Source organism: Nycticebus coucang, chromosome X (genome assembly GCF_027406575.1).
Source record: "Nycticebus coucang isolate mNycCou1 chromosome X, mNycCou1.pri, whole genome shotgun sequence".
NCBI classification, from domain to species: Eukaryota; Metazoa; Chordata; class Mammalia; order Primates; family Lorisidae; genus Nycticebus; species Nycticebus coucang.
The window spans coordinates 111,180,852-111,252,940 of record NC_069804.1 but is presented as its reverse complement, the minus strand read 5'-3'; the positions used below and the strand labels follow the sequence as shown (position 1 = coordinate 111,252,940).

The 72,089-nt window shown below is 40.7% G+C and overlaps 1 protein-coding gene and 1 pseudogene across 1 annotated transcript; both read left to right on the top strand.

Annotated features, from left to right (window-relative positions):
• Nucleotides 1–33,460: 33,460 nt before the first annotated feature.
• On the top strand, nucleotides 33,461–49,751 carry XKRX (XK related X-linked). The gene is made up of 3 exons (XM_053580950.1): nucleotides 33,461–33,915; nucleotides 38,769–39,037; nucleotides 47,433–49,751. Exons 1-3 carry the CDS (start codon nucleotides 33,581–33,583, stop codon nucleotides 48,176–48,178), a joined length of 1,350 nt encoding a protein of 449 aa, XP_053436925.1. The 5' UTR covers nucleotides 33,461–33,580; the 3' UTR covers nucleotides 48,179–49,751.
• Nucleotides 49,752–60,141: 10,390 nt separating this feature from the next.
• On the top strand, nucleotides 60,142–60,287 carry LOC128578856 (uncharacterized; annotated as a pseudogene).
• Nucleotides 60,288–72,089: the final 11,802 nt, after the last annotated feature.

Here is a 72,089-nt window from a genome sequence, read left to right as displayed (position 1 = left end):
TGGCTGAGGTGGGTGGATTGCCTGAGCACAGGAGTTCCAGACCAGCCTGAGCTAGAGTGAAACCCCATCTCTAAAACATAGCCAGGCATTGTGGTGGGCGCCTGTAGTCCCAGCTACTTGGGAGGCTGAGGCATGAGAATCACTTAAGCCCAAGAGGTAGAGGTTGCTGTGAGCTAGGATGCTACAGCACTCTATTGGGGGTGACAAAGTGAAACAAACAAACAAAAAAAAAACCCTTCTCTTAAAGAGTTATTTTAAACTCAACACCCATGAACAACAGCCAAGAAATAGAGTGTTGTCATGGCCATCCTAGAAGCCCCTCCATGTGTCACATACAAATCACAGATCCCCCAATCCCTGAAAAGGTAGCCATTATTCTGAAATTTTGGGTAATCACTTCCTTTTCTTTCTTTATGGTTTTTATTTCCTAAGTGTATATCCCTAGACAGTGTGGGTTTTTAAAAGATTTTTTTTCCTCAGAGGTTACTATCGTTGACTACAATTAACATCATGAAATTATAGCACTCTAGTTCAAATTGATACCAATTTAATTTGAATAGCATATAAAACTTTTGCTCCCCACTTTGTTGCCACAACTTATGAGTTTTCTTTGCACATTGTATGCCCAATAATATATATTGAAAATAATTTTATTCATTTGCCTTTTAAATCATGTAGTAACTAACATGCAGTGGCAAACCAGATATACAATATTACTGGCTTTTATGTTTACTTATGTAGTTGTCTTTACTGGAAATCTTTATTTCTATATATGGCTTCAAATTACTGCCTAAGCAGGGGTAGCCAACCTGGGGCCTGTGGGCTGCATGCATGTTATTTGAGGACTGTTATGCTTATTTGTGGTGTCAGATATTGCAAAAAGTATGCATAGACCTTTCCTTTTGCTCATCAGCTCATGTTGGTGTTTGTGTATTTAATGTGTGGCCCAAGATAACTCTTATTCTTCCAATGTGCAACAGAAAAGAAAAAAGGCTGGATACCCCGGTAGTGTTTTTTTGGCTTAATTTGAAGGATGCCTTTTAGCATATCTTTTTTTTTTTTGAGACAGAGTCTCGTTCTGTTGCCCTGCGTAGAGTGCCGTGGCATCATCATAGCTCACAGCAACTCCAGTCTCTGGGGCTCAAGCGATCCTCTTGCCTCAGCCTCCTGAGTAGCTGTGATTACAGGTGCCTGACTAGTTTTTCTATTTTTAGTAGAGACTGGGGTCTCAAACTCATGAGCTCAAGCAATCTACCTGCTTTGGCCTCCCAGCATGCTAGGATTATAGGTATAAGCCACCACCCTTGGCCCTTTTAGCATTTTTTTTTTTTTTTGACACAGAGTCTCAAGCTGTTGCCTTGGGTAGTGTGCCATGGTGTCACAGCTCATAGAGACCTCCAACTCTTGGGCTTAAGCAATTCCCTTGCCTCAGCCTCCCAAGTAGGTGGGACTACAGGCACCCACCACAATGCCCGACTATTTTTTGTTGCATTTATCATTGTTGTTTTAGCTGGCTTGGGCTGGGTTCAAACCCACCAGCCTCAGTATATGTGGCCAGCCCCCTACCCACTGAGCTATGGGCACCACCCCTTTTAGCATTTTGTGTAAGTCAAGTCTACTAGTAATAAACTCCCTTAACTTTTGTTTAGGAAAGTTTTAACTATTTCATTTTTGAAAGATGGTTTTGTTCTTTATAGAATTCTTGGTTGACAGTGGTTTTCCTTAGCATTGCTTTAAATAAATTAATTCTACTTCGTTCTGGTCTGAAAGGTTTCTGATGAGAAATTTGCTTATAATTTTATTGAAGATCCCTTGTATGTGATGTATTACTTATCTCTTGCTGTTATTAAGATTCTCTCTTTTTCTTTGGCTTCCAGCAGTTTGATTGCAATGTATCTCAGTGTGGATCTATTTGAATTTATCCTATTTTTTTTTTTTTTTTTGCAGTTTTGGCCAGGGCTGGGTTTGAACCTGCCACCCCCCATATATGGGACCGGCTCCCTACTCCTTGAACCACAGGCGCCACCCTGTTTATTCTATTTTGAATTCATTGAGCTTCTTGGATGTATAGATTTGTGCCTTTAATCAAATTTAGGAGGGTTTTCACTATTATTTCTTCAAATGTTCTTTCTGCTGCTTTCTTCTTTTGAGAGTTCCATATGAGTATCTATATTGGTCTACTTGATCTTGTCTCATAGATCCCTTAAGTTCTTTTTTTTTCTTTCTTTCTTTTTTTTTTTTTTTTGAGACAGAGTCTTATTTTGTCGTCCTCAGTAGAGTGATATGGCATCATAGCTCACAGCGACCTCCAACTCTTGAGTTCAAGCGATTCTCTTGCCTCAGCCTCCCAAGTAGGTGGGACTACAGGCACCCGCCACAACACCTAGCTATTTTTAGAGACAGGGTTTTGCTCTTCCTCAGGCTGGTCTTGAACCCATGAACTCAGACAATCCACCCACATCAGCCTCCCAGAGTGCTAAGATTATAGGTGTGAGCCACCTCACCCAGCCCCTTAGGTTCTTTTCATTATTCTTCATTCTTTTTCTTTTTGCTCCCTAGACTCGATAGTCTTAATTGTTCTGTCTTTAAATTCACTGATTCTTCTGCCTGCTCAAATCTACTGTTTAATCCGTCTAGTAAACTTTTAAATTTCAGTTATTATACTTTTTAGCTCTAGAATTTATATTTAGATCCTTTTTATAATTTTTCTTTTCTTATTGACATTATCATTTTTTTATCTGGTTTTATCTAGTTCTTTGAGCATATTTAAGAAATTGATTTGGGCATGGTATCTCCTACCTGTAATCCTAGCACTTGGGGAGGTTGAGGCAAGAAGATTTCTTGAGGCCAGAAGTTTGAGACTAGCCTGAGACCCTGTCTGCACAAAAATAGAAAAATTAGCTGGGCATGGTGGTACATGCCTATAGTCCTAGCTACTTGGGAGGCTAAGACAGGAGGAGCACTTAAGCCCAGAAGTTTGAGGTTGCAGTAAACTACGATAATGCCACTATACTCTAGCCTAGGCAACAGAGCAAGACCCTGTCTCAGGAAAAAAAAAATTCAAAGACAGTTGATTTAAATTCTTTGTCCAATAAGTCCAATATCTAGGCTATTTCGGGGATGGTTTCTTTCAGTTTATTTTTTTCCTGTGAATGGATCATACTGTCTGTTTCCTTTGTTTACCTGGTGATTTTTTTTGTTGAAAACTGGACCTTTAAATATTATAACATGGTAACTCTAGACATCAGATTCTCCCCTTATGTCAGGATTTTTTTATATTTGATTATCAAGGGTTATAGTCATCTGTTTGTTAGTGATTTTCCAAACTATTTTTTCAAAAACTATTAATGTATTATTTATTGTGTGTTATCACTGAACTCTCTGTTCTTTTAGCTTGTATTAAAGTAATGTTTTGTTTTGTTTTGTTTTTGAGACAGAGCCTCAAGCTGTAGCCCTGGGTAGAGTGCTGCGGCATCACAGCTCACAGCAACCTCCAATACCTGGGCTCAAGTGATTCTCCTGCCTCCACACCCCAAGTAGCGAGGACTACAGGATCCCGCCACAACGTCTGGTTATTTTTTGGTTGCAGCCGTCATTGTTGTTTGGCGGCCCTGGGCTGCATTCGAACCCGCCAGCTCAGGTGTATGTGGCTGGCGCCTTAGCCGCTTGAGCCACAGGCGCCTAGCCTAAAGTAATGTTTTGATAGGGATTTTCTTGAACACCAGGAACTAAAACAAAGGAACAAAAACACCTATCTCCCAGTCTTTGCAGATTGGCTCAGTGCTGGGGGGCTGCTTCAACTCTCATCCAAGCTGTTTACAACTTTTTGTTTTTTATATTTTATTTTATTTTTTTTTTATTAAATTATAGCTGTGTACATCAATATGATCATGGGGCATCATACACTTGTTTCATAGAATATTTGACACATTTTCATCTTATTAGGATCACACATGTGGTGCATCTTACAAAGGTACATGTGAGCCTTGGCAAATGTGGAATGTAAATGTCTTGACAAAGTAACTAGGATGATGCCAGGAGGGCTATGTCAACTAATGTTTACAACTTTGTTAGCTCTCACTTTCTGCTTTCACTGAACCTAAAGGTCATCCAGAGATAAAAGCTTAGGGTCTTTTCAGGCCTTTTCTGAGCATGCATCCTACCTAGGATATGCATGTGGCTTTGTAAGTTCCCAAGTATACATAGGTACTTATGTCCTAATTTTCCAAAGAAACTCTCCCCAAAATTTTCTCTCAGCCTTTAGGAAGTATGTTGTATAACTCAATCATAATTTTTGCCCCAGGCAGCTGCAGTTCTTTTTTTTTTTGTTTCCTTGCAGTATTTTCAAGCAGTGCCCCTCACTTTTCCATCCTAAATAAGTTCCAAGTTAAGTGAAACAAAGACAAGGACTTTGCACTCATCCCTCAGCTAGCCACCAGATGGTTTACAACAGATTTATACCTTACTTTGTGAATAAGGTCTGTTCTGCTCTCTGCACCCAGAGACTGGGGTCCTATACTGAGGCTGCAGGCTTCTATCTTCAAAGCCACCACTAAGCCAAGGAAGGATTAGGGAAAGGATGAATAAAAATACCACGAAGCTCTCCTGCCATATTTTGTTTGTTTGTTTGTTTGTTTCAGTGTTTACTTGGTTGCTGTAAATCTGTGACTTTTTATGAAGTTCTGACAAAGTTGGTTCTCTTTCTGCTTATTTTTCAATGTTTCTGTGGAGGGATGGGAGTTTAGAGCTACCTATTTTGTCATTTGGCTGATGTTACTCTCTTACACACTATAGCTACAGTCTCTAACCCCTAGCCATGGAGTAGTCCATTGCCTGTTAGGGACCCAGTCGCACAGCAGGAGATCAGTGGCAGGTGAGCGAAGCTTCATCTGTAGCGAAGCTTCATCTGTAGTTATACCCACTTTCCATCACTTACATCACTGCTTGAGCTCCGTCTCTTATCAGATCAGGGGGTGGCATTAGATTCTCATTGGAGCAGAAACCCTACTGTAAACTACATGTGACAGATCTAGGTTGCACTGTCCTTATGAAAATCTAATGCCCTCTACCATAGTCCATGGAAATATTATTTTCCATGAAACGGGTCCCTGATGCCAAAAAGGCTGGGGACTGCTGTATTTATGGTATTGCTCATTTTCAAAAACTTGATATTTGAATATCCCTCTTAATCTTTCCCTCCTCAATTCCTTTAACTTTTCTTTTTAAAATTATTATACAGAGCCGGACGTGTGGGCTCACGCCTGTAATCCTAGCACTCTGGGAGGCCGAAGTGGGTAGATTGCCTGAGCTCAGGAGTTCAAGACCAGCCTGAGCCTGAGTGAGACCTTGTCTCTAAAAATAGCCAGGCGTTAGCTTGGTGCCCGTAGCTCAATGAGTAGGGCACCAGCCACATACACCAAGGCTGGAGGGTTTGAGCCTGAGCCCGGCCCGGGCCAGCTAAACAACAATGACAATTCCAACAACAACAAAAATAGCCAGGTGTTGTGGTGGGCGCCTGTAGTCCCAGCTACTTGGGAAGCTGAGGCAAGATAATCACTCAAGCCTAAGAGTTTGAGGTTACTGTGAGCTGTGATGCCATGGCACTCTACCAAGGGTGACATAGTGAAAATCTATTTTCAGCTCAATTCATAATTGCCAAGTCTTGGAAGAAGCCCAAGTGCCCAGTGACCCATGAATGGATTAATAAATTATAGTATGTGTATACTATGGAATACTATGCAGCATTAAAAAAAGATGAAGACTTTACCTCTTTTATGTTTACATGGATGGAGCTGGAAAATATTCTTCTTAGTAAAGTATCTCAGGAATGGAAAAAAAAATATCCAGTGTACTCAGTACTATTATAAAACCAATTTATAATCACTCACAATTTCATATAAGAGATGAATTACAACTATAGCCCAGGATGAAGGAGAGAAGGGGAGGGGGATGGGAAGGGAGGGGAGTGGTTCGATAGAGGGAGGGTTAATGGTGGGACCACACCTATGGAGCATATTGCAAGGGTACAAGTCAAATCTATCAAGTATTGAACACAAATGTCTTAACACTGTGATTAAGTAAATGAGGTGAAAGCTATGTTAATTAGGAAGATGTAAGCACTCTAATTTGTACAAATAATCAACACATTGAATCCCACAAAGGCATAAATGTATTCATCATCTATGTACATATAACAATAAAAAAGAGAAAAAAATAAAAAATAAAAATAGGTGGGCATTGTGGTGGGCACCTATAGTCCCAGCTACTCAGGAGGCTGAGGCAAGAGGATGGCTTGAGCCCAAGAGTTTGAGGTTGCTGTGAGCTATGACGCCTCAGCACTCTACCAAGGGTGACAAAGTGAGACTATGTCTCCAAAAAAGTAAAATAAAATAAAATAAAAATACATTAAAGTTCACATTTTAAAAACACATCTTTGTACAATTTTAACACATGTAGATTCATGTATCTACCACAATCATCAATATGTAGAGCAGTTTCATGACTCCAGGAAACTCCACTATTCCTATTCCTACATAGTTACACTCTGGCAACCAGTAATCTGTTCTGTCTTTAAAGTGTTGTCATTTTGAAACTGTTATATAAATGGCATCATGCAGTATATATCCTTTAGATGTTGACTTTTTCCACTCAGTATAATGCCTTTTGAAATTCATCTAATTTGTGGTGGATATAAATAATTGGTTATTTTATTGCCAAATAATATTCCATTGTATGGATGTACCACAGTTTGTTTTGCTTTTTTTTTCTATTTTTTGAAGGACGTTTGGATTGTTTTCAATGTTTGGCAGTTATGGACAGAGCTGCTATAAACATTCATATTTAGAATTCTTTGTTTTAGCTTTTTTTTCTTTTTCTTTTGAAATAGTTATAGATTTATAGAAAATTGTTAAAAATAGTACAAGGCGGTCCCATGTATCTTTTTTTTTTATTGTTAAATCATAGCTGTGTACATTAGTGCAATCGCCTGTACCCGGTCCCATGTATCTTTCACTCATTTTCCCCTAATGGTAATCACTTGCATAGCTATAGTACAATATGAGAACTATGAAATTAGCATTTGATAAAATACATAGACTGTACTCGTATTTTACCAGTTTTACATGCACTCATTTGTATGTTCTATAGATTTTCAAAATAACAGCCTTATTGAGATATAATTCACATATCATACAATTCTCCCATATAAAATGCACAATTCAATAGCATTTATTTATTTATTTTTTGAGACAGGGTCTCACTATGTTGCCCTCGGTAGAATGCATGGCACTATAGCTCATAGTGACCTCAAACTCTTGGGCTTAAACAATTTCCTTGCCTCAGCCTCCCAAGTAGCTGGGACTACAGGCACCCGCCACAGTGCCCAGCTATTTTTTTGTTGCAGTTGTCATTGTTGTTTAGCAGGCCCGGGCTGAGTTTGAACCTGCCAGCCCTGGTGTATGTGGCCAGCGACCTAACCACTGAGCAACGGGTGCCGAGCCTCAATAGCTTTTAATAGTTATGCATCTATCACTACAATCAATTTGAGAACATTTTTATTAGCCTCTCCCCAAAGCCCTGTACCAATTGATAGTCATCAGCTTTTTTTCCCACTCCCAGCCCTAGGCATTCACTTTCTGTCTATAGATTGCCTGTTCTGGGCATTTCATGTGAATGGAATCATACATTATGTAGTCTTTTGTGACAGGCTTCTTTCACCTAGCATAGTGTTTTGCAGATTCAGTCCTTTTTATTGCTGAATAAAATTCCATTGCTTGAATATACCATATTTTGTTTATCCATCTGTGGATGGGCCTTTGGTCTGATTTCATTTTTTGGCTATTATGAATAATAGTATAATCAACATCCATGTACAAGTTTTTGTGTGGTGGGCACATATTTTCATCTCTCTTGGTCATATGCCTAGGAGTGGAATTGCTAGGTTATGTGATAACCTTTTGAGAAATTGCCAGATAGATTTTCAAAGCAGCTGTATCATTTTACAATCACCAGCAATGTATGAAGGTTCCAATTTTACCACATCCTCATTATTTTTTATTATCTGTCCTAGTAAGCATGGAGTTGTATTTCATTATGGTTTTGATTTGAATTTCCCTAATTTCTAATGATGTTGGGTATCTTTTCATGTGCTTATTGGCCACTTGTATACCTTTTTTTTGAGACAGAGTCTTAATTTGTTGCCCTTGGTAGAGTGCCGTGGCATCATAGCTCACAGCAACCTCAAACTCTTGGGTACAAGTGATTCTCTTGCCTCAACCTCCTGAGTAGCTGGGACTACTGGTGACTGCCACTACGCCTGGCTATTTTTAGAGGCGGGGTCTCAGTCTTGCTCAGGCTGGTCTCCAACACATCAGCTCAGTCAATCCACCCACCTCGGCCTCCCAGAGTGCTAGGATTATAGGAGTGAGCCACCACACCCGGCCACACTTATATATCTTTTTTGGAGAATTGGAAATCTATTCCAATCTTTTATTCATTTTAAAATTTAGTAATGTTTTTATTGTTGACTTTTAGGAGGTATTTATATATTCTGGATTCAAGTCCCATATTTGATATATGATTTGCAAATTTTTCTCACATTATGTAGGTTGTGTTTTCACTTTCTTGATGGTATTTTTTGCAACACAAACATTTTTAATTTTGGCAAAGTCTAATTTATACATTTTTCTTTTATTACTGTGGTTTTGGTCTTATGTCTACAAAACCACTGCCTAATTCACATTCATGAAGATTTATGCTTCTTTCTTCTAAGAGTTTTATAATTTTATCTCTTACACATGAGCCTTTTGTCCATTTTGAATTAATTTTTGTATGTGGTGTGAGGTAGGAGTACAACTTCATTCTTTCGCAGGTGTATATCAAGTTGTCCCAAAATTCTGTGCATTTTTAACATGTGCATGTATATGTGGAACCCCCACCAAAATACATATAGAACTTTTCTATAACCGCATAGATCCTGACACTCCTGTACAGTCATAATCATCTATCCTCCTCTGTCCCTAAACCTTGATAACCGTTAATCTGTTTTCCATCTTTACAGTTTTATCATTAAGAATGGTATATAAATAGAGTCATATGTTTGAGATTAGCTTTTTCACTTACCATAATTCCTTGTATTTTATTTTATTTTATTTTTGAGACAGAGTCTCACTTTGTCTCCCTTGGTAGGGTGCTGTGCCATCATAGCTCACGGCAACCTCAAACTCTCGGGGCTTAAGTGATTCTCTTGCCTCAGCCTCCCAAGTAGCTGGGACTACAGGCACCCGCCACAACACCCAGCTTTTTTTTTTTTTTGGTTGTAGTTGTCATTGTTGTTTTTGCTGGCCAGGGCTGGGTTCAAACCTACCAGCCTTGGTGTATGTGTTCAGTGCCCTACCTGCTGAGCTATAGGCGCCGCCCTCTTTTAGGAGTTTTTAAACTTTGATTTTAATTTCTTTGATAACTTGTAGAGCTATTCAAATTATCTATTTCATGTTGGATGAGTTGTGATAGTTTGTGCTTTTTGAGAAACCAGTCTATTTCATTTAAGTTAGCACATCTATCTGTGCCTGGTATTCCCTTATCATTTTATTCCTAATGTTGGTAAATTGTATCTTTTCTATGTCAATTTTTCTAGAAGTTTATCAATTTTATTGATTTTTTTTTTTGTGGTTTTTGGCCGGGGCTGGGTTTGAACCCGACACCTCCGGCATATGGGACCGGCGCCCTACTCCTTGAGCTACAGGCGCTGCCCAATTTTATTGATTTTTATCAAAGAACCAGCTTTTTGTTTCCTTCATGTTATATATAGCTTTTCAATTTTTAATTTCATTGATTTTTTCTCTTATTATTATTATTATTTCCTTCCTTCTGTTTGTCTTGGGTATATTTTGATATTGTTTTTCTAGTTATTGAAGGTGGGATGAGTACTTAGATTGTTTGAGAGTTTTCTTTTTTTCTAATGTAAATATTTAGTCCTGCAAATTTCCTTCTCAGAAATGCATTTAGCAGCATCCAGTATATTTTGATATGTTGTATTTTCAGTTTTATTCAGTCTTATGTATCTTTAAAATTTCCCTTCGGACATCTTTGACTCATGATATATTTATGTGTGTTGTTTAATTTACAGATGTTTAGAAATCTTACTGTTGTCTTTTTGTTGTTAATTTCTAGTTTTGGTCAGAGAATACACCCTGGGGCTTTGGTTCTTTTACATATGTTTGGATTTATTTTCTGAGGAGATGATCTGTCTTGGTAAAGGTTCCATGTGCTCTTGAAAAGAAGGTTCTGCTTTTGGTAGAATGTTCTGTAAATGTCAATTAGATCTGTTGGTTGAAGTGGTGCTTAGTTTTTCTATATCCTTGTTGATTTTATTTTTATTTATTTATTTATTATTGAATAAACCCAGACAACAGTTGTTCTTCCATTTAGATTCTTTTTTTTTTTTTTTGCAGTTTTTGGCCAGGGCTGGGTATGAACCTGCCATCTCTGGCATACGGGGCTGGTGCCCTACTCCTTTGAGCCACAGGTGCCGCCTCCTTGGATTTTTATATAGTAATTCTATGAGTTGTTGAGAGAAGGCTGCTAAAGTTTTAAGTATAATTATGGGTCTTTAGCTCTTTTGTTTGGTGCATACACATTTAGATTTGCCATGTCTTTTTTTTTTTTTTTTTTGAGACAGAGTCTCACTATGTCACCCTTGGTAGAGTGCCATGGCGTCACAGGTCACAGCAACCTCAAACCCTCGGACTCAGGTGATTCTCTTGCCTCAGCCTCCCAAGTATCAAGTACTACAGGCACCTGCCACAGCACCCGGCCCCGGCCAAACTGCAACAAAAAAATAGCCGGATGTTGTGGCAGGCACCTGTAGTCCCAGCTACTTGGAAGGCTGAGGCAAGAGAATCGTCTAAGCCCAAAAACTGGAGGTTGCTGTGAACTATGATGCCATGGCACTCAACCGAAGGCAACAAAGTCAGACTCTGTCTCTAAAAAAAATAAAAAATAGGGCGGTGCCTGTGGCCATTTGCCGGTGGTGGTGGTTTCAAACCCAGCCTCGGCCAGAAACTGCAAAAAATAAAAATAAAAAATAATCCTTGCCAGGCAATTCCAACATCTGTGTCATCTCAGTGTTAGAATATGTGGATTTTCTTTTTTCATTCACATTGAGATATTTCTGATTCTTGTTAATAGTGAGTGATTTTCAATTGTGCTTTGGACATTTTGGATATTATGTTTGGAAGATGTTGCATTCTATTTCTTTCTTTTTTATAAGCAGTCACCCTGTTTAGATGTGGTGTATAAGTCTATGTTGGGGTGGATATACAGCCTTCTACTGGACCCTGCTGACTCTGGCCAAAGTGAAAGCAGTACTCACTTCACCTTGTTGCCAATGTATAAAAATGAAAGTTTAGTTTCCCACTCAGCCCTTCTGATACCTCCCTGGCAAAAGTGTAGTACTAACTTGCATCACTTTGTTACCTCTAGGTCAGACTGAAAGTTCTGTTCCCTGTTGAGCCTTGTTTGACGTGGGGATTGGGGAGGAGCAGAGTACTGCTTTGTTTTGTTTTACCTTGTTGCCACTGGGGGGAGTGGTAGAAGTTCAACTCCCTGCTGGGCCCCTCCCTGCACTAGATGGGGGAATGAGAAATGGAGGGCTGACTGACACTGCCTCTTTGCCGCCACGTCGAGATAGCCCCATTGATACTACCCCAGTAGGTAAAAAAGGTAAAAAAGAGTGCTAACTAGCACCAATTTGGATAGCTTTGTTCTACCTCTTTGCTACTGGGAGGGTAGGATGGAAGTTCATTCCCATTTGGGCCCTGCTGATACTCACCCTGCCTAACTGCTGCCATGTGAGGTCAGACATAGGTGTCTCTGTTTGGCACAGCTGACACCATGAGGAAGGAGCAGATTTTCCTTTGAAATTTGACTATAGTAGGTATTATCAAAAAGTTTTTCTGTTCTGCCAGTACCCTTTTCCTAGTCTTTTTTTTTGGTCTGGGCCTATTGGCAGTTTTAGGTTACAGGCTTCTCCAGCACCCCATCCAGAATATATTGAAGACAAAAAGATACCCCAGGTATCCCACCACTAGTGTTCTTTAAGTCCTAAGGTTTCTAGGCAATTTACCTTGTCTTTTCCACCTTTCAGAGTCTTCCTATCCTTGATTATTTTTGCATTAAGGTCTCTATTTTATTATATGAGGAAGGACTAGTGAGAAATGGGTCTTTGATTTTTAAAAATATCTTTGCTAATTCCTTCTACTTTCTTTAGGTGTGCTTTTTTGTTAGCTGTATTCTTGAGTTGACTATTGTCATTATGTCTTGTTCATTTATTGTCACTTGAAATCATGTATTATCAGTTGAAATACATTTGAATATATTGGAACAAATTAAAGAATTTTAATGCTACAACTTTCTTATGAGTACCACTTTAGCTGCATATCATAGGTTTTGATGAGTTCTGATTTCCTTGCTTATCATTTTTAAACAGTTTGTAATTTCTGTTTTGATTCTCTATTTAACTCAAGGGTTATTTAGAAGAGTGTTTTTAAAATGCCAAGTGGATAGATGGGAGGCAGAGCTGTCCTTTGAGCCTGCATATTTCCACATAAGCCCAGGCAGGTCCTCAGAGAGCTAGGATTCTTCTGAGAAGCTCCCATGGAAAAGTAAGATTGGAAATTTGGTCCCCTGCCATTCTTTCTCTATCTTTATTCTTCAGGCATTGATTGTATATTTACATGCAATAAATCTCAAGGTGCTTTGCTTTGGCAAGGAGAAAAACTAAAGTTAAGGCATGGTTCCTGCCTTCAAGAAGTGTATAGTTGCATGATGATATGTATACACAGACTACTTAAATAGCAATACCTGACAGTGACTAAATTACTGGCAATGGGGTTTAGAGACAAGGGAAATCAGTGTGGGCTGAAGTATTTTGGGCAAGACCTTTTGGAAGTGGGAGAAGTATTTGAGTTAGACCTTAAAAGGTAAGTAAGATTTAAGTATGCAGAGAGGAAATGGAAAGATGTTGTAGGCCAAGAAATTAGCATATCCAAAGGCTACCATGGATGGAAATGGGAAAGTTGAGTTACGGTGGTAAAAGAAGATGAATTCAGTGTTAGTTGTATTGAGTTTAGATGATTACGGGCTATCTAATTGGGAAATACCCTGAAAGTTATTGATCTGCATTTAATGATAAACTAGTTGAGTTTACCTTTGTCCAAAATAGTACTCTATTTTTTCTTGGCTTAATCAGAGGAATACACTGTTCTGGTTTAGATGTATCTGAGTTGAGTATATGTGTCATAGGTGGTGTAGCAGATACCTCCTGCTTATCCCTCCTCATCTACTCTTTACTCTTTTATCCTCTGCTCTGTGCCCCGGGAGGCTAACTTATTTATGGATTACATCAGTGAGTTCCTTTTCTTTCTTGGCTTCTGGCAGAGTTTAAGCAGTGGAAATCCCTGGCAGGACATCAAAGAAAGGAAAAAAACTGAGATCAGAGTATTTATTCCTGGCTTCCTCCTTTCAGGATTGCCTTAGGCAGGCTACTGTCCCTTAACTAAAAGTCACAGTTCTCTCAAGGGGACTCTTTCTATACCAAATTTTCCTTTCTTCTGTTTCCTCCCCTCATCCTTTTGGGCATGGGGGAGTGTAGTAACAGCTCCAAGTTACTGTACTGTCTCTCCCTATTGGTTTTCCTAAACCCTGCCCACACCTTTGTGTAGTCCTTTTGTTAAACTTTCCACAAATCATGCTAATTTGAGTGTGCCATCTGTTTCCTGCTGGGACCCTGACTGTTACAGATGAGGTCTCAATTTTCAAAGAATTAGAATACAGTGAAATAAGCCTAACAAAATATGACTAAATGTGATTCAATCTGTCTCTCTCTGATTAATCTCTCTTGCAGTGCTTTCAGATAATCATTCTGAACTGCAGTCTTTAGCATATCATAGACATATGGGAGTGCCAGATCGTGGAATATTAATAATAACTAGCATTTATTAATTATCCTTTCTGTGCACAATGCTAAGAATGTTTTATGTGCATTATTTCCCTTAAACTCCACAGCAACCCTATGAAGTAGGTAATGCTTTGTTTTTAATCTCATTTTTATAGGTGAGGAAACTAGGCTCAGAGAGATTAAATAGCCTACCAAAGATTTCACAGCTAGGAAACAGAAGAGCTGGGGTAGAAATTCAGGTCTGCTGACTCTGTAGCTAATGTTCTAAACTCAAAATGTGCTCTTAAGTTAAGCAGTGTCTGGGAGTTTGTTAGAAATGTAGAATCTCAGATTTCATCTCACACCTACTGAATCAGAATCTGCATTTTAGCAAGATTCCCCAAGTGAATACATGCATATTCAAATTTTAGAAGCAATACTTTAAACCATTATAGACTACTGTAGAAAGTTCTGTTTGATTCATGCTGGGTTAAAAGAACATTTACTATTCTGTGCTCTTTAACACTAATATCATATGGCCTTCTAACTGGAATCTGAAAAGCTAGACCTGTCATTTTTGAGACAAGGGCATTGAGTCATTTGAGAACCTAACTTGGTAAGAGATGCCAGGAAGCAGACTGAGCTGCCCTCGTCAGTACCTCTCCCCCATGGCCTTCATCTCATCCTCCCCTTTTTATGGATACAGGGTCTCTCTCCTCCATTGCTGGCACTAGAGTGTAGCAGTGTCATCATAGCTCACTACAACCTCAAACTCCTAGGCTCAAGCAATCCCCCTACTTCATTTGCCTGAGTAGCTGGGACTATAATTGTATACCCCCACACCTGGTTAATTTTTAAATTTTTTGTAGAGACAGGGGTCTCACTATCTTTCTAAGGTTGGTCTCAAGCTCTTGGCACAAGCAATTCTCCTGCCTCAGGTTCCCAAAGTGCTAGCATTACAGGCCTGAGCCATCACATCCAGCCTCACTCCTTTCTTTACTCTGTTTATATCTGCTTTAAGAATGCATATCACAGGCAGGGCAAGATGTCATTCCTGTAGTGGTACAGGCCTATAGTCCCAGCTATATTTGGGAGGCTGAGGCAGGAGAATCGCTTGAATCCAGGAGTTTGAGGTTGCTAAGACCTAGGCTGACACCACATCACTCTAGCCTGGGCAGCACAATGAGACTGTCTAAAAAAAAAAAAGAATGATGTCAGATGATAAATCTATGAAGTGTTCTATCTCACTAGTAATTAGGGAAATTCAAACTAAAACCATAGTGAGATACTACTGCATACCCATCAGAGTGGCTAAAATGAGAAAAGACCAACACTCTAATGTACTGATGAAGATGTAGATACATTGGAACTTTTGTACACTATTGGTGGTATTACCATTACTGCTATTTGGCAGTATTGACCAAAGCTGAGCTTAGGCATACTCTAATGACCAAGTAATAGAATTCCTAGATATTTTATCAGTGAAACCCTCCCACATGTATGTAAGGATATATGTAGATCATTACAAAAGTTTTGAGATACACAAAAATCAAGAAACATAAAATCCATACAGATGGAAACACAGCACCCTCCCAGACAAACTGGTTTGTCTCAAAACTTATATAGTGACCCACGTGTGTGTGTGTGTGTATCCCATGAAAGATTTTGTTTGAGATAGTAAAAAAAATGGAAATCAACCTAAACGACAATCAATAGAATGAATATATAAATTATGGTATATTCACCTAATGGGATTCCATAAAGCAATTAATATGAATTATAGCTATACGTAGCAACACAGAACTGGAGTGAAATATGTCAGAATCATACTATTGAGGGAAAAAGTTGAAGAAAATTCTGCATAATAACATTTATGTAAAGTATAAAAACATAAAACAGTATTCTATTATGTTACATAGGATATTGTTTATGATATGTGCATAGATAGTAAAAAGAAAATTGTCAAAAATATTTTATTTTTAGGATACATACAGAGGACAATGTTTATGGTATGTGCATAAATAGTAAAAGGAAAAAAGTTTTCACTAAATACACACATGCACCCACACACAATCAGTTGCAGAACTAGGAGGAGAAGCCAGTTTTTCTTATTGTTCTTTAACCCAAGTAACAGAGGCTTAAAAAATCTAAAAAAAGTGCATGATCATTAACTTGGCTTCCTGTCTCCTGTAGCTAGGCCTTGTATAGCTCATAACACACTATGGTGAGTTTGGGGAATCAGTAGGATTAATCATCTCTTTTATATAAAGGCAAGGTTGCCACAAACTTTTTTTCCATATCCTCACCCGCTGTCTACTGGCCAGGAATGCTGAGTTTGACCTTCTTAAGAGTATCATTAAACAGGGTAATGTGAAACACTAGGAAGCAGCAACTTTCCAATCCAAAGCTGAACTGCCCCAGCACTTCTCAGTCCTGTTTAATTAGCTCTGGTAGCAGCTGCTGGACTCAGACTGCTGCCCAGAGAACCAAAAAAGTTATAAATGGTCTCTGGTGTGATTAATAGGACCATTGGCAAAGTGGCTAGATCAAAATTCTAAGTTCTGAACAACACAGGTTTTCATGTAGAGGGGTATTTAGAAGAAAACAGAATTCTGAAAAATGAAATGCAGTACATGGTTCATGCTGTGCTGTGGTTAGTTTTTTTCTCAATTACTCAGTAATTGTCTTTATATTCCCTTGGCTGTTAACACCTTGAAAATCTACCAGAGAGGTATGTAAGATAGGGAGAGTAAGAGTGTGTTTTAGAAGGGTAGGGAAAAAGAAGGAAAATAAAAGAGGATAATCTCTTGAATGAGTTGTTTCTGTTCTTTCATGATCAGACCCACTTATTTTATTCATTTGATCTAGTAATGACTCATGAGGAGAACCTTAGAAGAGGTTTGAGTTCTAGTCCTAGCACCACTAACTCAGTGACCTTGAGCAAATCAATTTACTTCTCTGAACTTCAGATACTTCATCTATAAAAGGGAGATAATAATAGCATTTGCCCAATATGGTTGTTGAGGCATGTAAACCATATATTATAGTGCATGGCACAAAGTAAGTACTTAATAAGTTAATGATGATCTTTTTTTTTTTTCTTGAGACAGTCTCACTTTGTCACCCTTGCTAGAGTGCTGTAGCGTCATAGCTCATAACAACCTCAAACTCTTGGGCTCAAGAGGTTCTCTTGCCTCAGCCTTCTGAGTAGCTGAGCCTATAGGCACCCACCACAACACCCAGGTATTTTTTTAGAGATGAGGTTTCGCTCTGGCTCAGGCTGGTCTCAAACTCGTGAGCTCAGGCAATCCACCCACCTTGGCTTTCCAGAGTGTTAGTATTACAGGTGTGAGCCACCACACCCAACCTTAGTGATGATCATTTTTGTTGTTTTTGTAACAGTGTCATGGAAGCAAAGGAAGAGAGCTTTTTGAATGGGAGAAGGAAGTCTGGTCTACATAGTGGCAAATGTAGCAGAGAGGTCAAAGAGAATGAGAACTGAGAAAAGGTTAGGGTTTAGAGGCTTGATTAGAAATGCTGAGTGAGGGTGGCACCTGTGGCTCAAAGGAGTAGGGCGCTGGCCCCATATGCCAGAGGTGGTGGATTCAAACCCAGCCCTGGCCAAAAACTGCAAGGAAAAAAAAAATAGCCAGACATTGTGGCGGGCTCCTGTAGTCCCAGCTACTTGAGGGGCTGAAGCAAGAGAATCTCTTGAGCCCAAGAGTTTGAGGTTGCTGTGAGCTGTGACACCACAACACTCTACCAAGGGCGACATAATGAGATTCTGTCTCAAAAAAAAAAAAAAAAATTCTGAGGGATGTTTACATTTGACACTTTTCCTCTGAGTTTCTTATTTTAACTAGAAATGGGGATTAGAGTTTTAGAAGAAAATCTCTCACTTTTTGTGCTCTGGATACATATTTACTTTAAGTTCAGAGGAAGTAATGTTCATAAGGAGAGTATGTAAGAAGGTACCTACAGCTGTGATAGTCACAGCAGATTATTTCTGTTCATCCATTACAACTTTCTATGATGTGGAAATGTTCTTTATCTGTGCTGTCTAATGCACATGTGAATATTGAGCACTTGAAATGTGGCTAGTGTAGCTTAGGAACTGAAATTTTAATTTTATTTCATTTTAATTAGTTTGAATTAAATATCCACATGTGGGTAGTGGCCATCATAATGGACAGTGCATCTCTGGCTTTCTTGAAAAATCCATCAGTCTAATTAGGGAAGCAAGGCATATACTCTGGAGATCAGTTAAAGACCTAAAGAATTGGTATCAGACAATAGAGACTTAATTATTCAGGAAAAAAAAAAGATATCTTCTGGGCTGGAGAATTCATTTTATTTTTTTTTATTTTAGTTTTTTTTTTTTTTTGTTGTTGTTCTATTTTTTGGATCTGGAGAATTTAAAGAGAGTCTTGTAGAGCAAGTGAAACTTAGGCTTGACCTAGAGCAGAGATTTTTCTTTTTTAGAGACAGAGTATCACTCTGTATCCCTGCGTAGAGTGCTGTGGCATCATAGCTTACAGCACTCCTGGGTTCAAGTGATCCTCTTTCCTTAGTTGCTGGGACTATAAGCGCCAACCATAATGCCCAGCTAGTTTTTCTGCTTTTAGTAGAGATGGGGTCTTGCTCTTGCTCACACTGGTCTCGAAATCCTGAGCTCAAAAATTCCACCCACCTTGGCCCCCCAGAGTGCTGGGATTATAGTCATGAGCCACCTTGTCCGGCCAAGCAGAGATTTTTTTTAACTAGTGTGCCATAAGAGGATCTTAGGTGTGCTGTAAAAAATTTTAAAGATCATTAATTAAATTATTTTCAAAAGAAGTGCAAAGCACAGGGCAGCGCCTGTGGCTCAGTGAGTAGGGCGCTGGCCCCATATACCGAGGGTGGCGAGTTCTAACCCGGCCCCAGCCAAATTGCAACAACAACAACAAAAAAAAAGAAATGCAAAGCACAGTAAGCATATTCTTTTTTTACTCTTTTTTTGATCAGTATAATTTAAGTGTGCTGTGGAAGTTCAACTATAGGTTCAAGTGTGTTGTGAGATAAAAATGGTTGAAAAGGCAGGGTACAGTGGCTCATGCCTATAATCCTAGCACTCTGGGAGGTTGAGGCCGAGACCGGTGGATTGCTAGAGCTTAGGAGTTTGAGACCAGCCTGAATAAGAATGAGACCCTGTCTCTACTAAAAATGAAGAACTGAGGCAAGAGGATTGCTTGAGCCCAAGAGTTTGAGGTTACTGTGAGCTGTGACACTACAGCACTCTATCAAGGGTGACAAAGTGAGAATCTGTCTCCAAAAAAAAACAAAGGTTAAAAAACACTGAGCGAGAGGGATATATAGTGTTTAGATAGGAGGAAAGAAGGCCATTCCAGATGGGTTGGAGGAGATGGGCAAAAGTTTGGAGTTAGAAATGCCTCCTATATTAGAAGTTACAGGACAATGGCCATTGTAAAATAGAACATTCGTATTAGGAGTTATAGATGAGCATGGACCAGGTTATGGGCAGCCTTGAATGCTAGCACAAAGTGTTTGGGCTGTTCACATGCGTCGATGTTTTGCAAAGCTTGTTTAAAACACAGGTTCCTGGGCCCCACCTTGACCTACTAAATCAAATTTTCGGGGTTGGAGCCTAGGACCTCAGTATTTTAAGCAAGCTCCCCACGTGTTAATATACATTGAAATTTAAGATTTATTAGATAGGCAGAAGGGAGCCTGTGGAAGCTTTTAATCCAAGGAGTGACATGATGATAGAGGCATCTTAGGAAGCTTAATAAGTAAGCTTAATAAGCTTACTAGAGTAAGGAAACCAATTTGGTGACTATTAAACGGACTCAGATATGAACTTCACAAATCCAGATCTTCTTTCTGGCTAGTATCTAAGCTATTTTACATTAGACAACTAAATAACTTTTTTGTGCTTTATCTTCCTTATCTATAAACTGGAGATGATCATAACTCCTACTCTTAAGGGCATTTTGAGTATTAAGTTAGGTCAGAAATGGCTTACAACAGGTAAGCACTCAGAAAATTTTGGTATTAATATTATTTAAACTAAAGAGCTCTCTAGTTTATTCCAGTTTGCATAATAGTTAAAGCCAATCTGTTACATTTTATCAAAAAGTGTTAAATGTGCCAATTCAGCATATTAAAACTAAGTCCTAGACTTTTTTGTTTAATGAGTTGTATTTCAAGGCATCATGCTTCACTTAATTTAACATATGATTATCTGTCATAAAATAAGTCTAAACAGAGGATGACTGGTTCTTCCCACTGAATATATTAACCTATGGGTAGTTCTTGGCTACTTATATATATATATTTTTTAAACTTTGTACTTTTTTATGTTACTACTAGTTTTCAGTGAATGCTTTTGATGACGTTTCTTTTTTTTTGAGGCAGAGTCTCACTGTGTCACCCTCGGTAGAGTGCAGTGACATCATAGCTCACAGCAACCTCAAACTCTTGGGCTCAAGCGATTCTCTTGCCTCAGCCTCCCCAGTAGCTGGGACTACAGGCACCCACAACAATGCCCGGCTAGATGACACGTCTTTCATAAGAAAAGAAGGGTCTCGGCTCAACGCCTGTGGCTCAAGTGGCGAAGGCGCCAGCCACATACACCTGAGCTGGCAGGTTCGAATCCAGCCCAGCCCCGCCAAACAACAATGATGGCTGCAACCAAAACAATAGCCCGGCGTTGTGGCGGGTGCCTGTAGTCCCAGCTACTTGGGAGGCAGAGACAGGAGAATCACTTGAGCCCTGGAGCTGGAGGTTGCTGTGAGCTGTGATGTCATAGCACTCTACCCAGGGTGACAGCTTGAGGCTCGGTCTCAAAAAAGAAAAAAGAAAAGAAGGGTCTCTTTTGTGTCCTTGTAGGGTACTGATTGTGAAAATAAAATTCAATTTCTTGTCTAGGCATGTAGCCTGGTGTCAGTTGATCCTCCCATGATGTACCCTGGGGTTGGAACAACAGCTTTCTGAAGGAATGAGAAAGTCTCTTCAGAGACCTAACATGGTAGTTTTTGAACCTCTGGCTGCCGCTTCACGCTTCTTCCAAGCTTCACTGGAACAGAAGCTTCTAGCTTCTCCAGTTTCCTTTGTATATTCAACTAGCCTAAAGCAACTCTCAAAATGCACTTTTCCAGTCTTGAGGTCAGAGAGGGAAGGAGATAGCTGAAGACCCATGATAGCTACCTGTATAACTCTGAGCCAGGCTGAGCCAGAAGGTTGCCTCAGACAGTTCTTTTTGCTTTCAGAAGCAAAGTCATTCCTAACTTTGTTTCCTTGGGTTCTTTAGATGGTTGAAAAAAAAAAATAAGTCTGTGACATCATTGGTTAAGATGTCTTTTTTTAAATGTTTTAAAAATATTAATGTGTATTTTCTCTGCCACATCCCCAATTGTCCATTTCCCTTCCTGGAGGTAGTCACCGTTACCAGTTTGTTGTGTATCTTTCCAGAGATACTCTATACATACATACATACATATATATATATATATATATATATACACACATGTATATATTCTATACATATATATACACACACTCTTAATTTTTATACAAATTGTATTAATAGCATACCATAAATGCTATTCCATACTTTGTTCCTTTCCTGTATTATATGTTAGAGACTTCTTCATATCAGTACATACAGAGTTGCTCGATGTTTAGCTTGCATCCAATCTTTGGCTATCATCAACATGCTTATACATATTTCACATAAGAGAAACCGGTTAGAACACTTGGGTGACTGGCTTGTGTAAGTGGCTGTATGACCACATAACTGTGTGTGTAATCCATGTGCCATGCTTAAATACAGGGTCATAGGATATCACAGTTAGAAGGGATCTTAGAGATTCCAGAGAAACCAAGATCACATATAGACTTAGAGGCAAAGGCAGGACTAAACCCACAGTTTTTTTTACTCTAGTCCTTATGTTATTATTTTTACTACACCACACTGCGGTCTGTGAGAGATATGGTATGGCCTAATTTATGTCCCAACAGGCAGGACTGTGCATTATCTGGCCCAGTGTGATGTTCCTACACTGTCTTTACCTGATTTCTTTTTCCAGAGTCTGACTTTGCCAAGCTAATTTTTCCTACTTTCCCTCATGCTCTGACTAATAAAAACTACTTTTTAATTTTTAAGTTAAAACTGAAGTCCTTTATAGTTTGGGGACTTTTCTGTAAAGTCAAGTAGGAGAGGCAAGAATGTTAGGGAGGTGATCTGGTAATGGCCTAAGATTCATGATCTTTCCTGTTTCTTTAAACTCTTAGCTCGAACATTGAGTCATCATGCACTCTAGTGGGAGTCCCTTTCCCTTAGCATTGCTGGAATATCTCCTTCCCTTGGCCATACAATTGAGCACCTCAAGGTCCAATGAGTGCTTAATGTGCCCAATAAGAAAGACTATGAAATAGGCCGGGTGTGGTGGCTCATGCCTATAATCCTAGCACTTGGGAGGCCGAGGTAGGTGGATTGCCTGAGCTCACAGGTTCAAGACCAGCCTGAGCCAGAGCGAAACCTCGTCTCCAAAAATAGCCGAGTGTGGGCGGTGCCTGTGGCTCAAAGGAGTAGGGCGCTGGCCACATATGCTGGAGGTGGCAGGTTCAAACCCAGCCCCTGCCAAAAACTACAAAAAAAAAAAATAGCTGAGTGTTGTGGTGGGCACCTGTAGTCTCAGATACTTGGGAGGCTGAGGCAAGAGAATCGCTTGAGCCTGAGTCTGAGGTTGCTTTGAGCTATGATGCCACAGCACTTTACCAAGGTGCCGACAAAGTGAGACTCTGACTCCAAAGGAAAAAGAAAAAAAAAGGAATGTGTATGCACCTATGGTACAACCTCCATAGTTGACCACATCCTTAAGTTGACCAGTCTTCATAGACTGGACATGTACCTCAATTATGTATCATTATAACAGGTCTACTTCCTTATGTTGACTGCCTCTGTATGTTGACCAGTTTGTTACAGTCCCTTGGGTGGTCAATTTACAGACAGGTTCTACTGTAGCTTCATTCTCATTGAATTATATTAGGGAAGTGATATTCTTTGTGTGCAGCCTGAGGAAATCAAGGGCTTTGGTGTCAGAGATAGACCCTTGGGTATAAATGACTCTCAAGCCCATCTTAACTCTTGCCCACACCACAGAGCCACAGAGGAGTCATATGCTCCAAATTTTTATAAAATGCACACTGTGATGAAACTGTTCTACTGAAAATACTGTAGATCTATCCCTAGGACACTTTCTCAAAGTATAAGCCTCTAAGCACCTATGTTGGTTGAAGGTTGGGGCCTAGGAGTCTATAAGTAGTCCTTCTCTGCCCTCGTGATTCTTTTTTTTTTTTTTTAAAGACAGCCTTACTCTGTCACCCTGGGTAGAGTGCCATGGTGTCGTAGTCACAACAACTTAAAACTCTCAGGCTCAAGCGATCCTCCTGCCTCAGCTTGCTGAGTAGCTGGGACTACAGGTGCCACAATGCCTGGCTAGTTTTTTTATTTTTAGTAGAGATGAGGTCTTGCTTTTGCTCAGGATGGTCTTGAACTCCTGAGCTCAAGTAATCCACCTGCCTCAGCCTTCCAGAGTGCTAGGATTACAGGCATGAACCATCGTACCCAGTCCCTTCACATGGTTCTTATGTGAACTTAATTATAAGAAATATTGCCTAATAAATGGTAAATTGGGGGAGATGATTATGAATGAGTCTTTCATTTGAGGGCAGCCTATAAAATTAGTGATAATAGCTGACTAGCATTTCCAGATTGTGTATGGTTATTTCATTTGGGAAGACATGAAGACTGGGTTAAGTGCCTCCTAGGAACTCCCACAAACCCTGTGCTTCTATCATAACCCTTACCATTGCTATATTGTAATTGAATGTTTTTGTCCCTTCTCTATATAATCCAGAGAGTTCTTAGTTGTGAGCAACAGAAAGTGACTGGCTAAATCAGGCAGAAAATGTATGTATTGAAAGCACAATGAATAGCTCACAAAATCACCACTTAAACTGGAGAACCAAACTCAGCTACATAGCAAATATCACAGCTGCCATTGTTACTACCTCCACCACTCCTACTGCCATTAGTGTTAGCTCACATCCTCCAAGGAGCAGATACCAAGATGAAATTAGACATTCAAGAGATTTATTAGGGAAAATACCCATGACAAACAGGATGGAAACTAGAAGTGACTAGGAGAGCTCTCAGCCTGCAATGTATAATAAATCTGACCTTTGTGGATAATAGAAAGAAGAAGTTTGGAGGAAGAGTCTTAGACTGAAGTGCAGTTCTTTTTTTTGAGACAGAGTCTCACTTTGTCCCCCTCAGTAGAGTGCCATGTTGTCATATTTCACAGCAACCTCAAACTCTTGGGCTCAAGTGATTCCTTGCCCTAGCCTTCTGAGTAGCTACAACTACAGGCACCCACCATAATGCCCAGCTATTTTTAGAGATAGGGTCTCGGTCTTGCTCGGGCTGGTCTCGAACTCCTGAGCTCAGGCAATCCACTTGCCTAGGCCTCCCAGAGTGCCAGGATTACAGGCGTGAGCCACCACACCCATCTTGAAGTGTAGTTCTAATAAAATTTGGCTATTAGTCCCAGCTACTAGGGAGGATCACTTAAACCCAGGAGTTTTGAGGTTTCTGTGAGCTAAACTGACACCATGGCACTCTAGTCTGGGCAGCAGAGTGAGACTCTTGTCTTAAAAAAAAAAAAAAAAGAAAAAAAAGATACAGGCCAAGCTGATGGGGAGTCCTGTAGCCAAAGCCTCCTATTGGGAATGGAATTCTATGTCTCCAGAGGTGGGCCTGATTTAGTATCCCTGCTGTGCTCTGTCATTGGCTGGGAGCAGTGTGGCCTCAGAGCAAAGCAGCAAATATCAGGGTGAATTTAGAATATACCATCTAGGGCAAAGTTTGGTGACACTCCCCACATTGAGAGAACCGAGAAGTACATTCATAGCTTTCTTAGAGATTTTCCATTGCTTTGGGTCACTGGTTCTCATTTCAAGGATGGATCCTCAGATTGAGTGAACCTAAGTCACATACATATGTCCTGACCGTAAGGGGTCCTACTTCCCACCAAGATTCCTAAACCCTCTCTCACAAATTAAAGGTTTTGGATTCTGGACAACAATCCCCCCCACTGAGAAAAGGACAGTTGTCCACTACATTGTGTAAACTGTATATATTTTTTTTTTTTTGCAATTTTTGGCTGGGCCAAGTTTGAACCCGCCACCTCCGGTATATGGGGCTGGCACCCTACTCCTTTGAAACACAGGTGCTGCCCAACTCTATTTTTTTTTTTTTTTTGAGACAAAGTCTTGCTCTGTTGCCCTGGATAAAGTGCAGTGGTATCATTATAGCTCACCATAGCCTCAAACTACCAGGTTCAAGTGATCTTCCACACCTGCTAGGACTATAGGTGTGAGCCATGATCTCTGGCTAATTTTTCTATTTTTATTATTTTATTTATTTATTTATTTATTTATTTTGAGACAGAGTCACACTTTGTTGCCCTCAGTAGAATTGAATTCTGTTTGTTAGGAGTTTTTTTTTTTTTTTTGGAGACAGAGTCTCACTTTGTCACCCTTGATAGAGTACTGTGGTGTCACAGCAACCTCAAACTCTTGGGCTTAAGCAATTCTCTTGCCTCAGCTTCTCGAGTGGCTAGGACTACAGGTACTTGGTATCACCGGCTAGGTTTTCTATTTTTATTTATTTTTTTAATTTTTGAAACAGAGTCTTACTTTGTCACCCTCCGTAGAGTGCTGTGACATCATAGCTCACAGCAACCTCAAATTCTTGGGCTTAAGTGATTCTCTTGCCTCAGCCTCCCAAGTAGGTGGGACTACAGGCACCTACCACAACATCTGGCTGTTTTTTACAGATGGGGTCTCACTCTTGCTCAGACTGGTTTCGAACTCCTGAGCTCAGGCAATCCACCCTCCTTGGCCTCCCAAGTGCTGGGATTACAGGTCTGAGCCACCATGCCTGGCCAGTTTTTCTATTTTTAGTAGAGAGGGGTCTCACTCTTGTTCAGGCCAGTCTTGAATTCCTGAGCTTAAGCAGTCCACCTGCCTTAGCCTCCTGGAGTGGTAGGATTACAGGCATGAGCCTCCACACTGCTTGCTTTACTGAACTTTTTAAAAAGCCTCCCAGAGTAGGCTTGGTGCCTGTAGCACAGTGGTTACAGTGCCAGCCACATACACCCAGGCTGGCAGGTTAGAAACAAGCCTGGGCCAGCTAAACAATGACAACTGCAACAACAACAAAAAAATAGCCAGGGGCAGCACCTGTGGCTCAAAGGAGTAGGGCACCGGCCCCATATGCTGGAGGTGGCGGGTTCAAACCCAGCCCTGGCCAAAAACTGCAAAAAAAAAAAAAAATAGCTGGGTGTTGTGGCGGGTGCCTGTAGTCCCAGCTACTGGGGAGGCTGAGGCAAGAGAATTGCTTGGAGCCCAAGAGTTTGAGGTTGCTGTGAGCTGTGACGCCATAGCACTCTACCAAGGGCACTCTACCAAGAGTGAGACTCTATCTCAAAGAATAAAAAAGGTTGCTGTGAGTTGTGACGCCATAGCACTCTACCAAGGGCACTCTACCAAGAGTGAGACTCTATCTCAAAGAATAAAAAAGCCTCCCAGGACTTATAAGCATGAGTCACCAGGTATGTCAACTCCTTGAGAGCAGAGATCTTCATCTTGCTCATTGCAATTACAAATATTTACAAATAAATTTTTTATTGAAATAATTGAATGAATGTAATGAATATAGCCAGCTGGTGTTCAAATGCGCGCGCGCACACACACACACAAAAAAAAATCAATCAATCAATCAATCCAGTCATCAGGGAAATTCGAACCAAATCCACTAAGATGGCTATTCTCAAAAAGACAGATGACAGCTGTTTTCAAGGATGTGGGGAAGTTGGAACAATCATACACTTTACATTGATGGAAATATAAAGCAGTAACAGCCACTTTTGAAAAGTCTGGCAGTTACTCCAACGTTTACACATAGTTACCATATGATCTTACATTTTACTCCTAAGTATATGCGCAAGTGAATTGAAAACACATACTCATGCTAAAACTTATACACAAATGTTCTTAACTGCTTTATTCATAAGAGCCCAAAGTGGAAACAACCCTATGATGTTTAATTTTATGTGTCAATTTGGCTAGACAGTCACGCTCAATTGTTTGGTCAAATGCTATTAACATTAAAATCAGTACTATGGTGAGTAAAACAGATTACCCTCCAGAATGTATGGGGCCTCATCAAATCCGTTGAAGACCTTAAGAGAAAAGTCTGAGGTCCTCTGAAGATGATGGAATTCTGCCTGTAGACTGCAATGTAGAAATTCTGCCTAAGATTCCAGCCTTCGGACTCAAGACTGCAACATCGACTGTTTCCTGGATTGCCAACCTGCCAGCTAGTCCTGAATTTCAGACCTGTCAGCCCCCACAACTGCATAAGCCAATTCCTTAAAATAAATGTCCCCCTGTCTTGCCCCAATTGGTTCTGTTTCTCTGTGATATATCCATACAGTGGAATATTACTAACCATTAAAAGGAATGCAAGGGGGCAGCGCCTGTGGCTCAGTCAGTAGGGCGCCGGCCCCATATACCGAGGGTGGCGGGTTCAAACCCGGCCCTGGCTGAACTGCAACCAAAAAATAGCCGGGCATTGTGGCAGTGCTTGCAGTCCCAGCTACTCGGGAGGCTGAGGCAAGAGAATCGCTTAAGCCCAGGAGTTGGAGGTTGCTGTGAGCTGTATGATGCCATGGCACTCTACCGAGGGCCATAAAGTGAAACTCTGTCTCTATAAAAAAAAAAAAAAAAAGGAATGCAAGGGGGCATTGGGCCATGTCTCCGCCCCCCCATGCAGTACTGATACATGCTACATAAAACATGGATGAACCTTGACAACATTATGCTAAGTAAAAGAAACCAGACACAAAAGGTCACATGAGGTCTGACAATTAAGTTTTCAGACTCATTCTAGAAAAAGTATTACATACCTCATTACTAAATATCACTACAGTCACCTTTCAGGTACTCCATTTTGGAAGCTATGCACCAACACCAGTGCCTAGTCCACCTTTAAAAGCAATTTTGGAACTCTTTTTCTGGAATGACCATCAGCACTGTGGTCATATGAGGTCTGACAATTAAGTTTGAAAACTTACCATTATATACTTAATGTTGGCAGCACTGTACAAACAACTTGGTAAGGTTTAATAACCTTGGTATATCAGTGTCTGACAGCTATGTTCTTGTTGACATGTGACAGTGTCTTGCTGAGTGATGTTCATTATTGTTGCATGTTCTTGTGTGTTGTAGACTCTGATGGTCATTCAGGGAGTACCTGAAAGGTGACTGTAGGGATATTCAGCAATGAGGTATGTAGCACTTTTTCTAGGATGTGCTCATGAATTTAATTGTCAGACCTTATATATGGTCATACATTATATGATTCCATTTATATGAACTGTCCAGAACAGAGGAATCCATTGAGATGAAAATTAGATTAGTGGTTGCCTAGGATTGAAGGGAAGGGGAAATGGGGAGTGAATGCTCAATGGATTAGTTTCTTCTTTGGGGTGATGAAATATTCTGGCACTAGATTGTGATAATGGCTGCATAACTTCATACTAAAACCACTAAATTGTACACTTTAAGTGGGAGAATTGTATGGTATGTGAATTATATCACAATAAAGCTATACCCATTTTATTCTTCCTCCTTCCCCTATTCCTACCAGGCAATGTAAATAAACTAGCCAGCTGCCTGGCAATACTCACTGTCCCAAAATTCCATGCTGTATTTTGTGATAGCATTTCTTGCCCTTCAAGGCTAATTTAGATGTTCATTTATAACCATATTTGCTGAAGAAAAATGTTAGGAGAGAGACTCACTTGTGTTTTGACTCCAGGCCCAGCTCCTAGCCATGGATGATGCTAACGAGGGAGTAGCTCAGAACTAACTGGGGAGGGTTTTTTTTTTTTTTTTTTTTTTTTGAGAGAGAGTCTAAAGCTTTTGCCCAGGGTAGTGTGCCATGGCATCACAGCTGACAGCAATCTCCAACTCTTGGGCTTAAGCAATTTTCTTGCCTCAGCCTCCCAAGTAGCTGGGACTACAGGCACCCACCACAACACCTGGCTATTTTTGTTGTTGTTGTTGCAGTTGTCATTGTTGTTTTAGCTGGCCTGGGATGGGTTCAAACCCACCAGCCTCTGTGTATGTGGCTGGCACCCTACCCACTGAGTACCGGTGCCGCCCATGGAGTTTTTTGTTCTCAGGATACTTACAGCAAAAAGAGAAATAAGACCCAGGTGATACATGACTGATTTTGCATTAGGTATTGTTTAAGGATGCTAACTGGCCAAACTGAGCAGTCCAGAGGAAAAAAATAAGCCTGAGCAAGAGCAAAAACCCCATCTCTTCAAAACAATAGAAAAATCAGCCTGGTATGGTGTCACCTGCCTGTAGTCCCGGCTACTTGGGAGGCTGAGGCAGGAAGATCATGTGAGCCCAGGAGTCAGAGGTTGCAGTGAGCTATGCTGCCCTTCTTCTCTGTCCTTTACCACCTCCCACGTGAATGCCAGGCACCTCTCACAAAGCAGCTCCTGGAGGCCTATGAGCAGTGTGAAGGCTGTAGTGGCTTGGAAAATTTTCCCTATCCCTGAACCTAATATGGTTCAGAGGGGTTCTGAATGCTGATAAAGATGCCCAGAGCTTTCAGACCAGATGACTTTTATATCTGTTCTTTGTTCTTGCTGAGGCAGGAGTCAGAGGTAGGGTGGGTAAGGATTCATATCTTGATTCTCCCACAATTTTGGTGCTTTTCAGAGGGAGAAATTGACCCTTGAACACTACGTAGCTTAGGATCACCTCAGATGACCAGTCCTTGGGAGATCAGTGTTCTTAATGGGCAAGGGGTCCCCAGGGCCTCAGCAGTCTCATGACTACCAACATTTTGAGCATCTCTAGTACTAAGAGGAAAGAGCTGGAATCTAGAGATAGTGTGAAAGACCAAAGAGTGTTGGACAGAAACAGGGAAAGTTCTCAATTAGCTTCTCCCAGCAGGACAAAGGAACAGGGAAATAAGAGACCAGAAGATTTAGTGACCTAAAGCGTCAGAGTGTCCTAGGGTTGAAAATAGAGAAGCTGGTGTGTGAGAGGATCAGATGGCAGGAACTTTAACAGGTCTATACCAGCTATGGAGGAATCCACTAAAAGTATAATAGTAGAGTCTCTGTCTTCAAGGAACCTATAATAATTCAGTTGAGGGATAAAAATACTCTTGAAATAATTTGTAACTTAGTGCTAAACTGCAGTATTGATATAAAAAAAATGCCATGGGAACTCTGATAAGGGACAGATCATGTGGGCTGGCAGGCATCCTCTTGTGAGCTGAATATCCTGGCTCCAGCTTTTAGAGATGAGTGTGTCTGACTCTTGCATGGCGTCTTGGAGGAAGTATGGGGGAGGAAGCTTCATCATCATTGTCGTTTGTCAGTCACCATTTTCATCAACAAGTATTGCAATAAACAGTCATTAAGGAGCAACCTCCTAGTCCTCCCTCACTAACTTTATACTTCTTTTGAGGAGGCAGGCAAACAGAAGTGAAAAACTAGTACTAGAAAGCATGTGCAAGTAGCACAAAGAGAGAAAAGTGAGGGTTCAGGAGGTCAGAGAAGACTTTCTGGAGGAGATGGTCCTTGAGCTGACCCTTGAAGGAAGGTTAGCATTTGGACTAATGAAGAAAAGGGCAAAGGGGGCTGTAAATGGTATCAAGGCATAGAGGTAGGAGCGACCAAAGTAAATATGTGAGGTGAGGCTGGGCGAAGTGGCTCATGTCTATAATCCTAGCACTCTGGGAGGCGGAGGTGAGTGGATTCTCTCAGCTCCGGAGTTCGAGACCAGCCTGGTCAAGAGCAAGACTCTGCTTCTAAAAATAGCTGGGCATTGTGGCAGGTGCCTGTAGTCCCAGCTACTTGGGAGGCTGAGGCAAAAGGATTACTTGAGCCCAAGTTTGAGGTTGCTGTGAGCTATGACACTGTGGCACTCTACCAAAGGCGACAAAGTGAGACTCTGTCTCAAAAAAAAGAAAAATATGAGAAGTGAGAAGAACAGCTGGATTGAAGCAAAGGGTGTGTGGTGGTAAGGTAGCACTGGTGATAAAGTTTGAGAGGGAAGTAGTGTAGTGATTATATAAAGCTTTGAATGACAGGAGTCACTTTGGAACAAAGTAGGAAGTCTGCACATTTGTGTATTTGAGGGAGAGATGCCACAGAGGAGGAAAGCCTAAAAGAAAAACACTGGGATTCTTTATTCTTCCTGGCTTTTTTCTGTTGTGTTAGGGTGACCAATTCGCCCTATGTCAGAGAAATTTGATGAGTTGGTCACCCTGCCTGAGATCCACCTTGTGAACAGGTTCTTTTTTCTTTTTTGTCCAGGGCTGGGTTTGAACCCACCACCTCCAGCATATGGGACCGGCACCCTACTCCTTGAGCCACAGGCGCCGCCCGTGAACAGCTTCTTAAAACAGCCCCAAAAGGTTCTGCCTCATATACTGCTGGTGGAGAACCTCATCCCAGTTGGAACGTCCCAACCAATCAACACTTTGAAGTTGTTCTCAGTAGTGTTGACCTCTCTTGCGAAATGGAAAGAAGGAAGGACCAACCTTCTAGCCCAGCTGCTAGCACAGGTATAGACCAACAGAAGTCTACTTCAGAAGGCAACCTTTAGATATAGAATCTGCCCCCTGAATCAGCCCTGGGGAAAGGAGGCAGCAATCATGGGAACCTTAAAAAGAAAGAAAGAAAAAAAGAAAGAAAGAAAGAAAAAAAAACACCACCACAAGACCAGTCTATCTTGAGGCCATCATTTTGGTGGCTGTTACTTGGTCACACCTCACGTAGATTCGTTTTACTGACTTACTGCAGCAAAAGAGATTGGCAAAGGCTCTTCTATATTTATATTGTTACCAGGAGACAGATGTTTTCTCTTTTTCTCTGGGGCTTAGAATTATGCAAATGAAGGGATGCAAACAAAAGCTCAGTGAGGTGGGGGAGGATTGCTCTTAAGAATCTAGGCAATTTTCAGAGCTCTCTAACACACCCCTCTCAGTTTTTACTAACTGCTCTCTTGGCTGTTCTCCAGTCTATTTAGAACTTGGCACCTCTTCAGAACCTTTCAACTAAAGACCCTAAAGTTCATTCTAAAGCTCCTATCTTTTATAATATGAACTTTAAAGTATCTGTGGGCTGACCTTGAGTCTTGACCTCTATCCTCTTCCATCTTCCTTCTTCTGGAAACTCTGGCCCAATTGTCTCCCAGGTTGTCGCTCCCATGATGTTATCTGGAGGGCAATAGGACCTAGGGAAGTTCAAGTCTGGGGCCAAAGAAGACACACCTGTCTAACTGTGTAGGTTGAGAGACCGTGGGAGCAAGTCTCTTAACTAGTTTAGGCAGGGCGAGGTAGAAGTGGGCGCCTGCTGCTCTTGGGGAAGGGAAAAGCTGTGGCTCCCTCCTGGGTCTGAAAGTGGCCCAAGCCTCTTTTTGTCCCATCTCTCTACTGGGAGCATCCTTCCGCTGGTCTCCCTGGAACTGTCTGGCTGAATTTTTTTTTTTTTTTTTTTGGTCCCAAGTGTCCCGCCCATCTATCCTGCCCCGGCCACCCCGGTGTCTTAGTTTCTGAAGCTGCTGACCTCTCGCGGCAGGAATCGCCAGCCAGACAGGACCCTGGCAGCAGACAGCATCCAAGGGTTTGACGACATCTGCCCAGCGGGGTTGGCGCCTTGCCCATTGTACCTCTCCACTAGCAAAGTTCCTCTCAGGAGAAGAAGCCCCTCTAGCCTTTTCTTGTTCCTGTAGAGCGCGCTCTCCCTGCTTCTCTCCGTGGAACTGCAGTCGTGGACAGACTTGTGGCAATACTCCCTCCCCCGCCCGTCTGTCTTGGGGGCGGAGCTTGGGGAATCCAGCAGCTATCTTGAGGACCTAGGACTCTGAGGCGGTCCTGAGAGAGCAGGTGAGCCGGCGAGCGGGCGAGCTAATAGCCACAACCTAGTAGTAGCCAGGCTAGCTGGGCACTGAACTAAATCCCCACAGGGACTCTCAGGCTGCGTCCCCTCTTTTCCCCTGGCTCGGTTCTCTGCTGACTTGAGATGGCACACTGCTCACGGCTCCTTGCTAGGAGCTGCTGAGAGTCGGTTCCCAGATAGAGCGGCTACCCTCGGCTTGGGATCTGCGAAAGGAGCCTCCAGGGAAGCCGCTGCGCTTTCTCATGGCTCTTTACGCGGCTGGAATTGGACTCCGGACTGGGCTCTGGGATGTTTGCTCTTGTCTTGTCCAAGTTTCACAGCACAAGTGCTGATTGGAATCCTGGGCAAATCAGGAGCCAAGTTCCAAGTTGTACTCTGGGTCTTCCATTCCAGACTCCAAGTTGAATTTGAGTCTGAAAGAGAAGTGGTCTCCTGCTCTAACGAGGGGATCTCCATTCCGTAGCTGAACTTCACAGAGTACTTCTCACCAATACGTGGACTGCGGTGGCTACAGGGTTCTCTTGGGGATAGGTGGGCGGGGACTCTGAACATCAGACTGCAACGCTCAGAAAGAACTTCGACAATGGACAGAGTTTATGAAATTCCCGAGGAGCCACATGTGGATGCGGTTTCATCTCTGGAGGAAGATGTCATCCGTGGGACCAACCCCCGCTTTACCTTTCCATTTGGCATCCTCTTCTCCACCTTTTTGTACTGTGGAGAGGCTGCATCTGCCTTGTACATGGTTAGAATCTACCGAAAGAATAGTGAAACATACTGGATGACATACACTTTTTCCTTCTTCATGTTTTCATCCATCATGGTCCAGTTGACCCTCATTTTTGTCCACAGAGATCTGGCTAAAGATAAACCACTATCGTTATTTATGCATCTAATCCTCTTGGGACCTGTTATCAGGTGAGCAACTTGTATTCTCTTCTCTATCCCAACCCCCACCCAGAGTTGTGCAGAGAAAGATGAAACTAATATTTACAAGATCGTTACTATGCCTGCAAACTAATCGATTTTCCCATTCCCTCCCACTCTTGGCTTCCCTGTCTACCATCCACAAAACTTATCTTAAATCTTAAATGCCACCATAATGAACATGTGGTGTGTAACTGTGTTCCAAAACTATGAATACCACTGATAGAACGTCATTAGACAATGTTTGCTGTCTGGATTTGTGTTGTGAAAAGTAGTATAGAACCAAAAGACATGATCACCCTGTACACACAGGCCATAGCTGCGGAGTGTGTAATTTTGATTCTGCCTTCTGGATGCTCTGTAAATTGGATAAATATTCGTGTCTCACATCTCCCTTCCATCATATCTCACATTCAGTTTCTGTACCCTGAGCTACTTGGGTTGGGGCTACTGCTATTTCCAAATTTTCTTGAATAATTTTTTTTTATTATTGTTTTTAGAGACAGAGTCTTACTTTGTCACCCTTGGTAGAGTGCTGTGATGTCACAGCTCACAGCAACTTCCAGCTCTTGGGCTTAGGCGATTCTCTTGCCTCAGCCTCTCGAGTAGCTGGGACTACAGGTGCCCACCACAATGCCTGGCTATTTTTTTGTTGCAGTTTGGCCGGGACTGGGTTCAAACCTGCCACCCTGGGTATATGGGGCCAGCGTCCTACTCACTGAGCCATAGGTGCTGCCCTTTCCTGAGTAATTTGACATCTGGAAAAATATCTTAAAATGTTTGTGGTAATCTGGTACCCCAACCTAATGTAGTTCACTTTTCTGTCAGTTCATCAGGCTCCTGTTTTATCTCTTTGTATATTTTTTGGAAAAGGTACACAGTTGGGAGGGGGCAAAGGAAAATAGTTCATCTCTTTCAGTGGATGCAGTAGCACAATGTAATAGTATAAAGCATTTCTATTCAGATTGTCTTAAAGGGAAGAGGATGTACTTAATCCTAGGGAGATAGGTATCTGTGTCAGCAGTCTCATCTGGATGCTATGGAATTTTCAAGGTAGGGAGGTGGTGCAAAACGTTCAAGAGGGAAGAATGGATCAAGTTTGTCTTGATTGCAAGAGAGACACCTGCAGTCAGCGGAGGAATATGGGTCAGAGTGTGCAATGGGAAGATATCATTAGACAACTAAAAACAATCTGTGAAACTGATTAAGAAATATTTTATCTGTAAATATGCAATTTTTAATAATCAATACTTCAATAAAGCTGGAAAATGTTTTTATCAATATATTTTTAAATGGGGAGGACTTGATTAAGCTCTGTCAGGGAAAATATAGGCTATCAACAGAAACAGTGGCCTGGAATTTAGGATACTTGAAATCTGGTCTTCCCTCTGTCATTGACTAGTTGTGTGGCCTTGATGAAATGTCTGAAGATGCCTTGGCCTCAGTTCTCTCTTCTGTAAAATAAATAGGTTGGGCAGATCATGAGTCTCAAAAGCTTGTAGGGGTTGGGTAGGTATCATAAATGTGTGAAGTGGGCCAACTATAAGAACAACAATAGCGCAGTATGTGATGATAAATGAAAACTAAGTCTCAGTACTGGAGAAATGATGAGGAATAGTGAGTACCATGGCAATCTGGAGTCTGCAAGACCTGCCTAAAGGAGGTATCCACTCTACAGCTCTGGCCCAGTGGTTTCGATGTTGGAATTCTGATCCAGTTTTGCCAGATCCCCCAACTTTTCAGAAGCTTCCAAGACAGGATTTTATATGAAATGTCATGATTTTAAATTTTGACAACTGACTTTTTAAAAAACCCACCACCACAGTGTAGGTCAAACCAAATCTGTTGGTCAGATGTGACTCATTTGGCTTATATACAATCTTTGGGTTGGGTGAGCTAAAGGTTCTTTCCAGCCAGTCTCTGTGGCTCATACCTATAATCCCAGCACTTTGGGAGGCTGAGACAGGTGAGATCACTGGAGCCCAGGAGTTTGAGACCAGACTGGGCAAGGTAACGAAATCACCATCTCTACAAATAATAATAATAATAATAATAACAATAATAATAGTATCCATGCATGAAGATGCATACCTGTAGTCCCAGCTACTTGGAAAGATAGCTTGAGACCAGGAGTTCAAGGCTGCAGTGAGTTATGATTGGGCCACAGCATGAGATGGTATCAAAAAAACTCCAAAAAACGAAAGTCCTTTATAGTTCTAAGTCTCTAAAGTTAAACTATAAAAGAAAGACCTCATCTGGAACTTGGAATCAAGAGTTTATAGATGTTACTAGAAGAGCCAGGAAACCATTCTTCTTCCTTTTTCAAATGCAAATTGAGCTTACTTATGAGAACTTTCAACATGCAAATTTCAGCAAGTGCCCACTCCCAATTTTGACTTCCTTTGTTTACTTTGTGGCCTCCCCAGCCCTTTTTGATTTGGACCCTCTATACGTAGTATTGAGTACTATTTTTCATTTTTGTAATTTAGCTTCCACTAGAAATGATTGGGAAGCATTAAAAACCTCCAGAAGCTAAGCTCACAGCAGGGAAAAAATAATTAAAAACTCATAAATTATACTCTTTATTTATTTATTTTTGAGGCCAATTATTTTTTAGGTAGTTAGGAACTTGATTAACGCTATCAGGCACAAGAATATGTTTGCAGGGCTTGGCTCCCTTTCATAAACTGAAGCATACTTCTGGAAATGAAAATGTACTGTTATTTACTGAAGCATATAAGCAATGCAATCCTCTTTACTTAAACCAGTAAATAATCTTATGAATAGAAGCATAAACAGAGCTTTTCATGCCACCACCTCCCCTGATGTTTTATTCAGCAATAGCACCGATGGATTTGGGTTAAAATCTAAAATCTTGAGTTGAGACAGCCAGGCCTAATCCTAGCACTCTGGGAGTCCAAAGTGGGTGGATCCTCTGAGCTCAGGAGTCAATACCAGCCTCAGCAAGAGCAAGACCCCTGTCTACTAAAAACAGAAAAAACTAGCCAATCGTGGCTTGACACTCGTAGCACAATGGTTATGGTGCCAGCCACATACACTGAGGCTGCTGGGTTCAAACCCGGCCCGGGCCTGCTAAATAACAATGGCAACTGCAACAAAAAATAGCCAGGTGTTGTGGCGGGTGCCTGTAGTCCCAGCTCCTGGGAGGTGGAGGCAAGAGAATTGCTTAAGCCCAAAAGTTTGAGGTTGCTGTGAGCTGTGACATCATAGCACTCTACTGAGGGTAACATAATGAGACTCTGTCTCAAAAAAAAAACCCAACTAGCCAATCATGACACATTCCTGTAGTCCCAGCTACTCTGGAGGCTGAGGCAAGAAGATTGCTTGACCCCAAGAGTTTGAGGTTGCTGTGAGCTATGATGCCACAGCACTCTACCCAGGGTGACAGAGTGAGACTGTGTCTCAAAAAAAAAAAAGAACAAAATCTTTGGTTGAAAATGCACTTATGCATTTTTTCTGAATAGGAAGAAAGTGATCCTTTTTCTTTTCTGTTCTTTCTTCCCATATTTCTCTCTCCCAGATCTTAGAGTTTGTCCCTAGAAAGTGGAAGTTTTAGACCACACACTTACAAGTGGTACACATGGACCAAATCTCAGGGTGATGTGTGGAGAATGGCAGCCAGTACATGTTTCAAACTTTCCTATCTACAGCCAAAACCTAGGCAGCATAATATAAATCTCTGAGCCTGGCTTTGGTCTATTTTTCTGTTAAATTACACTGCTGTTGTTATTATCTTCTCCTCCCGTAATTTCTTACCCTGTATTCTTTTCTTCCTTCTCATTCTTTCATTTACTTGGCAAATATTTATCAAATATCCATTATGTGATAAGGGAGGGCTGTGAACAAGATAAACACAACCCTTGTCCTCAATCTATTAGGGAAGATGTCTTAATTTCCAACACAAATGTTCTTACTTGACGTAAGAAACAGTACACAGTTTCCATTCATTTCACCAGAATGGAGGCAGTGGTAACTCAGGTGTTCCAAAACAAGATGTTCTAGTTACTCCTCTTCTAGTCACCACATCAGAACTGCTTTAGACTACTGATTTACATGGGGGAGATGGGAGGGGATAACAGGAAATGTGATCTTATCACTATTTCAAGGAACTATTTCAAGGATGATAGGCTGTCATAAGGATATTTTCTTCTTTGTAAAGACTCCAATTTAAAAGGCTGTTGTCCCCAAACAGATCAAGAAGCATAAAAACTAACCTTTAAAGACATCTTTTGAGATTCCCTAGGTATATTAGTTCATTCATTCTGAGTTGTCAAGTCTTTTAAGTACCTTTGTTGCTTAAATGGTTTCCTGTGTATATGAGAGGTTTTTTCCTGTTCTCTCCCAAGACTTTTTGGCTGAGACAATTATAGTTGTGGGTGCTTTCTTTAAAAAGCAGAACCTGAAAACCTCTATTATGGATCTGGATGCTTTGAATAAGGAACACTTTACCTCAGAAACTTGAGGGCTTATGAAAATAGGGCCTTTTGGAACCTTCATCATTCTCTCTCAACACAGAATTGGCTTTTCTGTTCAAGGCACTTTTCTACCACAGGCCTATTCTTAAAAAGACAAAACAATTCCTTAAGTCCTCAAAGAAGTACTTCTAAAATGGTATTCTTAGATCAGACAGTAACTGAACAAAAAAGGATTAGACTCATATAACTTGTACAAAACATGACCAACCCTTTGACTCATGAGAAATGAGCAGAAGAAAGAAAATGGCAAAAAGTAACACAACCTCCCCATGTTATTTTATTCCCTCATTATCACCTCCCTTCCCAGGACAGCTTTAGTTAAGTTACCATCATACTTTACTTCTGCAGATGTTTGGAGGCCATGATTAAGTACCTCACACTGTGGAAGAAAGAGGGGCAGGAGGAGCCCTATGTCAGCCTCATCCGAAAGAAGATGCTAATAGATGGCGAGGAGGTGCTGATTGAATGGGAGGTGGGCCACTCCATCCGGACCCTGGCTATGCACCGCAATGCCTACAAACGTATGTCACAGATCCAAGCCTTCCTGGGCTCAGTGCCCCAGCTGACCTATCAGCTCTATGTGACCCTGATCTCTTCCGAGGTCCCCCTAGGTAGAGGTGAGTGGGGACAGGAGATGGGAGGGTCCTACTTAAATCAAGGGTCTTAGAAGTCTAGACCCCAGCTGTCCAATATATTGGCCGCTAGCCTTGTGTACCTATTAAAATTAAAATTAAATAAAATCTTAAAGTTATGTCCTCAGTGATACTAGCCACATTTCAAGTGCTCAATAGCCACATGTGGCTAGCAATTGCTGTGTTGGACAGCATAGATATAAAATATTTCCATCGTTGCCAAAAGTTCTATTGGATAGCACTGGTAGATAGTCAAAGAACTTGGAGAGTCAGACATCTCAGGCCTGCCAGGTTGCTTAAACTGGGACGACCAGTGTAGACTAAAAATGCCACAGATAACTCCTCTCTGGGTCCAGAAGAAACTAATAATATCAGCAGTTAGTAGAGTATTTTATGTTGCCCAGAGTGTTTAAATTATGCTGTTAGTTTTTTCTTTTTTTTGAGATACAGCCTCAAGCTGTCCCCCTGGGTAGAGTGCTGTGGCATCACAGCTCACAGCAACCTCCAACTCTGGGCTCAAGCGAGTCTCCTGCCTCCGCCTCCCAAGTAGCTGGGACTACAGGTGCCTGCCACAATGCCCGGCTATTTTTTTTGGTTGCAGCCATCATTGTTGTTTGGCAGGCCTGGGCTGAATTCGAACCTGCCAGCTCAGGTGTATGTGGCTGGTGCCTTAGCCGCTTGAGCCACAGGCACTGAGCCATGTGCTATTAGTTTTATTTTTTGTTTCATCTTTTTAGGGATGGCCATCTTTAATTAGAGATTCCCAAATATTACTGATTATTAGAATTGTGATAACAGAACAGGTGAAAATATTTGCAAACTATCTTTCTGACAAGGGGTCAATAACTAAAATATGTAAGGAGATCCAGTAACTCAATACGAAAAAATCAAATAATTCTATTAAAAATGAGCAAAGGATCTGAATAATCATTTCTCAAAAGAAGACATAAAAAAGGCCAACAGGTATATAAAAAAGTGCTCCAGAACATTAGTCATCAGAGAAATGCAAATTGATACTATAATGAGATATCATCTCTCTGCAGTTAAAATGTTTTTTATCAAAAAGACAGGCAATAATAAATACTGGTGAGCTGGGCGGCGCCTGTGGCTCAGTGAGCAGGGCGCCGGCCCCATATACCGAGGGTGATGGGTTCAAGCCCAGCCCCGGCCAAACTGCAACCAAAAAATAGCCGGGCGTTGTGGCAGGCGCCTGTAGTCCCAGCTGCTCGGGAGGCTGAGGCAGGAGAATCACGTAAGCCCAAGAGTTAGAGGTTGCTGTGAGCCGTGTAACGCCACGGCACTCTACCCGAGGGTGGTACAGTGAGACTCTGTCTCTACAAAAAAAAAATAAATAAAAATAAATAAATAAATAAATAAATACTGGTGAGGGTGTAGAGAAAGGGAACCCTTGTACACTGTTGGTGGGAATGTAAATTAGTGCAACCACTGTGGAAAATATTATGGAAGTTCATCAAAAACTAAAAACAGAACTACCATATGATCCAGCAATTCCACTTCTGGGTATATATCCAAAGGATGGGAATTCAGTATATCCCAAAGATATCTGCACTCATGTGTTTATTGCAACACTATTCACAATACCCAAGATGTAGAATCAACCTAAGTGTCCATCAGTGGATGAATGGATAAGGAAATTGTGGTTCATATACATGGTGGGATATTATATAGCCACAACAAAGAATGAAATCTTGTCATGTGCCGTAATGTGGATGGAACTGTAGAACACAGTTCAATGGAATAAACCAAGCACAAAAAGAGAAATCTCCCATGTTCTTATTCATATGTGGCAGCTAAATGTTAAAAACAATTGATCTCCTGGAGATAGTAGAATCATGGTCACCAGAAGTTGGGAAGGGTAACAAAGAATGGGGTAATAAAGTAGAGATGTATCTAAAATATAATTAGATAGATAGAATGAACAATATTTGATAGCACAACAAAGTGGCTATAATCAACAGTAAGTTACAGTATACTTTAAAATAACTAAAAGAGTGGGGTTGGAATGTTCCTAACACAAAGAAATATTAAATGCCTTAGGTGATGGATACCCCAATTACTGTGATTTGATTAATTTACGTTCTATGCCTGTATCAAAACATCACATGTACCCTATAAAGATATACAATGATTATTTACCCATAATAATTAAAAAGAAAAAGAAAACAAAACAGAACAAAAAATAAGTAAAAAGAATCATGTGGTAAATTTTTTTTTAAAATTACATTCCCTCCCCAGACCTAATCAAGGCTAGGAATCAGTATGTCTGAAAAGTATCCCAGTTGAGGAACCACTGATTTAACATTTCTGCCAGTGCAGAGGATATGGGGGGAAGGTATGGAACAAATAATAATGAGAGTCAAACCTGGTACAAGTTCTGACCTTCACTGTGATCTTTGGAAGAAGTTACAAAGCTGTCACTGCCTTGATTTCCCACTTGTAAAAGAGGGATCCTGAAATGAGTAAGACCTTTAGAAGAGGATGAAATGTGAGTCATTGTTTTCAAAGTTGAAATAAAGTGCTATTAATGAATTATAATAGCCTAAGATTGGCTTCATCTGCTTGGGTAGTAGCTGGTATAGGTGTACATATTTCCTTATTATTAGGTGCTGCTGGCAGTAGCTGGTATAGGTGTACATATTTCCTTATTATTAGGTGCTGCCTATTATTAGATCAATCTGCCTGGCAAATTCCATGTTTCAAATGTGAGCAGTAAATCTGCCCTCTTTTCTCTCTTTATTTCTTTTTCTTCACTAAGTTCTACTGATCTTGAAGCTTTCTTTTTTTTTTCTTTCTTTCTTTTAAAGAGACAGTCTCATTTTGTCACTCTCTGTAGAGTGCTCTGGCCTCACAGCTTACAGTAGCCTCCAGCTCTTGGGCTTAGGCGATTCTCTTGCCTCAGCCTCCTGAGCAGCTGGGACTACAGGCACTCGCCACAATGCCCGGCTATCTTTTTGTTGTTGTTGCAGTTTGGCTGGATTGGGTTTGAACCTCCCAACTTCGGTATATGGGGCTGGCACCCTACTCACTGAGCCACAGCGGCTGCCCGATCTTGAAGCTTTTCACATATATAGAATTGACAATAATTTGAGGAGAAAATTCTTTGTAAGTGATGATGCTTTTCCATCTGATAATTTTGAAGGTTTTCAAATCATCTAATTAAAATATGTATGCATAAAAGTAATGCATGCCCAAACTGATTGACCTCTACAGGTAATTGTATATGCACAGAAAATTTCTGTAAAGCTGTATAAGAAACTACCTCTGAGAAAGGGAATTAATCGGTAGACTTACTTTTACTTTAAATCTTTCTATATGGTTTGAAACTTTTTTCATGATCACAAATTACTATTTTTGGTCATCTTTTTTAAGTTATAAAATTCAGACAGGGTTATTGAAAAAATTCAAAATCATACAGAATAGATGTAAAATAGGAAATGTAATCTTACTCCCCAAAGATAATTTGTATTAACCATCCAGTATATATTCTTCTGGGTTTCTTTATGCTATGTTAATATAAACATACATACAACATATATATGTACATATTTTATTCCAAAATGTATTATATAAAACATTATACTCAGCAATGTATCTTTTTTAAAAGTACAGTATGCCAGTACATCTTTTTTTATTTCCTTTTTTATTTTTTTGAGACAGAGTCTCACTTTGTCACCCTCAGTAGAGTGCTATAGCATCATAGCTCACAGCAACCCCAAACTCTTGGGCTCAAGTGATTCTCTTACCTCAGCCTCCCAAGTAGCTGGGACTGTGACACCCACCACAACAAATGCCCAGCTGTACATCTTTTTGCAATGGTTATTTGTAGGTATATATATATATATATTTTATATATATATAATAACAATGATAAATATATAAATAAGTATATCATATTTAATATTTAAATTATATAAATATAATGTATTTATATACTTGCACTAGACTGTTTATTGCAGCTCAATTTACAATTGCCCAAATGTGGGAACAGTCTAAATGCCCACCAACTCAGGAATGGATTAACAGGCTGTAGTATATGTACATCATAGAATACTATTCAGCCATTAAAAAAAATGGAGACTTTTACAGCCTTTGTATTAACCTGGATAGAAGTGGAACACATTATTCTTAGTAAAGCATCACAAGAATGGAGAAGCATGAATCCTATGTACTCAATTTTGATATGAGGACAATTAATGATGATTAAGGATGCAGTGGGGGTGGAGGAAGGGGAGAACAGAGAGAGAAAGAAGGACGGAGGCGGGTGGGGCCTTGGTGTGTGCCACACCTTTTGGGGGCAAGACACAATTATTTTATTTTATTTTATTTTATTTTTTTGTTAAATCATAGCTGTGTACATTGATATATTCATGGGGCATCATTCACTAGCTTCACAGACCGTTTAAGACACAATTCTAAGAGGGACTTTACCTAAGAAATGCAATCAGTGTAAGCTAGTTTCTTGTACCCTCAATGAATCCCCAACAATAAAAAACAACATATATATAATATTTACAAATATAAATAAATGCAAATATTTATAAATATAAATATAATAAATATTTATAAATATAATAGATTTATATTACTATATTATTATATTTATATTATATTTATAATCATTTATAAATATTTATAATATTTATATGTATAAATATTTGAATTTATTTATATTTGTAAATATTAATTATATTCATAATTTAATTATATAAATATTATATTAAATATATATTTATATTATATATTTACATATATATTTATATTATGTATATTTACATGTATTAATATATATTTCTAGGTGTCCTATCAGTTTTTAAATGACCTAATTTAAGTGACAGGATAGTGCCCAGATAAAGTAAATGCATCTATTACAATTTTGGAAATGGGATAATGATGATGAAGGAGGAGGGAGAGGGAGAAGAAGAAGGAAGAAGATAGTTAGAAGACAGCATTTACTAGATTCTAGAGGCATTTCTCTAAGCCTTTTGCATGTAATTTTTTCACTTAATCTTCAAAACAACCCTATGAGATAATTATTATTATCTTCATTTTACAAATGAAGAAACAGAAGTACTGACAGGTTAAGTAAATTCCCCAAGATCCCATAAGTAGTAGGTGGTAAAGATTGGGTTGGAGTCCAAGGTGTCTGCCTTCAAAGCTTGTTTCTAACTAGAGCAGTATTTTGATCTGTTATGGCATGAGTCTATTTGTAAGGAGGCAGATGGAAAGTGTTTTTACATTTATAGGCAGCATCAGGTTTTCTTCTTCCTATTATATCACCATCAGTAAATGAGTTCTAATGTAAGGGAAAGCGTCACCACACTTGGGTAGATGTATGTGCTGACATTCCCAGCTCCGTGGAACATCAGCTCTTGAGGACAGGACTTTGAGTGGTTGAAAACGTCTAGAGTAGCCACTTTGAGAGTCTCCCATTCCAGTCTTTGAGGTTCTAGCACTCTGCTTACAGCTGAAAAAGAACTCACAGACTGTGCTTCCTTTTGGATTTTCATGGGGAAATTGTCACTTTTCTTGCCTACTGGTTGACATCTCCATGTATTTAGTTTCTCTGGGTCCAGTGTTTTTATAGGAACAGAAAGCTTAATCTTTTCTTTTGGATGAATATTCCTTAGGTTTCCCACTTTCCTTGGGAGCAGTAGATTTTTTTTAGTAATCAGTATCCTTTGACATAAAGGAAGACAAGGAAAGGACCACCTGTGTGATCTATAGTTGAAGCTTAGGTAGAGCAGGTTAGGGAGTAATCTTGGTTCTTCTGGCCTCTAATCTATAGTGCTAGGGATGGCGTGGGCTAGGAAACAGGGTTTTGAAATTTTTGAGCCACTTTGCTGGAAGTTCAAAAATTCCTAAAGCCTGGAGGTGGATGAATTGACATTGCTGATGACACATATGAGCAACTCTAGAGTATCTCAGTGAATTGGGAGACTGAGGCACATAGATATTCAGTGATTTCCACAAACTGTCACACAGCCAAACCAAGGATTTCTAATTTCTATTTTTTTTTTTTTTGAGACAGAGTCCCACTTTGTTGCCCTTGGTAGAGTGTCGTGGCGTCAGCTCACTGCAACCTGAAACTCTTGGGCTTAAGCGATTCTCTTGCCTCAGCCTCCCAAGTAGCTGGAACTATAGGCGTCCGCCACAATGCCCGGCTATTTTTAGAGACGAGGTCTTATTCTGGTTCAGGCTGGTCTCGAACTTGTGAGCTCAGGCAATCCATCAGCCTTGGCCTCCCAATTGCTGGGATTACAGGTGTGAGCCACTGCGCCTGGCCAACGGATTTCTACTTTTTTTTTTTTTTTTTTTGCAGTTTTTGGCCAGGGCTGGGTTTGAACGCACCACCTCCGGTATATGGGGCCAGCGCCCTACTCCGTTGAGCCCCAGATTTCTAATTTCTAACCCTAGGTATTTTATGCTGCCTCTCTCAACTCAGAAGTCTTCATTAATTCCATAAACATTTATTGAGCATCTACTGTGTTCTGGGAATACTATTATGTATTAAGCCAGGCATCCTCAAACTTTTTAAACAGGAAGCCAACTCACTGTCCCTCAGACCTTTGGAGGGCCAGACTATAGTTTAAAAACAAAACAAAACTATGAACAAATTTCTATGTACACTGCACATATCTTATTTTGAAGTAAAAAAAACAAAACGGGAACAAATATAATCACACGACCTCATGTGGCCCGCGGGCCACAGTTTGAGGACCCCTGTATTAGGCCCTGAGAATACAGCAGTGAACAAAATAGAAACGCACACAAACAAGGTTAGTTTCTTGAAGAAGATATATATCAAAGAACAGATTTCTAATTAGCAAGGGCATTCTACAAGAGTCTCCTAAGACGGGATTTTTTTCAGATAGAATTCTTTCTGCCTCATTGAATGTTTGTTCAGAAACCTGCTTCATCAGGTAGGTCTGCCCAATCAGGTAGGTTAGTGACTTCTCAATGGCAGTTCTAAAACCTCCTCTTTTTTTGAGGTTTGTTTTTTGTAGTATGTATTCATATGATTATTATAAGTATTATGGTGTATGTTCATCATGGGAAATTTATAAAATAGAAATGTGGAAAACGATTTAAGAAACTTATAAAACCCTATTACACAGAAAAAGATATTTTGGGGTTTATTTTTTTTCAGTGCATGCTATTTTATTGTATACTATACTTAAGGCATACAATATATATGTATATAATGATATTTGTATACATTGTGAGATGATTACCACAACCAAGCTAATTAACATATCTGTCACCTCACATAATTACCATTTGTGTGTGTGTATGTGTGTGTGTGTGTGTGTGTATGGTGAAACACTTATGATCCATTCTTAGCAAATTTCAAGTGTATAATACATTATTATCTATAGTCACTATGCTGTACATTAGATTTCCCAAACTTATTCATCTTGTGACTGAAAAATTGTGCCCTGTGACCAAAATACTTCATTTTCTCCTAACCCCCAGCACCTGACAACTACCATTCTACTCTGTTTCTGATTTTGACTTTTAGTTGATTTCACATATAGGTGAGATAATATAATATTTGTCTTTTTGTGGCTAGCTCATTCACTTAGCACAGTGTCCTTCAGGTTTATCTGTGTTGTCACAAATGGAAGGATTTACTTTATTTTATGACTAACATTCCCATTGTATGTATATATGAGGGCTTTAAGGAAAGTATCCAACCATGTTTGTCTACTTTTTATATTACATTACTGGATACTTTCCCAACAGCTCTCATTTACCACATTTTGTTCATCTTTCAACAGATACTTAGGTTGTTTCTATGTCTTGGCTATTGTGACTAGTGCTACAATGAACAGGGGAGTACAGATACTTCTTTTGAGATACTGGTTTCATTTCCTTTGGATGCGAAATGAAACATACCCAGAAGTGAGATTGTTGGATTATATGGTAGTTTTTAATTTTTTGGAGAAACTCCATAGTGTTTTCCATAATGGCTACACCAATTTACATTCCCACAGATGATGTACAGTGTTCCTTTTTCTCCACATCCTCACCAATACGTGTTAGTTGTCTTTTTTTATAGAGTAGTCATTCTAACAGGTGTGATGTGGTATCTCATTGTGATTTTGATTTACATTTCTCTGGGGACCACTGAGGTTGAGCACCATTTTATATATCTGTTGGCTATTTCTATGTTGTCTTTGGAAAAAATGTCCATTCATGGCATTTTTGTTTACATAGCTGTGATTATATGTGTATTTTCTCTTAACTGGGATTCTCAAGTCCCACCTATCATCTATTTGAACCTCTCATTGGGAGTATAGGCTTCACCACCAACATTGACTGATTGCCTGTTTTTTCTGTTCCTTTTTTTTTCTTACAGCCGTGCTAATGGTCTTTTCCCTGGTATCTGTCACCTATGGGGCTACCCTTTGCAATATGTTGGCTATCCAGATTAAGTACGATGACTACAAGATTCGCCTTGGGCCACTAGAAGTCCTTTGCATCACCATTTGGCGGACATTGGAGATTACTTCGCGCCTCGTGATTCTAGTGCTCTTCTCAGCCACCTTGAAGATGAAGGCTGTGCCCTTCTTAGTGCTCAACTTCCTGATCATTCTCTTTGAGCCTTGGGTTAAGTTCTGGAGAAGTGGTGCCCAGATGCCCAATAATATTGAGAAGAACTTCAGCCGAGTTGGCACTCTGGTGGTACTCATTTCCATCACCGTCCTCTATGCTGGCATCAACTTCTCCTGCTGGTCAGCCTTACAGTTGAGGTTGGCAGACAGAGATCTTGTTGACAAAGGTCAAAACTGGGGACATATGGGCCTGCACTATAGTGTGAGGTTGGTAGAGAATGTGATTATGGTGTTGGTTTTTAAGTTCTTTGGAGTGAAAGTGTTACTGAATTATTGTCATTCCTTAATTGCCTTGCAGCTCATTGTTGCTTATCTGATTTCCATTGGCTTCATGCTCCTTTTCTTCCAGTATTTGCATCCATTGCGCTCACTCTTCACCCATAATGTAGTGGACTACCTCCACTGTGTCTGCTGCCACCGGCACCCTCGGGGCAGGGTTGAGAACTCAGAGCCATCCCCTGAGGCTGAAGCAACACAAAGCATTGTCTGATTCTATCTTCTGGGTATTTGGGGATGGATTAGGGGTTGTCAAAAGCAGCTATAACGTTTAAGGAGAGGGTGAGGCTCATGGGTAACCGGAGCCAGAGTAACCCTTTTTCTCTGGGACCTGCATGGGCCTCCAGCTTGTCAAGTAGAATGCTTGAGTTTTCTGTTAAGCCTGTCAGTAGTAAGAGCAACCCCAAAATAGTTTTTTTAAAGATTTACTGCTGTATTTGGACACCAGAGTATTTATTATAGGATTGGAAAGGTCAGAAATACCTTTCACATCCCTCCTACCAAGGTCAGTTGGGATAACTTACTTCTTAGCACCTTAGGCTCTCTGTGACCTTTCAGCTCTGCCCATTTGCTTGAGGCATGGCTGAGCTAACAACCCAGAATCCTACTAGAATATATCCTGACTGATCAGAGGATGTGGAACTTACTAGCTGTGGATGCCTCCCAGGAAACATTCTGACCAATGTATAACATGCAACTGTAAGTGTGGCCAGGGTCTTTTCATTGCAATGAGAAACTGGCCGAGAGGCCAGGTGTAGTGGCTCACGCCTGTAATCTTAGCACTCTTGAGAGGCTGAGGTGGGAGGATTGCTTGAGCTCAGGGGTTTGAGAACAGCCTAAGCAAGAGCAAGACCCCATCTATACGAAAATATAAAAATTATTATTTTTAAATTTATTATTATTATTATTTTTAATAGCCAGGCGTGGTGGTGCCTGCCTGTTGTCCCAGCTACTTGGGAGACTGAGGCAGGAGGATCTCTTGAGCCTAAGAGTTTGAGGTTGCTGTGAGCTCTGATACCACACAGCAGTCTACCCAGGGTGACAGAGTGAGACTCAAAAACAAACACTGGTTAATAGAAAACCCCCACTATTAAAAGAGCTATTCTGAAAAGGAATTAGCTCTTGTTAGGATTTTGCTAGTTGTCAGTTAGCAAAGACCTCTCCTTTCAGTGGTCTTCATAGGCCCACTCTAAGGAGGGAGTCCAAAGGAGTATTCCTTCAGGGCATAAGCCAGAGTAACCCTTTTTCTCAGGGACCTGCATGGGCCTCCAGCTTGTCAAGTGGAATGCTTGAGTGAATTCCAACCAGCTTTTCTGTGCTCTTGTCATTTTGCTACTTGGTGTGGACCTTAGAGAAGCTGAACTGTAAAATGAACTGAAAATGTTTTTGATGTGTGGACAAGATGAAGACTGCTTTGTGTTTGCTACTTACTGTCTTGGGTATTTTGTTAATTTATTTTTTAGGGGAGAGAGAAAGTAATAATGGTTGAGACATCACCTTCATGTTGTTTGGGGTTGGGATGGGTGGCTAACACTCCAAGGTAAAGTGAAGGCAGAGAAGGGAGACTAGATCACATTAAATCTTCATCAGTACTAGTTTCTGCCCAATAGTATTTGACTTTATAATAAGGAGCATATGTTTATCAACCCTCTGCTCATTCCTACACCACTAGTGGATAAATGCACATCTCCCTTTTTCATGTATCTCAATGATTACATCTCATATTAGTTGGGTATTTTTAGGGGAACGTCAGCTGGATACCTCTAAGGCAACCAAGGAATTGAGGTTGCTATGGCCACTGCCTATTGGGCCTGTGTATCCCAGCATTTACCTAACTAATGCTTACCCCTCACAGACCAGGAAAATGGAAAGAATTTCTAATAGTGTGTACCAGTTGTGGCTACCACAATGCTTTAATGAATTGTAAACAGTCTGATCTAAGATTTCCCATTCCTATCCAATTTTACTCTTGGGAACCATGCTATGAATTTATCTTTAGACCTTTTCTTTCCTTTTATATAGTGTCAGGACATTATGTTGGGGGAGTTCCCTCTTCTAACTAGCAGGGCCATTAACCTATGTCTAGTGTGTTTTTCCCAACTGGCTGTTGTTTGGGGTTGAAAGGATTGGGTATTTAATTTGGAAGAAAATGTTGGCCAGATTTGGTGGCTCCTGCCTGTAATCCTAGCACTTTGGGAGGCCAAGGCAGGTAGATTGCTTGAGCTCAGGAGGTCAAGGCCAGCCTAAGCAAGAGTGAGACCCCCATCTCTACGAAAAAAAAAAAAAAAAAACTAGCCAGGCGGAGTGGCGCGCACGAGTAGTACCAGCTACTCAGGTGGCTGAAGCAAGGGGATTGCTCAAAGCCAAAGAGTCTGAGGTTGCTGTGAGATATGACACCAGGGCACACTACCCAGGTGACAGAGTGAGACTCTGTTTCAAAAAAAAAAAAAAAATGTAATAGCTTCCTTTGGAGCAGCACAGACTTCCTTTTTTTTTTTTTTGAGACAGACTTCGTTGCTCTTGGTAGAGTGCCATGGAGTCGTAGCTCACAGTAACCTCAAACTCTTGGGCTTAAATGATTCTCTTGCCTCAGACTCCCAAGTGTCTGGGACTACAGGCACCTGCCACAATGCATAGCTATTTTTAGAGACGAGGTCCCATTCTGGCTCAGGCTGGTCTCGAACCTGTGAGCTCAGGCAATCTACCCATCTCAGCCTCCCAGAGTGTTAGGATTAGAGGCATGAGCCACCGCACCTGGCCCAGACTTCATTTTTCAACCCCAACTCCCTCATTCCATTTTTCACCAGGAAGAGACTTAGGTTGTTGTCATATAAAGTTCACATTGCTGTCTTCTGACTGTGTTATTGAAGGTGAACTTGAAAGAAATAACTATCAGGCCAGGTGTGGTGGCTCACACCTGTAATCCTAAGCCCTCTGGGAGGCTGAGGCAGGAGGGTTTCTTTGAGATCAGGAGTTTGAGACCAGTCTGAGCAAGAGCAAGACCCCATTTCTACTAAAAATAGAAAAATTAGCCAGGTGTTGTAGTGGGCGCCTATAAGTCCCAGCTACTTGGGAGGCTGAGGCAGGAGGATCACTTGAACCCAGGAGTTTGAGGTTGCTATGAGCTAGGCTGACACCATGGCATTCTAGCCTGGGCAACAGAATGAGGCTCTATCTCAAAAAAAAAAGGAAGGAAGAAGGAAATAACTTATCAGATACCAAAAAGAACACACTGCCTCTTTGGAATTCAAGCAAGAATTTCTCCCCAACAGTCACCATGTACTCAATAAAGAGCAGGAGCAGTGTAGAACCATAATTTGGTCCATAAAAGCCATGTGAATCAGCTACTTAAGGAGTGGGTGTTATGGAAACATACACACACACACACACACACACACACACACACACACACACACACACACACACTGAGCCAACCATGCCAATTACAGCTAGAGTGGAGATGCACAGGGCAGAAAAAATGTACCTCAGCACTGGACCAGGCAAAATTTTCCATCCATGTATCCTCCCAAGCCTCCTGACTTAATATCTTTGGAATGCAGGTAGTTTAGGGAGATGGGTGTGGAGCAGCTTCTGACCTGAAAAACCTGCTGCTCTTACCCAAGGAGAAGAGACAGTACATAATTTGAAGAACCCACAGAATTTCCTATAGGTAGTGGCCTTCCTGTTTCACAGAAATCTTCTAGATATACAAGAAAAGAAGGAATTGGGAAATATGGTAATGGGGCAGGGGAAATGCTTTCCTTTGCAGACACTTTTAAAATTGACTACTGTCTGGACTCTTAAAGCAACACAGAGCACATGTGTAGGCAAGTTTTGCTGAGTGGAAGAGGAGGCAGAGATGGGGCCAGCAAATGGTTTCTGGAAAAGGTAGGCAGAGCCATGAAATTTGGGAAAAAGAACTAAGTTATTGTAATAACAGCTATTTCCATTATTATTGGAAATTTAGTAAGCAAAGTATGGGCAAATTAGTATGTTAGGGAAGTGTATTAAATTAATAGTTGTCAATTTCATTTGCTCCACAAATACTTTAAAAACTATGAGCATAGGACTGTGAGGCACTGTGGAAGAATTGAATAATAGCTTATCTTTGTGAGCACTTTTTATATGCCTAGTATAGTACTAGGTGATTTATATGCATTATTTCATTCAATCCTCACAGCAGCCCTCATGAGGTAGGTATTTTTATTCCCCATTTTAACGATGAAGATTCTAAGGCATGGAAAACTTAAGTGATCTTTCCAAAGTCATAGCTAGTGTCAGAGCCAGGATTCAGTTGTAAGCCCTCAGATTCCAGAGGTTACACTCTTAATCATGATACAACCCTTTAATCCTCTTAGGTCCTTTGTAAGTGTGTTAGTCCATTTTAGTAGGTTAGTAGTTTCAGGAATCCCCTGAGTTGTGGCTGTGTTCACACCAAACATTCCTTTACCAAACACTCCTTATCAGAGGGCCCTACTCAGTTGCATCTAGAGAGAGATCAAAGCATACAAAGCCTGGGATAAAAACTGAGTGTGTGCTCACATGCACGTGTAGGTGGGTACTGGGGTGGTGGCAGGAAGGATGCTAGAGGGACCCATTTCCTTTTTAATTTCAGGACATTGTCTCCTATATCTTCTTAAACACACACTTTCCAAACCATGGTTGTAGGAAGAAAACTAGACAGAGTAATGCCCACTTAGGTTTGTGTGAACTTGGACTCTACAAACAACCAATCAGGGTGGTGCTGAAGCCCATTCTCTTACACTTCCTCTTGCCAACACTGCTTTTACTCTTGTTGAGAAGCCAGTTCATAGTTCTAGAGCAGGCCAGGGGAAGTGGATAGTGGAAAATAGTGATCTTCCCCCAAGCTGTTATAGCCTTGAGAGCCTAGGTCAACTTTCAGTACCCTATCAGCAAACTCTCTCATGCCTGCACCTCACACAGTCATGGTCATTAGTAATACAGAATTTATTGCCACTTCCCAGAATGGGGGATGGGGTAAGCATGTGTAGGTTAGGGTGCTCACCAGGATATTCCATCTAAAAACACTGGGGCTTGGTCTTTTAAGAAGATAGTACAAAATCAGTTAACTCTGGACCCACCAAAATATTTACTTACCCAAGACTGGGAATTGTTCTTTAAAAATTTTGCTGTTGTTACTATCTTCAGGGAGTGCATATGTCCATAATCTTATCATGCTTTTCCTCTTGAAGGACTGGCATAGTCACACACTTTAGACCAGGGATGATCAACCTTTTTTTTTTCCTCTACTGCAAATTGGAAGAATAAGAATTGCCTTGGCCACACATTAAGTACAATAACGCTAATCATAGCTGATGAGCAAAAGAAAAGGCCTGTGCCTACTTTTCACAATATCTGACACCATAGATAAGCAAAACAGTCCTCAAAAATCAGCATTCAGGCTTGGCGCCTGTAGCTTAGTGGCTAGGGTGCCAGCCACATACACCGGAGCTGGCAGGTTCGAATTCAGCCTGGGCCTGCCAAACAACAATGACAACTACAACCAAAAAATAGCCAGGCGTTGTGGCAGGTGCCTGTAGTCCCAGCTACTCAGGAGGCTGAGGCAATAGAATTGCTTAAGCCCAAAAGTTTGAGGTTGCTGTGAGCTGTGACGCCATGGCACTCTACCTAGGTGACAGCTTGAGACTCTGTCTCAAAAAAAAAAAAAAATAGAAAAATCAGCATGCAGCCTGCAGGCTGCAGGTTGGACATACCTACTTTAGACCTTAGAGACTGGTGTGCATGGTGAAAGTATTATGAGTCTTGGCAACAAGACACATACCATGTGAAAGTGGGAAATAGTGAAGCCAATCTGTATGAGATGTGAGAACTAAATGTGAAAAGAACACATCCCATGCATGAAAAAAATCTTAATAGTACTTTATAATATAGAAGTCACATTTATACACATTATCTATTATTGATGCATCATTGTTAAGACAAGCCCCCTTGAGTTGTACAATGGACCTGCATTGTTTTATCCTTTAATATTTTGTGCCAGGAAAACCTGTGTGCATATCTCAAAGTGCTACATAGGCCCTGAAAGACTCAAAACTGAATCCCAAATATCTAGCGTTAGCAATGTGGGAGATAAATAGGCACTCTCATACATCATTGATATGAGTGTAAAATATTAGTGCACATTTTTGTATAGACTTTTTTTTTTTTTTGAGACAGAATCTCTCTGTGTCGCCTGGGTAGAGTGCTATGGTGTCATAGTTCACAGCAACCTCAAGGTCTTGGGCTTAAGCAATTCTCTTGCTTCAGCCTTCCAAATAGCTGGGACTACAGGCACCCACCACAAGGCCTAGCTATGTTTTGGTTGGAGTTGTCATTGTTGTTTGGCAAGCCTGGGCTGGATTTGAACCTGCCAACTCCAGTGTATGTGCCTGGCACCCTAGCTGTTGAGCTACAGGTGTTCAGCTCAGTGCATATTTTTGGAAGGTGATTTATTAAATGTTTGTCAAAATTCAATGGGTATACACCTTGTTTTTGTTTGTATTTTTAGGCTAGTTAAGTGAAGCAGTGGGAGTGGATAATACATGTTGATAATACACATTAACCTCTATGATTTTTTCCTATGGAAACATAGTCACAACTGTGCAAAATGATATGTATAGGAATGTTCATTGCTCTACTGTTTATAGCAGTGAAAAATTGGTAATTTAAATTTCCATCCCGGGTAAAATGATTAAATTCCAGCAGTTCCATAATTTGAATACTATCTAGCCATTAAGAGAAGTGAAGGGGTGGTGCCTGTGGCTCAGTGAGTAGGGCGCCGGCCCCATATGCTGAGGGTGGCGGGTTCAAACCCAGCCCCAGCCAAACTGCAGCAAAAAAATAGCCGGGCGTTGTGGCGGGCGCCTGTAGTCCCAGCTGCATGGGAGGCTGAGGCAAGAGAATCGCGTAAGCCCAAGAGCTGGAGGTTGCTGTGAGCCACGTGACGTCATGGCACTCTACCCAAGGATGGTACAGTGAGACTCTGTCTATACAAAAAAACAAAACAAAACAAAAAAGAAGTGAGGTAGATGCATACAGCATGTACTCAGTGAAAAGTGACAAAAGCAAATTGAATAAAACATGTAAGATTAGGTTTTAAGTAATCGTTAAAACTTTGTGAATGGGGTGTGATAGGAAGAACAATGACCACTCCCCCATCACAGATCTCCATGTCCTATTCCTTGGAACCTGTGAATATGTTATGTTACATGATGCTGGTAATTAAGGTTGCTAATTAGTTGACCTCAAAATGGGGAGATACCCTGGATTATTTGGTTGTGCCTGATGTAACCACAAGGATCCTTTCAAGAGAGAAATCGAGAAGGGGATGTGAAAATGGAGGCAGAGGTATTTGAAGATGTTATGCTGTTGGCTTTGAAGATGGAGGAAGAGGCCACAAACCAAGGAATGGAAGAATGCATCTCTAAAAGCTGGAGAAAGCAAGGAAACATTCTCCCATAGAACTCCAGGAGTGTGACTCTGCTGATTTGTTGATTTCAGCCCAATGAAGCTTAATTCCAACTTCTCATTTCCAGAACTGTAAAGAGAATAAACGTGTTGTTTAAAGCTGCCTATTTGTGGTAATTTGTCACAGCAGCACTAGGAAACTAATACTAAAGGAAAGATGATTACTTGATACTTTAATATCACATTAACAGCACTTTCTTTTTTTTTTTTTTTTGTAGAGACAGAGTCTCACTTTATGGCCCTCGGTAGAGTGCCGTGGCCTCACACAGCTCACAGCAACCTCCAACTCCTGGGCTTAAGCGATTCTCTTGCCTCAGCCTCCCGAGTAGCTGGGACTACAGGCACCCGCCACAACGCCCGGCTATTTTTTGGTTGCAGTTTGGCCGGGGCCGGGTTTAAACCCGTCACCCTCGGTATATGGGGCCGGCGCCTTACCAACTGAGCCACAGGCGCCGCCCAACAGCACTTTCTAACAGGCCTATCTGAAGATCATCTAATTCTTTAAGTCTAGAGATTTGTAATTTAGTACAATTTAATTAGAGTCCAATAATTTTATACTTCTGTAAAACTGATAAAATATAGTGATATTATTTTCTGTTGACCTAAAGAAGATACCACAATGGGGCGGGATAGGTGGAGCACAAAGGATTTGGGGGGCAGTGAAACTACTCTGTATGACACTATTTTTTTTTTTTTTTGAGATGGAGTCTCAGTCACGCTAAGTAGGGTGCTGTGGGTGGCATCATAGCTCACAGCAACCTCAAACTCTTGGGCTTAAGTGATTCTCTTGCCTCAGCCTCCGAAGTAGCTGGGACTACAAGCACCCACCACAATGTGCCGCTATTTTTAGAGACAGGGTCTCACTCTTGCTCAGGATGGTCTCTAACCCATGAGCTCAGGCAACCTACCCACCATGGCCTCCCAGAGTGTAAGGATTACAGGTGTGAGCCACCATGCCCAGCCTACTCTGTATGAAACTATTAATGTAATAGTGCCTACATAGCATTATACATTTGTCTAAACCTGAAGAATGTGCAACACCAAAACTCAACCCTAATGTAAGCTGTTGACTTCGGGTAAAATGAAGTGTTGATGTAGTTTTGTCAAGTGTAACAAATGCACCACTCCAATGGGGGATGCTGAGAATGAGGGAGGCTATGTACATGTGGAGGCAGTGGATATATGGAAAAATCTCTGTACTTTCCTCAATTTTGCTGTGAATATAATACTGCTCTAAAAAACTAAAGTCTTAAATAAAACCTAGAGCATAACATTATTGAATAAAACAATCGTGATAGTACTGACAATTGATTTAATAGGACTGTCTCAGCCCTGAAACTGTAATTTTAATGCATCTTTATAGAAATAAAACTATGTACTAAACTGTGTGTTAAATAGTAAAAACAAAAGACACCACAATTTTAGTTCCTGTTGCCCTGTAGAACATGAACCAGATTTGATTCTAATTTAGCAACCTTATTTTAGCATTCCTTTTTTTTTTTTTACCAGCTGTATATAAAATACCAGTTTTCATATCCTCTTTTGAGTTCACTTTGCCATCCTTTTGGTTTCCTCTTCAATGAGTTTAAATCAGACTTTGACACATGCTCATGCTATTTGTTTCTTTTTTTTTCCTACTATATTTTGAGAACCATACTTTAACTGCGATTTCATTTTTGTAAAAAAAATAAACAACAAAAAACAAATTAACAGTGCAGGAAGGTGGAGGAAAATGCTCCAAACTCTTTTTAGCAGTTCTCTGTTTGGGAAGGTAGGGAAGCTTATTGGGGATTTCTCCCGTGCTAAGTGTTTTGCAAAATTTATATTTTGCATAAATTCATGTGATATTCATAATCAGAAAAATTATATTAAAAAGTAAAATACATATGAAAAGTGATTCACACATTGTGTTCTCAACAAGTTTAAGCTCTGCCGGAAGAGCGAGACATATGTTTTATACAACTAACTAGAAATACAAGAAGTTATGATAGTTGTTTTTTTTTTTTTATAAAGCCAAAAATTTTAATATGTAAAGGTTACACACAATACACTATGTTAAAATTTCACAAATCACAAGAGGGTAAGTATGTACATGCATCAGTTTCTTTTAGGCCTCGGAGCCTGCGCTCACTGAAGCACCCTGAATGTTCTCTCTCTCTTTCTCTGACATTTTCTCTTACCTTTTTTTTTTTTATTGTTGGGGATTCATTGAGGGTACAATAAGCCAGGTTACACTGATTGCAATTGTTAGGTAAAGTCCCTCTTGCAATCATGTCTTGCCCCTATAAAGTGTGACACACACCAAGGCCCCACCCCGCTCCCTCCGTCCCTCTTTCTGCTTCGCCCCCATAACCTTAATTGTCATTAATTGTCCTCATATCAAAATTGAGTACATAGGATTCATGCTTCTCCATTCTTGTGATGCTTTACTAAGAATAATGTCTTCCACGTCCATCCAGGTTAATACGAAGGATGTAAAGTCTCCATTTTTTTTAATGGCTGAATAGTATTCCATGGTATACATATACCACAGCTTGTTAATCCATTCCTGGGTTGGTGGGCATTTAGGCTGTTTCCACATTTTGGCGATTGTAAATTGAGCTGCAATAAACAGTCTAGTACAAGTGTCCTTATGATAAAAGGATTTTTTTCCTTCTGGGTAGATGCCCAGTAATGGGATTGCAGGATCAAATGGGAGGTCTAGCTTGAGTTTTCTCCATACTTCCTTCCAGAAAGGTTGTACTAGTTTGCAGTCCCACTAGCAGTGTAAAAGTGTTCCCTTCTCTCCACATCCATGCCAGCATCTGCAGTTTTGAGATTTTGTGATGTGGGCCATTCTCACTGGGGTTAGATGATATCTCAGGGTTGTTTTGATTTGCATTTCTCTAATATATAGATGATGAACATTTTTTCATGTGTTTGTTAGCCATTCGTCTATCATCTTTAGAGAAGGTTCTATTCATGTCTCTTGCCCATTGATATATGGGATTGTTGGCTTTTTCATGTGGATTAATTTGAGTTCTCTATAGATCCTAGTTATCAAGCTTTTGTCTGATTGAAAATATGCAAATATCCTTTCCCATTGTGTAGGTTGTCTCTTTGCTTTGGTTATTGTCTCCTTAGCTGTACAGAAGCTTTTCAGTTTAATGAAGTCCCATTTGTTTATTTTTGTTGTTGTTGCAATTGCCATGGCAGTCTTCTTCATGAAGTCTTTCCCCAGGCCAATATCTTCCAGTGTTTTTCCTATGCTTTCTTTGAGGATTTTTATTGTTTCATGCCTTAAATTTAAGTCCTTTATGATAGTTGTTTTTGAAAGAAGGAGGCTACCATCTATTTTTTTTTTTTAAGAGACAGAGTCTCACTTTGTCACCCTTGGTAGAGTGCTGTGGCATCACAGCTCACAGCAACCTCCAGCTCTTGGGCTTAGGCAATTCTCTTGCCTCAGCCTCCCAAGTAGCTGGGACTACAGGCGCCCACCACAATGCCCGGCTATTTTTTCGATGCAGCTTGGCCAGGGCCGGCTTTGAACCCACCACCCTCAGTATATGGGGCCGGCGCCCTACTCACTGAGCCACAGGTGCCACCCTGTAGCTTATCATCTATTGAGTGCTTATATAGTTTCATTTTATCATCACAATGACCCTGTGAAGTAGATCTATCTCTAGTTTTCGGGTAAAGAAGCTGAAGTTGAGAGTCACTTGCCTATGGTCACACAACTAAGGCAAAGACCAAGAATTTTACCCCCGGTCATTCTGATTCCAGAGCTCATATTTTTTCCTTTCTACCATACTACCTCCCATAGATGTTGAGAACCATGCTCTGAACTAGGTAGAACTAAAGTCAGTGAGCATTTTATACTCATCTTTGTCTCTTTAAATGGAGGCAGGTCCGTACACATATCACATAGAAGGAAACAAGCAAAAGACCCTTATTTCTAATATTTATCCAAGTTGGCTTATGGCTTAGCCTGCTCTATGTGGTTCCTTTCCCTCAACACGGTCATATTCTTGGCTTTGGGCTCCAGTCCTTCTTAACTTTCCTTGGCTCTGGTTCCCTGATTTACCAACCTCTGCCTGCTTTTCTTGACTTCCAATTTGCTCTTCTTCATTGGATTGACTCACTCGCCAATGAGACATTCCTCCCACCAGCCTCAATCTCCAGATACCCATACCTGCTAGACAAGCTTCTCTGTCTGCAAGCCAGGAGAGTGGGATTAAACAGGAATAACCAGGTCAGAAAATTAGACCTTCCCTGGGTGTGGCATGGGAGAATCATGTGTTTAGGGGGCCAAGGAAAGAATCTAGCACCCGAGGAGAAAAGCAGGAACTTATTTAATTAAGAATGAAATTGAAAGCTGGAGTTTGAAGGATGGGAAGCAAATAACAGGACAAATCTAAAATCTATGTGTACAGCCTGGCCTGGAAACCAGTGGGGCCTTAGGTGCTGAGACAGGAATGGAAGGAATGCAAATATTCAGTTGTAGTGAATACTTCTGAGTAAAGTGTGGGAGCATTGGAGAAAGAGAGATTCAATTCTGACTGAGGAGTTGAGGAGATACTCAGAAGATGTGATATTTGCGCTAAACATTGATGAACAGTGGGGTTTCCATTGGCAGTGGTGATCAATGGGGGTGCGTTTTAACAGAAGGCACATTACCAAGCAGACATAGAGGTGTCAAAGTTCATGACATACCCCTTGGCAATGGGCAAAGAGACACCTTATTGTTGATGGTACTCTTGTATCAGTCAGAGACAAATAAGACTGACAGTCCTTTGTTCATCCTAGCTTGATGCCTGAGTTGGTGGCCAGAGCTGTTTCCTGCCTGGGGCACATAAAATTCTAATGCTGGACTCTCATTGTCTTTCTGGATCTTAAGGGAGAAAGAATCAGAAACACTAGTTTCATAAATAATTACTGAGGCTCGGGGAATATTTTTAAATGTTAGGCAGATGTAGTGATTATTCTGGACACAGGTAATGTAAGCAAGGAGTTACAGCAAAACCAATGCATGCTTTCAATTGCTACCTAGCTTGGGTTCTGGGGCAGGGGTGCAGTAGGACATGGATATGTGTCATCCAATTCATAAAACTGGTTGCCATGAAAAGAAATACATGGGTCACAATTAGCTTTCAGAAATGTTATGGATTCTGTCTCAAATAAGAAACTTAAAATTATTTCAGTGAGGCATTATTATTTATTTATTTTTTTGAGACAGAGCCTCAAGCTGTCACCCTGGGTAGAGTGCTGTGGCATCACAGCTCACAGCAACCTCCAACTCCTGGGCTTAAGCGATTCTCTTGCCTCAGCCTCCCAAGTAACTGGGACTACAGGTGCCGGTCACAACGCCCGGCTATTTTTTAGTTGTGGTTGTCATTGTTGTTTGGCAGGCCCAGACTGGATTCGAACCTGCCAGCTCTGGTGTATGTGGCTGGCACCTTAGCTGCTTGAGCTAGGCATTATTATAAATCAGTTGTACAGTCAGGAACCAGGCTAGGTTTCAGTCCCACTTTAGCCATTTATTAGCAGTAATGATCATCACGAGTGGATTATTTAACCTCTGCCTGTTTCTCACCTGAAAAGTGAGTTTAATAATAGTGCATATCTCAAGGTTGTTGGAAATAACAAATACATACATATATATATATATAATAAGCATTAAAAATAGAGTCTGACTGGGCGTGGTGGCTCATCCCTGTAGGTCAAAACCAGCCTGAGTAAGAGCAAGACTCTGTCCCTGCAAAAAATAGAAAAATTAGCTGGAAATTGTGGCACGTGCCTGTAGTCTCCAGTAGTTGGGAGGCTTTGACAGGGGGAATCACTTGAGCCCAGGAGTTTAAGGTTGCCGTGAATTATGGAGATGCCACTACACTGTACCCAGGGCAATAGAGTGAGCCTCTCTATCAAAAGGTAGGGAGTGGGGTGGCTGTTACATATATCATGACTGATAGATGAAAACCCATCTTTTCTGGGCTCAGAAAAAACTAACAAGAAAAAGAAAAAAACAAAAGTTCATGAAATATATTTTCACGGAACAGCAAGTAGTTATAGTGTGGCTGGAATATAGCATGCATTAGGGGAGAGGCACAGTGAAAAATGAGGTTGCAAAAGTAGATTGGGAGGTGGGAGGCCCAGGGAGGGCCTTAAATATATTGGCTGAGACTGCTGAATTAGAATCTGCAAGCACTGGGAGAACCATTGAAAGTTTAAAAAATTATCATACAGGAAAATTGACATTTTAAAGTAATGCACAGTTCTGTGAATTTTAACATGTGTAGATTTATGTAACCACCACTACAATCAGGTCACAGAACAATTCCCTTGTCCTATCACACCTTCCCCATACCCCTAACTCTGGCAACCACTTAGCTCTCCTCTGTTCCTACAGTTTTATCTTTTTGACAGTGTCATATTAATGGAATCATAGAGTACATAACTTCTTGCATTGAATGGTTTTGAGTAGAGAAGTGACTTGGTTAGGGATATTCCCTGAAGATCACTTTGGTGTTTGTGTGAAGGATGGAGAGGGTAAAATAAGAAGCCAGGAGACTAACTGCAGGAGTTCAGACTAGAGACTGCTGTTCCTTTGGCACATGTGGTACATATTCATTAAAAGGCTCATTGTAGTTAATGATGCAGCTGTGGGAAGAAAATGAAACAAAACTAGGCCATGTTTACATATTAGTATGATTACCCAGAGGTTATAATACCACACCCACAGCAACCTAGGCTACAGAAGAATACATACAGTATAGTCCAAATTTTATTTTTTAAAAGAGATTTATATCTATATATTGTATTCATAGTAAAATGTCTGGAAAGTGCATAAATATATACCAAGATCTTTTTTTTTTTTTTTGAGACAGAGTCTCACTCTGTCACCCTGATTAGAGTTCTGTGACATCATAGCTCACAGCAACCTCAAATTCATTTTTTTTTTGAGATGGAGTCTCAACCTGTCACCCTGGGTAGAGTTTGTGGCATCATAGCTCACAGCAATCTCCAACTCTTGGGCTCAAATGATCCTCTTGCCTCAGTTTTTCTATTTTTAATAGAGACGGGGTCTGACTCTTGCTCAGGTTGGTCCTGAACTCCTGAGCTCAAGCAGTCCACCCGCCTCAACCTTCCAGAGTGCTAGGATTACATGCTCTGCTGACATGGTAAATTTTAACAAGTTATTATTCTGTGTTATCAAGAGTTAAAGTACTGTAATGAAATAACTTGGCCAGGATCATAGGCCTAATTAAGGCAAATTAGAGAATGGAATCCAGGGCTCATACCCCTGGTTCAGACCTCTTTTTTAAACTTTTTATTATAAAAATCTTTAAACATAAATAAGAGAGAATAATATAATGAACCCACATTACCATTACCCAGCTCCAATAATTATCATTTTGCCAATCTTATTTCATTTAGCCTCCACTCATTTTTTTCTTTTCATCTGTCTGGAGGATTTCAAAGAAAATTTCACAGAAATTACTTTGTGGCAGAGCATGGTAGCTCATACCTGTAATCTTAGTATGTTGGGAGGCCAAGGCAGGAGGATATCTTCAATGCCAGGAGTAGGAGACCAGCCTGGACAACATAGTAAGATCCCCATCTTTATAAAAATTTTTTTTAGGGTGGCACCCATGACTTAATGGGTAGGGTGCCAGCCACATGCGCTGAGGCTGGCGCATTCTAACCCAGCCTGGGCCTGCTAAACAATGACAACTGCAACAAAAAAAAATAGCCAGGCATTGTGGTGGGTGCCTGTAGTTCCAGATACTTGGGAGGCTGAGGCAAGAGAATCTCTTAAGCCCAAGACCTTGAGGTTGCTGTGAGCTGTGACCCCATGGCACTCTACCCAGGGCAACATAGTGAGACTCTGTTTCAAAAAAAAAAAAAAAAAAGCGTAACCACCATGTCATCACATCCAACAAAACTGACAATAATTTTTTTGTTTTTCAGACAGAGTCTCACTCTGTTGCCTAGGCTAGAGTGCCATGGCATCATCCTATCTAACAGTATTCTCAAACTCCTGGACTCAAGTTATCCTCTTGTCTCAGCTAGAACTACAGGTCCCAGCCACAAGACCCGGCTAATTTTTCTTTCTTTTCTTTTCTTTTTTTTTTTTTTTTTTTTAGTATAGAGAGAGTTTTTCTCTTGTCCTGGCTGGTGTTGAACTCCCGAGGTCAAGGGATCATCCTCCCTTGGCCTCCCAGAGTGCTGGGATTATAGGCGTGAGCCATCAAGTCCAGCCTGACAATAATTTCTTAATTACCAGTCTATATTCAAGTTTCCACAATTAATTTCAAGATTTTTTTTTTTTTGGTAGAGACAGAGTCTCACTTTATCGCCCTAGGTAGAGTGCCGTGGTATCACACAGCTCACAGCAACCTCCAACTCCTGGGCTTAGGCGATTCTCTTATGTCAGCCTCCCAAGTAGCTGGGACCACAGGCGCCCGCCACAACACCCGGCTATTTTTTTTTTGTTGTTGTTGTTACAGTTTGGCCAGGGCTGGGTTTGAACCCGCCACCCTCAGTATATGGGGCCGGCGCCCTACCTACTGAGCCACAAGGCGCTAGCCTCGAGATATGTTTTTATAGTTGGTTTGTTCAGATTAGGATAAGGTCCACTCATTGCATTTGGTTGATAAATTCTCTTAATTCTCACTTTTTCTCCCATCATCTTCTTCCTTTTTTTTTTTCTTTTTCTTTTTTTTTTGCAGTTTTTGACCGGGGCTGGGTTTGAACCCACCACCTCTGGCATATGGGGCCTGCGCCCTACTCCTTTGAACCACAGGCACCACCCTTTTTGCATTCTTTTTTTTTTTTTGAGACTGAGTCTCACTTTGTCACACTTGGTAGAGTGCTGTGGTGTCACAGCAAACTCAATCTCTTGGGCTCAAGCAATTCTCTTGCCTTAGCTTCCCTAGTAGCGGGGACTACAGGTGCCCACCAAAATGCCCTGCTGTTTTTAGAGGCTAAGTCTCCCTCTGACTCAGGCTGGTCTCAAACCTGTGAGCTCAGGCAATCCACCCACCTCTGCCTCCCAAGTGCTGGGATTACAGATGTGAGCCACTGCGCCCGGCCCTCTTTCCTTTTTTTTATGTCGCTGATTTGTTGAAGAAAGTGAGTCATTTTTTTCTCTGTACACTATCCAGCACTCTGGATTTGGTTAATTGCTTCCTCATAGTATTGTTTAACTTGTCCTTTGTTCCCTGAATTTCCTGTGAATCAATAATTAAAGATTTGATTAGATTTAGTGGGAAAGAGAGAGAGAGAGAGATTTTTTTTTAGGCAAAGATACCTGGAAAATGGTGCAATGTACTTCCTACCGTGCCACATTATGATGTGCATTATGACTGCATATCTCATTTTGATTGCTGCTAAGATTGACCAATGGATTCAGATGATGCCAGCTTATCCCCCCATGATAAAGATCCCCACCAACCTTTTACCTAGTAATCATTCCCTAGATGCATGATTTCATTAAAGAATTGCAAAAAGGAGGCCAGGCCTGGTGGCTCACACTTGTAATCCTCGCACTCTGGAAGGCTGACATTAGTGGATTGCTTGAGCTCAGAAGTTTAAGACCAGCTTGAGCAAGAGAGAGACCCCACGTCTACTAAAAATAGAAAAACTAGTCAGGCGTTCTGGTGGGTGCCTGTGGTCCCAGCTACTTGGGAGGCTGAAGCAAGAGAAGAGAATCACTTAAGCCCAAGAGTTTGAGGTTGCTGTGAGCTATGACACTACAGCACTCTACCCAGGGCAACAGAGTGAGACTGTATCAACAACAAAAAAAGAAAGAACTGCAAAATGGGTGCTTTTTCTAATATTAATATTTTTTCTGCATTTATCAACCATAATTCTCTCATAAATAGGAACTTTACCTCATCAGTTATTTGCTTATTCTGAGTCATAATACATACAGAAAAAGCAGAATAAATGTTTCGGAATATAGACCGAGAATTAAGAAATTATTGTCAGGCTGGACTCATGGCTCACGCCTGTAATCCTAGCACTCTGGGAGGCCAAGGGAGGATGATCCCTTGACCTCAGGAGTTCAACACCAGCCAGAACAAGAGCAAAACTCTCTCTTTATCAGTTTTGTGAGTTATGAGTCGATGCCTTAGCAACCTTCAATGGTGATCAACAAAAATTTTTGTTATTAGTTTCATTATAAATCATATGTTTTTATATATTTAATGTGCTTCAATCAACGCAGTTATTATTCTTTGTTTAATAAACTTTTAATTTTAAAAGTTTTAAATTTACAGAAAAGTTGCAAAGATGATACAAAGAGTTTCTTTCTTTTTTTTTTTTAAGAGACAGAGTCTTACTTTATCGCTCTCAGTAGAGTGCTGTAGCGTCACAGCTCACAGCAACCTCCAATTCCTGGCCTTAGGTGATCCTCTTGCCTCAGCCTCCCAAGTAGCTGAGACTACAGGCACCCACCACAATGCCCGGTTATAATTTTTGTTGTAGTTTGGCCGGGGACTGTTTCAAATCCACCACCCTTGGTATATGGGGCTGGCACCCTACTCACTGAGCCACAGGTGCCGTCCATATAGAGTTTCTTATGTGACTTTCACTTAATTTCTCCTACTTTTTGTTTTGTTTGTTTTGAGACAGAGTGTCACTCTGTTGTCTAGGCTAGAGTGCCATGACATTAGCCTAGCACACAGCAACCTCAAACTCCTGGGCTCAAGCAATCCTCCCTCCTCAGCCACCTGAGTAGCTGGGGCTATAGACACCTACCATGACACTCGGCTAATTTTCTATTTTTAGTAGAGACGGGGTCTAACTTTGCTCAGGCTGGTCTCCAACTCCTGAACTTAAGTGATCCTCCTGCCTTGGCCTCTCAGAGTGTTAGGATTGCAGGCGTGAGCCACCACGCTGGGCCAGTTTCCCTATTCTTAACATCTTACACTACTGTTGTACATCTGTCATAACTAAGGAGCCAATATTGGTACATTGTAATTAAGTAAACTCCATAGTTCATTCAGATTTCACTAGTTTTTTCCTCATGTCCCTTTTCTATCCCAGGATTCCATCCAAAATACCACATTGCATTTAATTGCCATGTCTCCTTAGCCTTCTCTGGTCTGTGGTGGTTTCCCAGACTGTCCTTGTTTTTAACCTAGACAGTTTGAAGAGCACTGGTCTGATACATTTTGTAGAATGTCTTTCAGTTGGAATTTGTATATTATTTTTCTCATTACTAGACTGAGTTTGGGTATTTGGGGGAGGAAGACCACGGAAGCAAAGTGCCATTTTCATTACATTATGTCAAATGTACATAAACTTATCACTGATGATGTTAAGCTTGATCACATGGTTGAGGCAGTGTTTGCCAGGTTTCTTTTTCTTTCTTTTTTTTTTTTTTTAGAGACATAGTTTCACTTTGTCGCCCTCGGTAGAGTGCTGTGACGTCACAGCTCACAGTAACCTCCAGCTCTTGGGCTCAGGCAATCCTCCTGCCTCAGCCTCCCGAGTAGCTGGGACCACATGTGCCCGCCACAACGCCCAGCTATTTTTTGTTGCAGTTTGGCCAGAGCCGGGTTTGAACCCGCCACCCTCAGTATATGGGGCCGGCGCCCTACTCACTGAGCCACAGGCACTGCCCCCAGGTTACTTTGCTGTAATTTCCTTGCTTTCCCATGTTTGTTGGAAGCAAGACATGAAGAGCAGCCCATACTCAAGGGGTGAGGAGTTAAGTTCCACCTCCTTCAGGAGATAGTATTTACACAAATTACTTAGAATTCTTTTGTATAGGAAAGTAGTCTGTTCTTCCCCATTTGTTTATTTGTTCAATCATTTATTTCTTTCAGTATAGGATCATGCATGTATCTTTTATACTTTGGGTTGTAAATACAAGTTAATTTGTGTTGGATTGTGCAAATTATGGATTGGATTGAATGTATTGGATTATACAAGTGATGGTGGAAGTTTAGGGTCCCCACTGAGTCTTTGCTGGCATGATGGGGGTGGGGCCACAGATTTTTTTGTGTGGCATTTGGTTGGAATAGACTGGTTATTGACTAAAAGTTTTTTGTCTCACTAGACTATCCCTTTCCGAGCCCACTAGCTAGAGAGAGCCGACTTTTGTTGGTTTTTTCTTTTTTTTTTTTTTCATTTGGCTGCATCCATTGGCATGTCTAGGTTGCCATCTTCTTCAGCTCCAAGTCTAAGGTACATGAAAGTACCTCAGCACCGTGTAGTTCCTTGGGTCCTGAGATCTCTAGCCTGTCTGTTTTCTTATCTCCACGTTAAAAGTCTTTTTATGTTTGTTCATGTTCAGAGTTTTTAGTTGTACTTAATGGGAGTGATAGGGAAAAGCATGTCTACTTTATCTTCCCAGAAGTAGAATTCCAGCAATTGATTTTTGTATATGGACCTTGTGTCCTACTGCTATGGAGCTCAGGTTGCTCTTGAACTCCTGGGTTCAAGTGATTCTTCCTCCTTGGCTTACCAAAGTGCTGAAAGTATGGTGTAAATCACCACACCTAGCCCAATATATATGCTTTTTAAAAGTATTTGTGAATTTAATTCTTTAAATGCCCATTAGGGCAAATTTATTTCCTTTCATAGGTCCTTTTTCTTTTTATTGTTGGGGATTCATTGAGGGTACAATAAGCCAGGTTACACTGATTGCATTTGTTAGGTAAAGTCCCTCTTACAATCATGTCTTGCCCCCAGAAGGTGTGGCACACACCAAGGCCCAACCCCTCTCCCTCCTTCCCTCTCTCTGCTTTTCCTCCCCCCCACCTCAATTGTCATTAATTGTCCTCATATCAAAATTGAGTACATAGGATTCATGCTTCTCCATTCTTGTGATGCTTTACTAAGAATAATGTCTTCCACTTCCATCCAGGTTAATACGAAGGATGTAAAGTCTCCATTTTTTTTAACAGCTGAATAGTATTCCATGGTATACATATGCCACAGCTTGTTAATCCATTCCTGGGTTGGTGGGCATTTAGGCTGTTTCCACATTTTGGCGATTGTAAATTGAGCTGCAATAAACAGTCTAGTACAAGTGTCCTTATGATAAATTTTTTAACTTTAAAAAAATTGTTTACATTTAGTTCACAATAACATACATTTCCGTATTTTAACAAATACAACTCCATAATTTTCCAGTAACTTTAAAAACAGTAAAACAACAACTTTACAGTTTTGGAGCCTAGAAAATCCAAGATCAAGCCCCTGGTGTTTTGTCTAATTTTGGAATACTTATTCACCACAATAAGAAACCCACTGCCTTTCCAATTCCCTCCACCTCTGATGTCTGACAACCATTAATCTCCTTTCTGACTCTATGGCTTTTCTTGTTTTGTACATTTAATATAAATGGAATCATACTCTATGTGGCCTTTTGTTTCTTTTCTCATTTAGCATAATGTTTTCTTTATTTCTTTTGTCATTTATTTTTTATTCTTGGGGATTAATTGAGGGTACAATAAGCCAGGTTACACTGATTGCAATTGTTAGGTAAGTCCCTCTTGCAATCATGTCTTGCCCCCATAAAGTGTGACACACACCAAGGCCCCACCCCCTCCCTACGACCCTCTTTCTGCTTTTCCTCCCCCCCATAACCTTAATTGTCATTAATTGTCCTCATATCAAAATTGAGTACACAGGATTCATGCTTCTCCATTCTTGTGATGCTTTACTAAGAATAATGTCCTCCACTTCCATCCAGGTTAATATGAAGGATGAAGTCTCCATTTTTTTTTAATGACTGAATAGTATTCCATGGTATACATATACCACAGCTTGTTAATCCATTCCTGGGGGCGGCGCCTGTGGCTCAGTGAGTAGGGCACTGGCCCAATATGCCGAGGGTGGCGGGTTCAAACCCAGCCCTGGCCAAACTGCAACAAAAAAATAGCCGGGCGTTGTGGCGGGCACCTGTAGTCCCAGCTACTCGGGAGGCCGAGGCAAGAGAATCGCGTAAGCCCAAGAATTAGAGGTTGCTGTGAGCCGTGTGATGCCACGGCACTCTACCCGAGGGCGGTAAGGTGAGACTCTGTCTCTACAAAAAAAAAAAAAAAAAGAAAAAGAAAAAACAATCCATTCCTGGGTTGCTGGGCATTTAGGCTGTTTCCACATTTTGGCGATTGTAAATTGAGCTGCAATAAACAGTCTAGTACAAGTGTCCTTATGATAAAAGGATTTTTTTCCTTCTGGGTAGATGCCCAGTAATGGGATTGCAGGATCAAATGGGAGGTATAGCTTGCGTTCTTTGAGGTTTCTCCATACTTCCTTCCAGAAAGGTTGTACTAGTTTGCAGTCCCACCAGCGTAAAAGTGTTCCCTTCTCTCCACATCCACGCCAGCATTTGCAGTTTTGAGATTTTGTGATGTGGGCCATTCTCACTGGGGTTAGATGATATCTCATGGTTGTTTTGATTTGCATTTCTCTAATATATAGAGATGATGAACATTTTTTCATGTGTTTGTTAGCCACTCGTCTGTCATCTTTAGAGAAGGTTCTATTCATGTCTCTTGCCCATTGATATATGGGATCGTTGGCTTTTTTCAGATTAATATGAGTTCTCTATAGATCCTAGTTATCAAGCTTTTGTCTGATTGAAAATATGCAAATATCCTTTCCCATTGTGTAGGTTGTCTATTTGCTTTGGTTAATTGTTTTATTTATTTATTTTTTTGTAGAGACAGAGTCTCACTTTATGGCCCTCGGTAGAGTGCCGTGGCCTCACACAGCTCACAGCAACCTCCAACTCCTGGGCTTAAGCGATTCTCTTGCCTCAGCCTCCTGAGTAGCTGGGACTACAGGCACCCGCCACAACGCCAGGCCATTTTTTGGTTGCAGTTTGGCCGGGGCTGGGTCTGAACCTGCCACCCTTGGTATATGGGGCCGGCGCCTTACCAACTGAGCCACAGGCGCCGCCCTTGCTTTGGTTATTGTCTCCTTAGCTGTACAGAAGGTTTTCAGTTTAATGATGTCCCATTTGTTTATTTTTGTTGTTGTTGCATTGCCATGGCAGTCTTCTTCATGAAGTCTTTCCCCAGACCAATATCTTCCAGTGTTTTTCCTATGCTTTCTTTGAGGATTTTTATTGTTTCATGCCTTAAATTTAAGTCCTTTATCCATCTTGAATCAATTTTTGTGAGTGGGGAAAGGTGTGGGTCCAGTTTCAGTCTTTTACATGTAGACATCCAGTTCTCCCAACACCATTTATTGAATAGGGAGTCTTTCCCCCAAGGTATGTTCTTGTTTGGTTTATCGAAGATTAGGTGGTTGTAAGATGTTAGCTTCATTTCTTGGTTTTCAATTCGATTCCAAGTGTCTATGTCTCTGTTTTTGTGCCAGTACCATGCTGTCTTGAGCACTATGCCTTTGTAGTACAGACTAAAATCTGGTATGCTGATGCCCCCAGCTTTATTTTTATTACTAAGAACTGCCTTAGCTATACGGGGTTGTTTCCGGTTCCATACAAAACGCAGAATCTTTTTCTCCAAATCCTGAAAGTACGATGTTGGTATTTTGATAGGAATGGCATTGAATAGGTAGATTGCTTTGGGAAGTATAGACATTTTAACAATGTTGATTCTTCCCATCCATGAGCATGGTATGTTCTTCCATTTGTTAATATCCTCTGCTATATCCCTTCTGAGGATTTCATAGTTTTCTTTATAGAGGTCCTTCACCTCCTTCGTTAGGTATATTCCTAGGTATTTCATTTTCTTTGAAACTATGGCGAAGGGAGTTGTGTCCTTAATTAGCTTCTCATCTTGACTGTTATTGGTGTATACAAAGGCTACAGACTTGTGGATATTGATTTTATATCCCGAAACATTGCTGTATTTTTTGATGACTTCTAGGAGTCTTGTGGTTGAGTCTTTGGGGTTCTCTAAGTATAAGATCATGTCATCAGCAAAGAGGGAGAGTTTGACCTCCTCTGCTCCCATTTGGATTCCCTTTATTTCCTTGTCTTGCCTAATCGTATTGGCTAGAACTTCCAGCACTATGTTGAATAGTAAAGGTGACAGAGGACAACCTTGTCTGGTTCCAGTTCTAAGAGGAAAAGCTTTCAGTTTTACTCCATTCAGTAAAATATTAGCTGTGGGTTTGTCATAGATAGCTTCAATCAGTTTTAGAAATGTGCCACCTATGCCTATACTCTTCAGTGTTCTAATTAGAAAAGGATGCTGGATTTTATCAAATGCTTTTTCTGCATCTATTGAGAGGATCATGTGATCTTTATTTTTGCCTCTGTTAATATGATGGATAACGTTTATGGACTTGCGTATGTTAAACCAGCCTTGCATCCCTGGGATAAAGCCTACTTGATCATGATGAATGACTTTTTTGATGATAAGCTGTAATCTATTGGCTAGGATTTTGTTGAGAATTTTTCCATCTATATTCATGAGTGAGATTGGTCTGAAATTCTCCTTTTTGTTTGGGTCTTTTCCTGGTTTTGGTATCAGGGTGATGTTTGCTTCATAGAATGTGTTGGGGAAGATTCCTTCTTCCTCAATTTTTTGGAATAATTTCTGCAGTACAGGAATCAGCTCTTCCTTGAAGGTTTGATAGAATTCTGGAGTGAAGCCATCTGGACCAGGGCATTTTTTTTGTTGGAAGATTTTTTATTGTTTCTTTGATCTCAGTGCTTGAAATTGGTC

What these genes read in the sequence shown, in the direction of transcription:
- XKRX (XM_053580950.1), top strand. Translation starts at nt 33,581, where the DNA reads ATGGACAGAGTTTATGAAATTCCCGAGGAGCCACATGTGGATGCGGTT. An exon ending in CTCTTGGGACCTGTTATCAG is followed by an intron (nt 33,916 to 38,768) that starts GTGAGCAACTTG and finishes TTACTTCTGCAG; the next exon opens with ATGTTTGGAGGCCATGATTA. An exon ending in CGAGGTCCCCCTAGGTAGAG is followed by an intron (nt 39,038 to 47,432) that starts GTGAGTGGGGAC and finishes TTTTTCTTACAG; the next exon opens with CCGTGCTAATGGTCTTTTCC.